General features: G+C 45.1%; 3 protein-coding genes across 8 annotated transcripts; 2 read left to right on the forward strand and 1 right to left on the reverse strand.

The window, feature by feature from the left end:
- Positions 1 to 589: 589 nt before the first annotated feature.
- On the forward strand, positions 590 to 10,310 carry PSMD4 (proteasome 26S subunit ubiquitin receptor, non-ATPase 4). Of its 2 annotated transcripts, none has more exons than XM_044676156.1 (10): positions 590 to 634; positions 5,878 to 6,018; positions 6,646 to 6,760; positions 7,199 to 7,285; positions 7,861 to 7,929; positions 8,123 to 8,338; positions 8,765 to 8,879; positions 9,039 to 9,170; positions 9,253 to 9,320; positions 9,994 to 10,310. In XM_044676156.1, the coding sequence occupies exons 1-10, from the start codon at positions 609 to 611 to the stop codon at positions 10,162 to 10,164; spliced, it is 1,140 nt and encodes a 379-aa protein (XP_044532091.1). In that variant the 5' UTR covers positions 590 to 608; the 3' UTR covers positions 10,165 to 10,310. The 2 variants fall into 2 exon arrangements, with proteins under 2 accessions (XP_044532091.1, XP_044532089.1); XM_044676154.1 differs by having other exon boundaries at positions 8,765 to 8,873.
- Positions 10,311 to 33,262: 22,952 nt separating this feature from the next.
- Positions 33,263 to 42,718, forward strand: ZNF687 (zinc finger protein 687). The gene is made up of 10 exons (XM_044672681.1): positions 33,263 to 33,431; positions 35,400 to 35,526; positions 37,393 to 39,480; positions 39,757 to 39,935; positions 40,034 to 40,210; positions 40,287 to 40,449; positions 40,651 to 40,986; positions 41,129 to 41,241; positions 41,338 to 41,473; positions 41,656 to 42,718. The coding sequence occupies exons 3-10, from the start codon at positions 37,414 to 37,416 to the stop codon at positions 42,109 to 42,111; spliced, it is 3,627 nt and encodes a 1,208-aa protein (XP_044528616.1). The 5' UTR covers positions 33,263 to 33,431; positions 35,400 to 35,526; positions 37,393 to 37,413; the 3' UTR covers positions 42,112 to 42,718.
- Positions 42,719 to 42,870: 152 nt separating this feature from the next.
- On the reverse strand, positions 42,871 to 60,306 carry PI4KB (phosphatidylinositol 4-kinase beta). 5 transcript variants are annotated; one of them, XM_044672682.1, is made up of 12 exons: positions 59,176 to 60,306; positions 54,628 to 54,672; positions 51,971 to 52,198; positions 49,694 to 49,921; positions 47,909 to 48,018; positions 47,526 to 47,630; positions 47,205 to 47,328; positions 46,314 to 46,579; positions 44,499 to 44,631; positions 44,186 to 44,306; positions 43,830 to 43,892; positions 42,871 to 43,679 (listed from the first exon to the last, which is right to left on the reverse strand). In XM_044672682.1, the coding sequence occupies exons 1-12, from the start codon at positions 60,073 to 60,075 to the stop codon at positions 43,498 to 43,500; spliced, it is 2,505 nt and encodes an 834-aa protein (XP_044528617.1). In that variant the 5' UTR covers positions 60,076 to 60,306; the 3' UTR covers positions 42,871 to 43,497. The 5 variants fall into 5 exon arrangements, with proteins under 5 accessions (XP_044528617.1, XP_044528618.1, XP_044528622.1 ...); XM_044672683.1 differs by lacking the exon at positions 43,830 to 43,892; XM_044672687.1 differs by lacking the exon at positions 54,628 to 54,672 and having other exon boundaries at positions 59,176 to 60,158.
- Between the last annotated feature and the right edge of the window lie 8,293 nt (positions 60,307 to 68,599).

Genomic DNA, 68,599 nt, shown 5'->3' on the forward strand with positions numbered 1-68,599 from the left:
CGTGTGTATAATTTAAATACAAGCCCTCAACCATCCGTTTATCACTCATCCCTCTCCTTTTCCCCCTACTTCCAGTTCTCCTAGTGGGATAAACCTTCGGGCTTTTGCATAGTCTGGATCAGCAAGATCCGGCTTCGGAACTATTCTTTAGAAAACTGGTCTCGAACTCTAGTTCTATTCCCATCTGACAATAAGCTGGCTGTGTGACACTGGGCAAGCTACTTAACTCTCTGTGCGCTAGGCAGGATGTTTGATGGATTTGCACTGGCAGAGGAAATTCCCTTCACCCACGAAATCACACGATCGGTTCTTATCCCTTGCCTTCTAGAAAGGTCCACTACAACGCGCTTAGGCCCAGAACGCCAGAATTAGGAGAGAGCAAGTAGCCCTCCTCCCATCTCCTAGTTTCTGGTTACGCCAAGCCCCTTGTTCTGCTCTTCTGCCACTCCTTAGACTACAACTCCCAGAGGGCGCCACGGCCCCCTCTGTGCAGCGCAAGCGCCTGACCTGAATGGAGCCCTGGGATTGGAGGGGCGGGTTTAGCCAATAGGATAAAGCATTATTAGGTAGTCCAGAAGAGCCGGTCGGGGAGGGAGGAAGGAGGCAAGATGGTGTTGGAAAGCACTATGGTGTGGTAAGAGATTGGGTCTGGGGCCATGGGCGGCAGCCAGTCTGGACGGGAAGTGCGAAGAGCCACTACCGGCGCTGGCCAGGAGTGGGGACGAGGGAGCCGTAGCGGCTGGTGTCCAGGCGGTGGTGGCGGCCTCGGCGGCCCCGGACAGATTCCCTGAGTCATTCCGGGGCCCGGGAGGGCAGGCAGGCAGGAGGGAGTCGGGAGAGGCCGCCCCTAGTGCTCGGAGCTCGGGGTCCATCGCCGCGTTATCAGTGTGGTCCTTCCTCTGCCAAGCTTGGCCCTGGATGCCTCTGCCTCCTTCTCGCATCAGCTACTTGCCCCTTCTCTGGGGGGCTTCCCTTCCGCCCGAACCCCTAGCAGGATCAGTCCCGTTCCAATGCCTCCTCGGACTGGAACTCGAACTCAACCCCTGCTAGCCAGGAACCGTGCGGGCACAGAGAGGCAGCGCGCTCCCTGTCCGAGAAGTCTTGTCATTTGTTTACAGGGACCAAAAATGTACACAAAAGTACGTCTGTACAAAAGAGCTTTGGATAAAGTCTGAATGGGAGCTTCTATAGTGAGTGGAACGAGGGACAGCACAGGGTTCACATCCCATCTTTACGCCATGGGCTACTCACTTGGCCTTTCTGGTTTCCTCATCTGTAAAATGAGAGTTTAGATTCGATGATGTGTTCAAATAAGTGGATCACTTTGGGAAAAGCTTCCTTGAGGTTGCAGCTCTTATAGGATGAGGAGGGCTAGAGAAGGGGGAGAGCCTTCCAAAAAGTGGATCTAGGATGAACTAAGGGGTGACAAAGCTAGAGGCAAATCTTATGAAATTCTGTTGGGCATTCAAAACCCTTTATAAATAAGCCGCCCCCCCCCCCCCACACACACCCCTTTTTCCAGTCTTCTTCTGATTTGCCAACATTTACTCTTCAGTCCAGTAACATTGGCCTCCTGGGTGTTCTATGAACAAGACACTGCTATCTCTTGGCTCTGGGCATTTTCTCTGGCTGTCTCCCATACCTGGAGTGTTCACCCTCCTCATCTCCCCCTCTTGGCTTTCTTTAAATCCCAACTAAAATCCGCTGTTTACAGGAAACCTTTCCTAACCTCTAGTTCAATGCCTTCCCTCTGTTCATTATTTTCTACTTATCCTGTATATAGCTTGTTTTGTACATATTTGCATGTTGTCTCCCATAGATTGTAAGGTCCTTGAGGACAGAGACTATTTTGTGCCTCCTCTGTATCCCTGGCACTTCACATTGTACTTGGCACATAGTGAGCACTTAATAAATGTTTACTGAATTATAAGATGAGGAGGGCTGGAAAAGAATGAAAACCTAACCATGAGCAAGGAGATGCTGAAGTTTATGTGGTGTTCAGAGAACAATAGGCCAAATTGACTGGTGTGGTAGGTTCCTGTTGGGATTATTAAGTGTAATAGTAAAAAGTGAAGAAGGGTCCAGATTGTAAATGGTCTTGATTGCCAGAGTAAAGAGTTTGTTCTTTTTCCAATAGACAACATGAAATTATTTGTTGAAGATTTTTTAACCAAGAAGAAATCATAGTGCAAAGAACCTTTTTAGGAGGATTAATGTAGTAGCAGATTAGGTTATATTGGAGAAAGGAGAGTTTGAAAGCAAGGATACAATTTATTCTAGTTAAAAGGGCCTAGATCAGAGTATTCTAACAGGAATGTAGAGGAAGGGACATATAGGATAATCCTAAAGAGAGATTCCTATGTGACAGTGACTGACTTGGCAAGAAAAAAGAAAGATAGCTTTGAGCCTCAGGATAATTGACATATATAGGGAAGTTCAACTTTGAATGCTGGATTTTGAGGAAAGATGAGTTCAGTTTTTAGATATATATAGTTTGGTAAGCTAGAGGGTTCTCCTGGTGCAAATTTCTAGTAGTTACAGAAATGATAGGTGAGAGATGTCATTTGGACAGTAATGTATATAGAATATCAACTTTGTAACTATTGGAAAGTATTTAAAAATATAGAATCTAGCCATTGACCTAAAAGAGATCACAAACTAATTTAGTTTAAGGTTATACCTATCTCCTCCTCCTGTGATTTTTGAAGAGAGAAAATGTTTCTGTCTTTACTATTTTATTATGCCCCTTACCTCATTTGACTTTACCTTCTCCAGACTTCTGTGGGTTGATTTTGTTCACAGTCCAGTATTTTCTTAGAAATCATTCGGACTGTTTCCAAAGCTGCTTTTGTTTCTCCCTTCAAGGAATTTGGATTCATATGAATTCTGGAAGCTCTAGAAAGAGTTCTTGATCAAAAGGCTACTTTTGTGAGGATGCCTAATCAGCCACAGTGAGGTCTTAATTATCTTAATGTGACTTATCTATTGTATGGATTAGACTTAGCTAATTTTTAAGCCTGAATTGTGGATCTCTGAATTGGAAGGGACCTCAGAGGTCATGTATTTCAGCTCATACCTAAACAGGAATCCCCTTTATACCATCTCAGATAGAAATCCCTTCTCTTCATATAGATCCCCAGAAATTGATAGCTCAATATCTACCAAGACAGTCCATTCTATATTTGAACATTTCTGATTGTTATGAAATTTTTTCCTAATATGAAACTTAAATTAGCCTCCAAAGTTTTCCACCCATTTCCTAGTTTTGTCTTTTAGGGTCAAGCAGAATAAGTCACAGAATTTCAAAGATGGAATCGATCTAGGTTCATTTAGTCCAATGGTTCCCATATTTTTTGGCCTACCGCCCCCTTTCCAGAAAAAATATTACTTATCGCCCCCTGGAAACTAATTTTTTTTTAAATTTTAATAGCAATTAATAGGAAAGATTTATGTATTAATGTTTCTACCTTTTTTGTAATATATAGTAAAGAAAGGTGTAAATTAGAAACATTGAAGTTTGAAATTATGAAACTATTTATTGAACTCAGAATAGAATGTAATATAAAAAAGGTTAAAACCAGTGGCCATCACCACCATCCTGGATCGCTGCAGCGCCCACCAGGGGGCGGTGGTGCCCACTTTGGGAATCACTGATTTAGTCCAATGGTTCCAAGTTTTATAATTAAAAAAGAAATCTTCTGACTACCCCTTGTAGATACCCCCATGACACTGCTATTATGTATTGATTGAGAAAATAACATAATAAAATGCTACTAGAAATTCAGTAGATTTCAAATTATTTATATTAATAATATCTATACACATTTAAAAAGTAATATATATTTTATATATCTACAAAAGGTATTTGGGGTTTTTTTGTGACACCAAATCATTTAATGTGATGGATGACTGGTATTGTTTAGTTCTTGGAGAAAGCTGGTTGAAAACAGGTTGAAATGACAAAAGTTTAAACCACAGATTTGGTTCCATCGGTAGCTTATTTCAGTATTTAGATTTCAGGGCAAAAAGGGCAGAAAACTTACTTTTATAAATATATGTTGTAAGAAAAGGTGTCTAATATTTCACAGCCTTCTCTGACAGAAAAAAACATCTGGCCAGAATTCAGCCTGGTAGTTTTGCGTACAAGATTATTTTTAAAGAATTATCACACGAAAGTTCCTTTAGACTGACTTGTTCTTTTGTTGTGAGATCTGGGAGTACAGTATTACTAATATTCAGTGTAGATTTTAAAAATACAATTACATCTTGAGTTAGGAATGGAAGAGTATTTATTTTCACGGCTGTACTTGGAAGCTTTGCAAGTTTTTCCCTAAATTTTCAGACCTCTCCTAATGACTGAATAATTCTTTGACATTACAGAGGTCTAGGGTCTATAGGTTGGAGAATCACTGCCCTACCTTAATTTGAACCTAATCAGTTACCTCCTAAATAACATCCTTGAGAATTGGTTATCAGGGCAGCTCAGTGGATAGAGCTCCAGATCTGAAGTGAGGGATACCTGGGTTCAATTCTAGCTTCAGACACATCCTGGGTAAGTTACTTAGCTCCATTTGCCTAGCCCTTACCTTTCTCTTAAGAGTTGTTACTAAGGCAGAAAATAAGGGATTTTTAAAAAAAGAAGAGAAAGAGATTGGTTATCTAGGCTTCATTTAAAGACCTCAAGGAAAGCCTACTGTCTTCCATGGTAGTCCCTTCAGATATTTGATGACAGTGGTCATGTCTTCACCTTTTCAAATGTCTTCTCTAAGATGACCTTTCCTGGCTCCTTTACTGCCTTGTGAATAATAACATTAAAACTTGCCCTGGACTATCATGTCCATCAAAGACAAATAGAAGTGAATTTTGAATTCTCCTAATAGAGCTTCCTTTTAGTTAGCTTAGATCAAATGTGGACCACATTGATGTACTTTTCCATCATGGGCCAAAGTATTTGTCCCTCACTGTGCATGATCTGTGGCCCAAGAATATTAAAAGGGAAACAATAAGAGGAAGCTTGAAAAACTCAAACCCTTAAAACTTAATTTTTTTTAAGCCCTTACCTTAAGACAGAAGAGTAGTAAGGGCTAGGCAATAGGGGTTAAGTGACTTGCCCAGGGTCACACAGCTTGAAAGTCTCTGAGGCCAGATTTGAATCTAGGACCTCCCAACTCTTAATCCACTGAACTACCTAGCTGCCCCCTAAAACTCCATTTTCTTAACTTCATTCCCATCTTTTAGCAGAGTTGCTAAGCAGACTGTCAAGTGATAAAGCTTAGAAAAAGTGAACTTAGAAAAAGTTCAAATTCCCAGTTATGACCATTACTAGGATCATAAGATTAGAGCTGGGAGGGATTTTTAAAAAGTTATCTTGACTACTCTCATTTCACAAATGACCAAACTGATGATCAAAAAGGTTACACGAGAGGTCCAAGTTACACAGTAGGTAGTAGAGACCACCTGTGTGACCATCACTAAGTCAGGCAACTTCTCTGCCTCAGTTTCCTCTTCAGTAAAATAGAAAGGATTAAAACTAACACCTACTTTTGAGAATTCCCTTTTTAATCCTTCAAACATTGTATAGATATGATTGCTAGTATTCTTTTCTTTAGCTAGTTTGTATCCTAGTCATTTGCATTGATATGTTTATTGTTTTGCAAATATTAGATTTTGCCTGCCTCTCTCAGAAGCTTCTCTTTTAATGGGATAGAATATTAACAAATCAGAGACTTAATGCTTAGAAAGTAGTGTTTGGATTAATACAAACTATATATTCGTATATAAGTACTTAGGAAATGTTGAAGAATAGTGATGCATGTCTCAGGATTCAGACTTCCCAGGGGTATTGTTCATTTCTGATCCTGTACCCTGATCCCACAGTGTTGATAACAGCGAGTACATGCGGAATGGAGATTTCCTGCCCACACGGCTACAGGCCCAGCAGGATGCAGTCAACATAGTATGTCACTCCAAGACACGCAGCAACCCTGAGAACAACGTGGGACTCATCACATTGGCCAAGTACGGAGGCTGGACTTGGTGGGCAGTGTTATTTTCCCACAGATCACTTCATTTGTGGATTACCTGAAATAGGCTGTGTATTATCATTGCTTTAGTCAGTGTAAACTTAGAGAATTCCAATTCACTTTAATAGCTTGAACAAAACATGATTAGTAAGATAAATTGGTTATGGGAAACTTAAATTATAGTCTTCTAGAAGCCATTAAAAATGACTTTTGCATTACTGATAACACTTTAGATTGACTATTTTCAATTTACCAGTACCACAAACCAATTGTCATCTTGAAAATAGGTTTGGAAAAGACTAGGGAAACAGAATTGAAACAGAAAGATAGGCTATTTCCCAGGGCCCCTCCCCAACAGGATGGGATTGGATTGAGGTGTTTCCCTTCTGAGAGTGATCCTGTCAGCCAATCTGTGTTCACTAACTTCTATTTAGAGAGCCTAGTAGTAGCACTAGAATCCTAAGGAATTACCTGGGAAGCTTACTCCTTTAATAGAAGACATTGGATACATCCACAAATGAAAACTCTGTATGATTTCTAATAATCCTAAAAGGAAAAGGTGGTTGGAGCAGTTAGGAGGCATTTATGTTGGCTTGGACTTGATTTTGTCTGTTTTTCCTAGTGACTGTGAGGTACTTACTACACTAACCCCTGACACTGGCCGGATTTTGTCCAAGCTCCACACAGTTCAACCAAAGGGCAAGATCACCTTCTGTACTGGCATTCGCGTTGCCCATGTAAGTGGGACATATCTTCCCAACTCTGGCCTTACAGGACCTTCATACCAATTTTTTCTCTCCTTAAAATAACCTTTCCTTCCCCCCCCCCCCAAAATCAAGCAGGAATAATAGAAGTGAACTAGAAATATTTAGCCTTGAAAATAGAAAGGAGGTGAGGTAGAGCCCAAGATTTGGGGAATATGGAAGGGGGAGGATGACTTTGGAGTAGAAACTCTAGCTTTTCCTAATACCCAAAGCATAAAAGGGATAGAGTTTAGACGTTAGGGAGATCTGGGATTTGGAGGAAGGAGAAACAAACAAGGTATATGAGAATCTCTTTTCCTAGAAACCAGAAACCATAAGAAAGGTCCCCTTCTCTGGATAGGGGATGGTGTAGTGGGCAGACCACTACCAGGGTTGTCTTTGGGACTAAGATTCATCTTCTTTTTCTGCAAGTTGGCTCTGAAACACAGACAGGGCAAGAATCACAAAATGAGGATCATCGCCTTTGTGGGCAGCCCAGTAGAAGACAACGAAAAGGACGTGAGTCTAACCAGGGGATGGGAATGGAGATCTGGAAGATGAGAACATTTCTGGAGAAGGGGATGTTTGGGACCATAAACTTAGCAAGGATATTAGATGGGGGTGAGGGATCCACTTGGATAAGGAAGCTTTCCCTCATTAAGCTGTCAGAACTATATAAATGTGTTTGGATAGGACTAGAAAGGGGGCAGTTAGGGTGAGAGACTATGTGTGTTTGGTAGGGTGGGGAAAGGCGGGCTGTCTGCTCTTCTCATGATATGAGAGGAACAGTCCATGATGCCTAAGGATAGTGTGGAGTAGGGGCAATAAGCTAGTCTTGAAGTGAGGAGATCCAGGGTTTCAAATTCCAGTTTAGAGACATAGTAGTGTGACATTTAATCCTTTAGAACCTAGGTTTCTTTGTTTTTAGCTAACATTTAAGATACTTTTATTATTTCAATCAGTTAGTAATGCTCATACTCCCAGCCTCACAGGTTGTTTTAGAGAAGGCATTTTGGAAATCTCAGAGTGCTGTATAAATGTGAGTTGTTATTATTTATTTTATTTATCTTTCATTTTCCCAACTCGATGTGTAGCTGGTGAAGCTAGCAAAGCGGCTAAAGAAAGAAAAAGTGAATGTTGACATTATCAACTTTGGGGAGGAGGTAAGTGGGGAGCAGTTGGGATCCTGACTTGAATAAACCAATAGTGAAGACTCTTGAGTGTAGTGAAAAGAAATTCCTTATTTAAAGGAGCACCGTTCCTGAATGAACCACTGATGGGAAACAGCAGTTGGAGGGATGACTTTCAGTACTGTGATTAACCAGATTAACCATCCCATGTTGTTTTTCTCCCCAGGAGGCAAACACAGACAAACTAACAGCCTTCGTGAACACTCTAAATGGCAAGGATGGGACTGGTTCTCATCTGGTGACGGTGCCTCCTGGGCCCAGCCTGGCTGATGCCCTCATCAGTTCTCCTATCCTGGCTGGGGAAGGTGGTGCTATGTTGGGGCTAGGTGCCAGCGACTTCGAGTTTGGGGTGGATCCTAGTGCTGATCCTGAACTGGCCCTGGTGAGGGGTAAAGCCCTGACCCCACACAAACCCCACCTTTGTCTTTCATATCTCCTATAGCATCTCTAGGACCCCATGTCATTCATTCAACAAATATTCCTTGTATACCTACTAGGTGCGAGACATTGCTCATAATTGCCATCCTTCCCTCACCCCCTACTTGTCCAGATTCTGGAAGCTCTGATCTCAGGTTACATGAAAACCACTTCTTTTGGAGCCATTTGCTTCAGTTCTCACAATTTGACTCCAGCATTCATCTAGTCTTCTTATCTATCCCACCCACTTTTCAGCCTTTTCAGCTTCTCCCTGAAACACAGACCATAATCCATTCTCTTATGCTCTTACTCCAGATCCCCATTTAATTTTCCTAGAGCTGAAGGAGGTGGGAAATCTGACTTCCCTCTTCTTCCTGCCCTTTCACCCCAGGCCCTTCGTGTATCCATGGAAGAACAGCGACAGCGGCAAGAAGAAGAGGCAAGACGGGCAGCAGCAGCCTCTGCTGCTGAGGCCGGGATTGCCCCATCTGGGACTGAAGGTAGGAGTGAGAGATGGGGACACAGGGCCCTGTGACTAGGGAAAGGGCAATGTGACAGAATGGAGCTACAAGAGGCCTGGGCGGGGAGTGAAGTCTGCACACCCTAAAAGGGCAGGAGGAAAATGACCTACCTACTCCTTGATTTTCCTCCTTTCAACCTCTCAGATTCAGATGATGCCCTATTGAAGATGACCATCAGTCAGCAAGAGTTTGGTCGAAGTGGGCTTCCTGACTTAAGCAGCATGACTGAAGAAGAACAGATTGCATATGCCATGCAGATGTCCTTGCAGGGTGCTGGTGAGTGAAGAACTAGAAGAAGAGGGTGCAGGGAAAAAGGGGAGCACAGGGAGCATGCTGACCAAATGGACCTTTCTTCCAGAGTTTGGACAAGCAGAGTCAGGTGACATTGATGCCAGCTCAGCCATGGATACCTCTGAGCCTGCTAAGGTAATGGTTGTCCCCTAGTCTCCAACTCTCCTAGCCCAGAAACTCCTTGGCATCCAAATCCAGTGCTCCAATACTGATCTTTCCTTCGTCCATAATCATGGCTTACTCTTGGAGAATCCTGGTGTTCTGCTAGGACCTGTGTATTAATATTCTTACACTGGGAAGTAGGTGGAAGAGCAAGAACATTCTTTATAAGCTGCTGAAGGAAAAAAGATGCCATGAGCTTATTTTAAGGAACAGACTCAGGAGAATCCTATTTTCTCTCTTGCCAAGACAAGCAGACTAGATAGTTCTTTTAGAAAGAGCAGCTTTGTTTGACTTCTTTTGGCCAGGGTAAAGGGGCCCTCTTGCCTAGGCACTTCCAGGGGTAGGAAAGGGGTCTGGAAACAGGATTTGTAGGGAGCAGATGTTGCCTTCCTGTCCCAAGAGTAACACAATCGGGGGCAGCTGGGTAGCTCAGTGGATCGAGAGTCGGGCCTAGAGACTGGAGGTCCTAGGTTCAAATCCAGCCTCAGATACTTCCCAGCTGTGTGACCCTGGGCAAGTCACTTGACCCCCATTTCCCACCCTTACCACTCTTCCACCTAGGAGCCAATACACAGAAGTTAAGGGTTTAAAAAAACAAAACAAAACAAAACAAAACCAAGAGTAACACAATCATTCATTTCCCAAGGAGGAGGACGACTATGATGTGATGCAGGACCCCGAATTCCTCCAGAGCGTCCTGGAGAATCTTCCAGGTGTGGACCCCAACAATGAGGCCATCCGGAATGCCATGGGCTCCCTAGCCTCACAGGCTGCTAAGGATGGCAAAAAGGAGAAGAAAGAGGAAGACAAGAAGTGAGGCCAGAAGGGAGAGAGTGCTCAGTCTCCTCTCAGGAGGCTGAAAAGGAAGGGTAGGGGGGGGGGGTTGTCACACAGTGGTTTAGGTGGTGGGCTTGTGTAACAGTTACAACCCAAATAAAGTTTGGCAATTTTTTTTCCTTAAAACTCAAAACTACCATTTGGGGGGAAGAGGAGGGACTATACACCAGGAAGAAGGAAATTTTTAGCTCTTTGGGCCTCTGAGGTATAGTCACTGTCAGAAATAGATAAAAGAGCCAGGAAGTGAGTGGAGGTGAAGAGGACTTCTGCTCCTAGGAAAGAAAACAAGGAAGTTTGCCAAACAGGACAGATGTTAGCTTCAATGCAAATATTAGGTCCATTTTCAATAGGATTCATAGAATTTAGAGCTGGAAGGAACCTTTCATTTTACAAATGAAGAAAATGAAATCTAGACATGTTAAAGGACTTGATCAAGATCCCAATTGCTCAGCTGCTGACCCCAGAGTCTGTGTTCTCTTGTTTACACCAAGTTGTCATTTTTCTTCCTACAGTGATCCTTACCAAGGACAAGTCACTCAGTTTCTGTCCGCAGGTGGGAGGGAGAGATGATAGTTTCCATTTGGCCGTCACTAGGATCTTATCTAGGGATTCTGCCCAGCCTGACACCTTGATCCAGGCCTTGGGATCAGTTCAAACAATTTCTTGTGATTTCTGCATTTTAGCCTACTCATAGCCCATCTCTTCAATTATGCAAGCCTCATGATCAGAATATTTTTACAGAAGCTGCTTCCCTGCCTCCTTCCTTTGCCATTTCTTCACCATCTGGTAAAGTTGTCTTTTCACTTGTTCCTTCTTTGAGCAATGGATGGGTAAAGATGGAGACTGGAGAGAGCTCAGATGGCTTCTTTGAATCTGCCATGCTGTCCTGGGAAGACATGATAGACTTTCCCTTGAGTTTCCCTAAGAATTAAAGGAATGGTAGTTTGGGGTTTGGAAGCTCTGACTTAAGAACACAGAACAGTTGGCTGGGGTGCTTGGGAATTCTGAAATGGAATGAGAAGCCTCTGGTGGGTGGTGATTTTGTTCCTTAGACTATGGATGTCTTGAGTGATTCTGGTATATCACATACTCATAGTTCTTTCCTTGGATACTAGAGAAGAATCATGATTTTTGTCTTTACGTCCATGGCCTAATACGGCACATTTCCAAATTGAGTCAGGGCTGAATGTTGAGGGCATTTGCCACTTAGGATGGCCAGTGGGGACAGATGGAATTTTGTATCCCCAGTACCCAACCCATAGTGCAGATAACATCTTTTTCCTTCATCAAATGGATTTCACAGAGACAAGCACAATGGAGTCAATGGAGCTTAACTACTTGTTGAGTGACCCTTGGCAAATAGCTCCTAGGGCTCTAACCTACGGTCAAGCTGTAATTTGTAGAGGAGGTGCTGGCCTGCATTATTAGTAGAGGGAGTTTCCTCACCCCAGAGCTTTATGGATCCAGAGCTTATTCCCATCTCCTTTACCAAAGTGCTAAATCAGGATATTTGGTGATTTCCTCTAGCTAGAGGTATCTCTGTAGTCATGATTGCCTTCAGTCTTACTCCAGCCCATGCCTGCCATCAATAACTGACATTTACATAAATTTGCAAAGAATCTTACACCATCTCAGAATCCTCACACCAGCACAATTGTCATCTCCATTTTACAGATGAAACGAGCAATCATTGAGGTAACTTGCCCATGATCACATTAAGGGTCAGATGAAGAATTGAAGCCCTTAATAGCCATACCCCACTGCCGACCTCTGTAGTCCCCATACCTCAGTTTTCAAGTCCCTTCTTTCTCTCCTGGGTTCCCCAAATACATGCTCTTGTCCTTTCCAGCTCTCCCAAAGTGGTGGAGTCCATAGAGACTGGCCATTCTGACTTCCAGCCTCCACCCCATATCTATCTCTTTCCAGGCATTTAGTCCCAGCACCGAGAGATTCCCTGGCCTGGCCAGACCTTCCTTGAGGAGCTGTGGTTAACCATTCAGCTTGTCTTGAGAAGGGAAAAGAAAAAGGGTACCATACTTAGTTTGAAGAGAAAGTCTCTGCAAGAACCCAAGCCAAATGGGAAAAGAAGTGATGAATTCTTCAATTGATATCAGTTGTGAACAGGAGGGAAATTCTTAACAAATTATAAGAAACTAGATTTAATAATACTTTTTGCACAACAAAATGTTTGATTATATAATAGTTGAAGGACAGAGTAAAATGTCAAAATAAAAAGGCATGGATGGGGGAAATAAATCCTTTGTGAGACAGTCCAATTTTTTGCTAGCTTTCTAGGGGTCAGACAAAGTCATCAATAAAAAGATTTTTTTAGGGGGCAGCTGGGTAGCTATGGATTGAGAGCCAGGCCTAGAGATGGGAGGTCCTGGGTTCAAATGTGGCCTCAGACACTTCCCAGCTGTGTGACCCTGGACAAGTCACTTAACTCCCATTGCCTACCCTTACCACTCTTCTGCCTTGGAGCCAATACACAGTAATGACTCCAAGACGGAAGGTAAGCGTTTAAAAAATATATATTTTAAATCTTTGCCGTTACAAATGCTTATTAGATATATCCAGCAAAAACCTAACATCCAGGATCAATCAAGAATTTACCAGCATTTACGTTAAAATCTTTCCAGTTAGTGACAAGGCAGTCTTTGAAAGAAGAAACAGAAATTATCAATGATTGTTTGAAAAAAAAGCCAACTTTAAAGCTACTCTGAGATATCACTTTTAATTGTCAAGATTTTTATAGCTAATAAAACTAAATGATTGTGGAGAAAAATAAAACTAAATGATAGGAGAATGGGCACCTTATTAAACTACTGTGAAATTAGAATGATTTTTGGAAAGTAACAGCAAGTTCCAAAAATGAGCCGCTAGGTGGCGCAGTGGGCCTGGAGTTGGGAAGACCTGAGATCAAGTGCACCATCAGTGGGTTACCCACTGTTACCCTGGGCAAGTCACTTAACCCTTTTTGCCTCAGTTTCCTCATCTATAACACGAGCTGGAGAAGGAAATGGCAAACCACGATAGTATCTTTGCCAAGAAAACCCCAAATGTGGTCATGAAGAGTCACAAGACTGAAGGGACAACAATTCCAAAACTCATTTTTTTGACCTAGTGATGTTATTCAGAAGGGAAGAAAAACTGTCGTCTCCATAAAATAACTACTTAAAATAACACAAATTGGGAACAGTGCATATCTCCATCAATTAGGAAATGACTAAAGAACTTGGTAATGTATTGGAATATTATTGTGCCATTAAGAAACAGGAAGTCTGAAATATAAATGTAGAAATGTAGGAAGAACATCATTGGGGGTGGCTGGGTGGCTCAGTGGATTGAGAGTCAGGCCCATAGACGAGAGGTCCTGCGTTCAAATCTGGCTTCAGATACTTCCTAGCTGTGTGACCCTGGGCAAGTCACTTGACCCCCATTGCCCACCCTTACTACTCTTCTGCCTTGGAGCCAATACACAGTATTGATTTTTTAAGACAGAAGGTAAGGGTTTTGTTTGTTTGTTTGTTTTTTTAAGAACATCTTGAAGTGATATAGATGAGAAAACCAGAACAATATATACTCTGACAACAAAATTCTTTAAATATACAGGAAAAGAGCAGAAGGGGACTTCTAAGCAGATGGGACACATTTTTGTTACTGTTGAAAGGTAATATGCACTTTTTAAAAACCTATAAATTGATGTTTAGCCTTTTATGTACAATCTCAAGGTTTTTGTCGGTGGTGTTACTATTTGGAATAAAAAAAAAATTGTAATGATTTCAATGCAGACATCACTTCCTTGTCCCGCTAAGAGCAGGATTCCTTTCAACATAAATTCCAACCTAGAATCTAGGAGACGTCTTTGGTTTGGGTGCAAATCCCAGGTTGCCTGTCATGTATATGTCCATTTTAATGCTCCTTGGAGGACTAGACCCAGAAAACCCAGAGTTTTTATAGATAAGAAGCTTGAAAATCTCTAGGCTTTGGTCCCATCAATACTACCATTCAAATACAATTTGGAGGGACCAACTTTAAATCTGGCTAGAATGCTAAACAATTCTGTGGATGGCAGGTTTTCATAACAAAGGTGGCTTCCTTGGGCCCTGTTGTTTTTGCCCCAGAATTTCATTTGCATGTAAATCTGTGCTGGGAGCCAAAGGGTTCCTCTTTACCCCAAGCCCCCACACAATTCTGGTATGATTTTTGTGGAGGCGAGTTCCCCAAATAGTGTGAGGGAACTCACTGATAATTTTGTATCCGTGATGCTAGCTCGTTCCTGGGAACATAGTAGGCACTTAATGAATTAATAAATACTAAGCACCTACTGTGTGCTAGGCACTGTGCTCATTGCTGGGGATACAAAAGAGACAAGACATTCACTGCCCTCAAGAAGCCCACAATATATAATGAGGGAAGCAGTGTACAGATATATAGAGAGCAAGTAATAGATAGGATTAACAGAAAATAATTAACAGAGGGAAGGCACTGGAATTATGAGGGGTTGGAGAGGACTCCCTGGAGAATGTGAAATTTCAGTAGCAACTTCAAAGAAGCCAGAGAAGTCAGGAGTCTTGGGGGAAGAAGAGTTTTCCCGGCCTTTGGGGCAACCAGAGAGAATACCTGGAGCCCAGGTATAGGATGGTAGTTAGAATGGAAGAGTCAAATGAGGGTTTGTTGTTTTTTTCCTTCAGGAAAGGGCAGATGTGGGCATGTTTTTAGGCAATCAAATGAGCCAGTAGCGAGGGAGAGAGTGAAAATAAGTGATAGAGTAGAGCTGAGAGAGGGGGCAATCTGTTGGATGAAACGGACCACTTGAGCAGGTAGTCTTGATGGGGAGGAGTAAGGCCAACTCATCATGTGAGGTGAAGGAGGAGAAAATGGAAGAGTGCATATAAAATGGGAAGGAGGGGAGAAACGGAAATACAGCACATGATTTCATTTTTTTCTGTAAAATAGGAGGCAAAGTTCTCAGCTGAATGGGGAGAAGAGGGGCCATGGGAGGTTAAAGGGGGGAAGAAAAGGTTTGGAAGAGCCACTGGGGAGAGTGGAATAGTGGGATGTTAAAGGAAATACAGTAGGATTGTTAGTAGCAGGGAGGGCTCCATTGAGGTGTTGTGTAACATATATTTGTAGTGGACCAGTCAGAATGGTGGTGTGATTTTCTCCACCTTTGTTCAGTAGGCTCTGTGTAGAAGCAAAGGGGTTAAAAGGTGGGAGGGATTCAAGGGTACCCTTGGAAAAGCATATTGGTAAAATGATAAGGGGGCTAGGAAGGAGGACAGAGTAGAGTTGAATTGGTTCACCAGGGAACCAAAATCAGGGGGAAAAGGAGAGGGACTAGTGTAGCGGACATAACCTGAGAGAATAGAGGGGTCAAGGACTTGGAGGTTATGTGTAGGTGTAAAGTAAGGCAGAGAGAGGTGAAAAGCCAATAGATTATGGTCAGATAAGGGGATTCTGGCATTCTTGAATGTGGAAATGGTACAATGGTACAAGATTAAGAAAATGACCGTCTTGGTCTGTAGCTGAGTTGGGAGGGAGGAAGAGGTCCTAGGAAATAAGTAGGGTCTGATGGTTAGAGGGTTTAAAGGAAGACTTGATACGAATGCTGTGGTCCCTTGGTGTGAGGGCAAGAGTTGGGAGAACAGAAATTGTAAGCTATGTTTAGAACTCATTGAGAAAGGAATGGAGGGGGTAGTGATTAGGCCAGGAGGCTGATTTGTCTGTAGACAACTATGGAGATTTTGATTTAGGTAGTAGATAGGATTCCTGTGGGATTATAAAAAGATAAACTTTGATAAGGTTAAAGTTAAGGATAGTTGATACAGAGAGGAGCCCATTCCAAGAATCCTGCAAGAGATCTTGGAATGCGGAGGAAGCTGGAGGAAGCTAGTTGAGTGAGCAGCTGCCACTTCCTATCCTTAACAGGGAGAGGAAGGTTGCTTTCCTGAGTTTACCTACCTTAACCTGTTGTGGGAGAAGGAACCTGCAAACAGCTTTTGGAGGTTCCTGTTTCACTAAAGAGAACATTGTTCATAAGATCTAGCTATAGCTACTTGTTTACCAACACTGCCGAAGAAGAAGTTTTACCTGTAGATCCTGCGTGGTGGGCTCTGAGTGAACTCCACCATCTTGGGTTCATTCCGAGTAACTTTGGAGACAACTTCTAAGATAACTAATTAAATCAACAACTGAGGATTGTAGTCAGGTAGCTTTGAAAAGATTTGGTGGGGAATGGGCTAGTCAGGAAGGAAATGGTGTAGCCTGAAGACCAGAAGAATCTCCCGTGAGAGACTTAGATTGGCTGGGGGAAAAGTATAGAAATTAGAGTCAAGGCGTCCTTGTGTTTCAGTCCTCATAGTTTACCCTTGATTTCTAAATAAACAAAGTTACTTTTCTACAAATCAGTCTCCAAGACTTGTGAAGGAAGGTTCACTTTGCCTTACCTTCCACCATAGGGAATTGAGATACTTATAGACAGCCCATTAAGTATCTAACCCTGTTTCCTAGAGTGGATAACACCATCTATCCACATTATTTTTTCAATAGGAATAGGAGAAGAGGTGATTGAATGAATGATGGAGGTGGGAGAAGAACCTGGAAATTGCAATGGGGAACAAGGAATATTCATCCCCATTCTCCCACCTTAACTAATGAGCTGAGGAGAAAGAATAAAGGTGCAGCCAGAAAGGGAAAGGGTAACCAGGGAGGCTGTTATCTGAGTGGAGCCAGGTTTCAGTAATAGAGTAGATGGAAAGAGAGAGAGGGGAAGAGATTTAGGATGAAGTTTGTTGCCTGTAGAATAGGCATTCCAGAGGATGAAGTGGTATTTGGTTAGAACTCTGGGGTGGGACTTTTGAAGGGTATAGGAAAAAGGAATCAGGTAGTAGGAGGCAGGGAATGAGGTTTCAGTGATGACTTACAGCCGATCAGAATCACTGGGATGTGAAGGATATTTTGTTCTAGAGTAGAGGATACCATTCCTCTTCCCAAAGGAGAATAGAGGCCAAGCTAGGAGCAAGTACTGTATGAGATGGGAGGCCCTTCTTTACTTCTCTTCCCTCCAAAGGGTAGAGATTAGGCAAGAAAAGGGGACAACAGAAGAAGGGAGTAAGACCTACACCACAGGAGAAAGAAATACAATTTCCCACCAACTTTCTTCCTCTTTTCTCAAGAACAGGCGCAGGAGACAATGAGAGGTCAAAGAGAAGTTTGCTTCTCTGCACTAGAGGTTCTCCACATCCTGCTTGGGAGATCAGGCTGGCAGCAGGAAGTCTAAGTTGCCTTGTGCTGGCACAGATGGAATCTTTTATTTTGGAGCCCATGGAAGAGGCCTGCCTGGCCCCTTGCTGCCTTTCCTCAGAGCATGCAGAAGATGGAAGGCCTAAAGCTGAGTGGTCAGAGGAACGTTTGGCTCCTCCTGAAACTTTCTAAGTAGAGGCATGACATGGAGGGAGGGAGCGAGGGAGAGTTTGGTGGGGAGGAGAACAGAGGGAGAGGTAGGTAGGGAGAGAGAGAGAGAGAGAGAGAGAGAGAGAGAGAGAGTGTAACTTCAGAACAACCGGATGTAAATTCTTTGAAGGGATGCCTCCCTCATTCTTACTCACTTTTCCCTTGACTCCAGTCCCCTCCAGCACCTTCCCATGTGTCTATTCTTTCATAGTCTAAATCAGAAAAATTTGTCTTTGCACCTAGCCTTCCATCTTTCTCTTCCTACTCACTTTGCAAACCTATCAAAGTGTTCTGTTAAGATTATCAAAGATTTCTTCATCACTGAATTCAGTGGCCTCTTCTCCGTCTTTCTTCTTGGACTTTTGACACTGCAGAACATCTCCTCCTCCTTGATACTGCCCCTTCCTTCATCTTTTCTCCTCTCCAGGCTTTCCTCCTCCTTGCCTGATCATTACTTCTCCATCTTCTTTGCTGAATCTTCTCCTTGAGCCCCTGTCCTGGGCTGTCGCCTTCTTTCTCTCTCTAGCCTCTTTGTAAGCTTATCTATGAGTTCAGATATTCCAAAATTTGTATATGGAGCTATTAATGTGAAATTTTACCTTATCTGCATTACAAAAGGATGATAACAGGTTGCACTTAGTGCAAGTCAAAATTTAATTAATTTGGAGCAGCTGGGTAGCTCAGTGGATTGAGAGCCAGGCCTAGAGACAGGAGGTCCTAGGTTCAAATCTGGCCTCAGACACTTCACAGTTGTGTGACCCTGGGCACGTCACTTGACCCCCATTGCCCACCCTTACTACTCTTCCACCTAGGAGCCAATAATTTTAAGGGTTAAAAAATAATAATAATAATAATAAAATTCAATCAATTTAATTCATGTGTGCAGGTCAAGGGTTTAAATCCATTACATAGCCAGTTTGTACTTGCCTACTTCCCATAAGGCTGTGATATGCTACTTCGTACCAATAGTTGGGTTAATTCTTTTTCAGAGAATTTAATAAGGTGAATAAAAGGAAGAATACTTCAGATGGAAACACTGTCAGCACATGCACAAAACGTTTTCCTTATTACACGAGAACAAAAATTTTATTGTCATTGAATGACATGAACATCCACATAGTCATTCTAAAATAGAATGAGATGCTGGAATCCTTTCATCTCTGGTACAGAATATTTTTCATCACACAGGCAGAATCAAAGAGAAAGGCAAAGTTCAATCACCTTTTTGTGGTTTCCCAAGAACTTTAAGGAATAGAAGGGTTCTGGTGATAGAAATGGAGCATCTTTTAGCTGTGAGGATTAAAGACTCCACTAAAAAAGAAACCAAAAACTTACTCCTTTGGCAGAACATCTCTTCACAAGTCTGGTTAAGACAGTGAAAGAAAATGGAAATGGAGTAGATAGTGAAGAGAATTTTACCACAAGTGCCGGTTGGTTGGATAGCTTTAAAAACCAAGTTCAGTTGCATAATGTTCAGTTTCCTGGAGAAGGGCCTCTTGTAGATGAGAAGGAGGCAGTTCAATATGCCGTATTTTGAAGAAGATAGTCAAAAAAGTGTATGAGGTGCAAAGGTGATCAACAAATTTTCAATATGGGTGAAACAAGCCTATTTTGGAAAAGTATGCCTTCTAGACATTTTATTTCTAAGAAAAAGAAAAAACAACTTGGGCTTCAAGGGTCTATGGATCAGTCACCTAACGCTTGAATTGGAAGGTAGTGTAGAAGAGTTTAAGTGCAAACTAGCACTTGTTTATCACTCAAAATCCTTGTGTTCTGAGACTACCACCATTGATTGCTTTCACTTCTCTGTGGGCATATAAAGCATGAGTGACTAAAGCTGATTGCAAAAACTGATTGTCTTTTCTCTTTTCTTTCTTTTAAACCCTTGACTTCTGACTTAGAATCCATACTAAGTATCAGTTCCAGGGCAGAAGAGCAGTAAGGGCTAGGCAATTGGGGTTAAGTGACTTGCTTAGGGTCACACATCTAGGAAGTATCTGAGGTGGAATTTGAATCCAGGATTCCCAGGCTTTCTATCCACTGAGCCATCTAGCTGCCCCCCTAAGGAAAACTTTTGAACTAGCAATTTGTAAAAGGATAGATGGTGATATAATTTCCCTAACCAACTTTTGGAAAAATTATAACATCAGAAATACAATTGAATATGTTGCCTAAGCTTGATAACAGATAACTGCAAACAATATGTGTGTGTGGCCCGGAAGTTCATTTTTGCCACATTGTATATAAACAGTAATTTTGAAGGTTTTCCTTCTCAAAAGTAGCATGTTGTAGAAAAAGTAAAAAGAAAATTTGGTTTTGATGAATTGGAAAATGACAACATTCAAGAGATTCTGCATTCACACTCCAACTAATTGATGATGTTATTTCTGTCACCCTCCATGTCACGTAGATAACATAATTCCAAGGGTTTGAAGAAGACAACAAAATGGCAAAGAAACAGATAATGTCTACATGAACTTTGCTATCAGAGAATTTGGAGATATTTTCCAACCTGTATAAGTTATGAAGCAAAAAATTGTGTTGACCAAAGCTTACAAATTATCTGCCATGAGGACAAAGCTTTCTGCAACTACCAATGTATGTATAAAGATCTAAAGAGAAGACAGGTCAGTCTACACTGCTAAAATATTTTAAATGATCCTGACATTTTTATCATTATCAGCGTAGACTTCTCTTTAGATATGATATTTGGTCACTTAAGACTTTTTGTCTTCTATAACTATTCTATTACTTTATAATAAATTTGAATCAGAAATGCATCTTCTTATCCTTTGCTGACATATTACATTAATAGATTTTTAAAAGCCCTAATTTAACATTTTTCATTGTGTGTATCCACTGGATTGGAACCAATTCCATATTTTACATGTAATTATAGCTTTAAATTGGAGAAGGGAATGGCAAACTGCTCCAGTATCTTTACCAAGAAAACCTTATACGGGATCACAGTCAGACACGACTGAACAACAATCAAGTTAAATCCTGCAAATTCAAATAATGTGATCAATATGTGGGGGTTCATTATGTACACTAATCAGGCCCTAGCTGTATAGAGAAGTCTCATCTCTCTCCTGAGCTTCCGCCCTTCTCCAACCAACTACTTTCTAGAGGACTCCAACTAGATATCCTGGAGGTATCTCAAACATATCTAAACAGAGCTCATTAGTTCCCCCCCACCCCCACCCCTAGGACAAAGTTCCCTATTTTTGTTGAAGGAACCAACGTTCTGCCAAGTACTAGTATAGAACCTCCTTCTTGCATCATTTCCTCTCCTTCCCTCCCTCCTCCACTCCCACTCCCGCCCTGGCCCAACCACATCATTACACTGATATTTAGAGGGAGTTTGGTGGTGTGTCCTTTTGTGTCTTTACACCATTGCTCCTGAGTCCTCACTGGTATGCTTCCCATTAATATTCAACCAGTGGACTCAATTAATTCTTAACAACCAGCATTTACTAAATGGCATTGTAAGAATAATATTATAAAACATTCCCTAAAACATATGGCATGTGCACCTTCCCCCAATACAGGACATCAACTCCAAGCACAATGATAGTAAAGAACAATTTTAGGGGGAGAAAATTAATTTCAAAGGATTCGTAATGAAATGCAGATCTCCAGACAGAAAGTTGATGGACTCCCTAGACCCTCCCCCTCCTTCCCTCCCTTCTCCCTCTCTCTCTCTCTCTCTCTCTCTCTCTCTCTCTCTCTCTCTCTCTCTCTCTGTCTCTGTCTCTCTCTCTCTCTCTGTCTCTCTCCCTCTCCCTCTCCCTCTCCCTCTCTTCCTCTCATTAATGCAGGAATTTATTTTGCATGACTATACATATCTGTAATGGCTTTTGGTTGTTTTCTCCATGAATTAGAAAAAGAAGGGGGGAGGAAAATAACTAGGAGCTAGAAATAAAGTAAAATAGAATTTAAAGAAAATAAAGGGAATGATTTCAGAGAAACTGGGAAGATTTTTATGAACTGATGCACAGAAATTAACAGAACCAGGAAAATAGTTTGTATCATGACAACAATATGATAAAGACAAACAACTCTGAAAGACCTGGGACTCTTGATAGTCTAATGACTAATCATAAATCCAGAGGGCTAGTGAAGAAACATTTTACCCATCTCTGAGGCTCCCAAAAACCCAGTTGACAGAAAGAAATTTTCTTCTAGGAGGTAAAATATGTTGGGATGAAGTGGATTTTGCAGGGCAGAACTCATATGACAGTAGGCAGATGACTAGAGAGCCTGACTAGACAGCTGGGCAGAATGGCATGTGAAGCCAAAGCATTTCAATACAAGCAAAATCGGTCAACCAACAGATTAATTAAGATTTATTAAATGCCTACTGTTTGCACTTATCTCAGTCTTTAATTACTCATTCTCTCCTTAACACTGTGATAAGTCCTGGGTATTGCAAACCTAAACTTGACAGAGTGGAAATAGAACCTCAAGAAGTGGGTAGAAAGAGAAAGAATGAGAACAAGTGATTAAGGATTGGGCCAGATGAAAAGAGAAAAGGGCAGAGAACAAATAGGAACTTCTTGCTTCATTAATGAGATACTACTGCAGATCTCATTCTTTCTTTCCTTCACCACCTATTCAAAAAAGGTGGGGGAGAGAAAAGTATTTGGGGATAGGATGGAGGAAATTAGCTGGCATAAATATGAATGGGATGAATTTATTCACAAAGCCCAGGAGAGTAGCTGAATGAATTAGAAAGCAAAAGTCAACAATAGTCAATTCAATTCAATAAGATGGGGAACCACCAGGAAAGGTATGTGATGTTGGGGCATGGTAGAAAAGCGAAAGAAGCCCTAAATTAGTGCAGTCAGCTGAAAAATGAAGAGATTTTCTGAACTGAATTCCCTCCTTTAATAGAGGTTTTGGAGTTCATGGCTCCCCACTCCAATCAGAGGGACAGAAGGTAGTAATGAGGTAGATAGTACCTAGGCTTATGGGATCTTGCAGGGTGATGCTATATTATTTACAAGAAACACATTTGTAGCAAAAGTCAAAACGAAAGATGAATTTTTAAAAATAAGGCTAACAATCACTATCTCAGATAAAGCAACAGTAAAAAGAGACATGGTACTTTGTTCAGAGGCATTATAATATCAGCATTCAGTATATATTCACCAAATAGCGGAGCATCTAAATACTTGAAGGAAAAATTACCTGAATTACAGGGTTGATAGCAAATCTATCATAGTTTGGAAACTCAGCATACCTCTTCCAAAACCTTGCAAATCTAAGAAGACAAAGAAAGACTATAAGGATTTGAATAGAATTAAAGAAAGTTAGATATGCTAAATTTTTGAAGATTATAAAATATGTGGGAAAAAAATATATATATCAGATGTGAATGGCACCTTTATAAAAACTAAGTATGTACTAAGGCATAAACAAATGAAGAAATACAGAAATATTTTTTTTAAACCCTTAACTTCTGTGTATTGGCTCCTAGGTGGAAGAGTGGTAAGGGTGGTCAAGTGACTTGCCCAGGGTCACACAGCTGGGAAGTATCTGAGGCTGGATTTGAACCTAGGACCTCCCTTCTTCTAGGCCTGACTCTCAATCCACTGAGCTACCCAGCTGCCCGAAACACAGAAATATTACCTACATCATCCTTTACTAATCACACAATAAAATTATAAACAAGGGAATATGAAGAAAAATTCAAGCTTAAGCAGAGAGAAAATAATTTGATCCTAAAGAGTTGGAACAGATTATACAGATAATTGATAACTTCATAAAAGAAAATGACAACACTGATATAAGATAACAAAACTTTTGGGATTTTTCAAAGTATTCCTTAGGGGAAATTTTATATCTTGAAATGCTTTAAGCTCTAAATAAGCAAAAGATAAAGAACAAATTATGTGGGGGCGGCTGGGTAGCTCAGTGGATTGAGAGTCAGGCCTAGAGACTGGAGGTCCTAGGTTCAAATCCAGCCTCAGACACTTCCCAGCTGTGTGACCCTGGGCAAGTCATTTGACCCCCATTGCCCACCCTTACCCACTCTTCCACCTAGGAGCCAATACACAGAAGTTAAGGGTTTAAAAAAAAAAAAAAGAACAAATTATGTGACCAAAGAAACTAAAAAGAAACAAATAAAAATTCAATTAAATACAAAATAGAAATTCTTAAAATTAAATTAGAAATAAAATTGAAAACCAAAACCCCACTGAATTGACAAATAAAACAAGGAGCTGTTTTAAACAATTAATATTAATAGAAAATTATTAGCTAATTGTTCATATCAAAGGTGGAAAAGGAGAGCTCAAAAGAAGAATAAAGGAAATCATTGGAAATTATCTTACTCAATTACATGCCAACAAAAGTGAAAATTTCAGTGAGATAGATAAATATTTTTTAAAACTACTCAAGTTGACAACAGCAAAAAATAGAACATTTAAATAATCAATCTCAGAAAAGCTAGAGAAATATGGTATACTGGCTAGAGAACTGGCCTTAAGCCAGAAAGACCTTAATTTAAGTCCCTGCCCCTGTCACATTTTGCCCTTTGGGACCCGGAAATGTGTCACTTCTCTATACTCTAGGAAACTCTCTAAGACTATAAATTACAGAGAAGATACCAATGTTCATTAGTAGAAGTTTCTTTCCATTGGACTTCCCTATATCTATGAAATCATAGGACCATTCCTTATCTCAAATCCCTAATCTCAGAAAAAGAAATTGAACAAATTCAAATGGAAATTCCAAAGGAAAAAAAAAGCTGGAAATGGATTTACAAGTAAATTTTATCAGACATTTGAATAATAATTAACTCATATTTCAATATAATTCAATAATACATTATTATATATTCAATAATTTCAATATAATTCCAATCTCTTCTAATAAGACAAACACTGTACTGATACCTAAATCTGGAAGAGATAAAGCAGAGGAAGTATTTAATTATATTTCCAATTAATATTAATACTAACATATTAAATACAATTTTAGTAAAGCAATCACAGCAATATATTTAAAAGACTATACACTATAATCGTTGGATTTATTACAGAAATGTAGGGTTGGGTTAGTATTAGGAAAAATGTAAACATAATAGACAAAATATTTAATAACAAAGCCAATAAAAATTATATGACAAATCATAGATGCAGAAAAGGTTTTTGATTAAATATAGTACCCTTTAAAAAGAATAGGAATGGGGGCAGCTGGGTAGCTCAGTGGATTGAGAGTCAGGCCTAGAAACAGGAGGTCCTAGGTTCAAATCCAGCCTCAGACACTTCCCAGCTGTGTAACCCTGGGCAAGTCATTTGACCCCCATTGCCTACTCTTACCACTCTTCCACCTAGGAGCCAATACACAGAAGTTAAGGGTTTAAAAAAAAAAGAATAGGAATAAACAACTCCACATAGTTATCACTATTTCTGCTTATTATTCATTCCTATATTGAAAGAAAACTATTTACTTTGGGGCTTTTAACTATTTAATGAGGCAAAACCCAGGACAAAGAAAATTAAAAGGAGTTTATTAAAAGTATGTCAAGATTTTGTCGACGTAGAATCTAGAAACCCCCAAACTTGTAGCCTGACTAAATTTGGGGTTCACCAGATCTTACTAGGCTACAAGTTTGGGGGTTCCTGGATTCCATGTTGATAATGGCAACATGTTGGCAAGCTGATCGCTGGGGATCAGCAAGGTTTCAAAATAGGCCATTTTTTAAATAAGATAATTTGGATAGGTCCAGGTCAGTAAAAGAGTTTGGACCAGGTAGGTTACATGACAATTCCCACACAGGTGGGGCAAGTGACTTGTCTACATGACAGGTATGTGTGTCGGGTGACTTAACTAGTGATAGGTATCAGGGTTTACTAAGCAATAAACTGAGTGACACATCACCTCCCAACACTGATTAACAAGCAGGTCTGGAAATGACAGGTCACTGAGTCAACATAATTCAATACCTGATTTTCTGGACTTAGATACTATTCCCCAGCTCCCCAGACCTTCATTCTCAGTGCCTCCTTTCAAGCTTTTCAGCTCCCTTTTGCCTTGTCATTTCTCCCATTCACATGGAAGCTCCTTGAGGGCAGAGACTCTCTTTTTTACTAGTATTTCTTTTCCCTAGTTCTCATCATAGTGCACATAGACAAATTTGTTAACCTTCCTGACTATTTCCAATAAACCCATTAGAACATAAATGCTTGTTAGGACAAGGTAGAAAGAGAAATTCCATTCAAAATAATTATAATATGTAAGATATTTGGGAGTCTATAGACCAAGATATACACAGGAATAATATGACTATAACTACAAAATATTTTTTACAGAAATATAGATTTTTAAAAATTAAAGAAATATTAATTTCTCATGGTTGGATCTTGCCAAAAGAATCAAAAATAACAATTCTGCCTCAATTGATTTAGTTATTTGGTGCCATGACATTCAAATAATCAAAGTGTTATTTTCTAGGACTAGAAAATAACTAATAATAATTAATCTGGGATTTTAAAAAAGTGGGAAGAAAAGGGGCTTAGCAGTATTAGGTCTCAAACTATACTATAAAGCAGTAATCATCAGACCAATTTGATACTGATTAAAAAATAGAAAAGTAGATTAGTGGAACAGATTAGATATAGAAGAACCACTGGCAAACAAATATATCAGTACAGCTGTTGATAAACTTTAACTTCTGAAATAAAGACTCATTATTGACAAAAAACAAAGAACTGGAAAATTGGGAAAGTAGTCTGGCAGAAATTAGGTTTATTTATTTGATTTATTACTTTTTTTAGAAACCCTTACCTTCTGTCTTAGAATCAATACTTTGTATTGATTCCAAGGCAGAAGAGTCATAAGGGCTAGGCAATAGGGGTCAAGTGACTTGCCCAGGGTCACACAGCTGGGAAGAGTCTGAGGCCAGATTTGAACCTAGAGATGTAGGTCTCTAGGTCTGGCTCTCAATTCACTGAGCTACCTAGCCGTCCCCTCAGAAATTAGGTTTAGACTAACATCTCATAATATATACTATAATAAGGTCCAAATGGTTGTAAATGAAGGCCACATGATAAAGAACTTAAAGGGACAAAGGAAGGATATATACCTTTCAAGGTATGGAAAGGGGAAAATTCTTGACCAACTAAATGGAAAAGAAGATTGCAGGAGATAAAGTAGATAATTTTGATTACATAAAATTAAGACATTTTCACAAACAAATATTGTATTTAAAACTAAGTGGGATATAGTTAACTGGGAAAATACATTTGCAATAAATATCTTGGGGGAAAGTCTGATAGCTAAGATATATAGGAAATTGATATCAAAATATAAGATCAAAAGCCATTTCTAAGAGATAAATGGTCGAAAGTTATGGAGGCAGCTTCATTTATTTATTTATTTGTTTTTTGATGAGGCAGTTTTCTGAAGATGAAATCTAATACCCCTGCTCTAGTGATCCCTTTTCCTTCCTGCTACCTTTACTCTTCTCTTTCTCTGGAACACAACATATCTTGAATCTTCCTTGCTGGAAAGGTCTATCCCACATACAAGCTTGTTATCTGGTGCCCCATACCCATCTGCCTGTTAAATTAGGAGAGGAATCATGTAAAACCCAGAGGAATTGCTTGTTAGCTATGGGAGAGGGGGAGAAGAGGGGAGGGAAAGAACATAAATCATGTAACCATGGAAAAATATTCTAAATTAATGAAATAAAAAATTTCAAATTAAAAAAATTGGGAGTGGAATGAAACATGGCTTATTGATATACTATTCTTCTCTGTAAAACACCCTCTTTTGCTTGGCTGTTCTGTAGGACTGTCCAGATATCTTACATGGAAGAACTAGAGGATTGACCAAGACCTTAGCATCAGGGTCAAAAAATACCTCTCATCTACATGTTAGGTTTGAAAATTATGGTACCCAATGCCTGAGTCCTGTACATCCTGCCCCCTCCAGTGATCTGATGATGTCCTTCATCTTTCCCACTCTCTCTAATCCTGAATATATTCTTTGCCTCTTCTTCCCTTGGCTTTTTCCCCCCCTCATGTCTTTCCATTCCCTTAAATGATTCACTTCAGTGGGTGGCCTTATCCATTTTCTACTTCCAAAGATACTCTTTGTTTAGCTGAACTCACTCCTCAACAGCAACTATAGTATCCATCACTTCCAGCTTTCAAGTTACTTCCAAAGCTACTCTTTCTTTAGTTGAACGCACTCCTCCTCAACAGCAATTATAGTATCCATCACTTCCAGCTTTCAACTTACTTCCAAAACTACTCTTTCTTTAGCTGAACTCACTCCTCAACAGCAACTATAGTATCCATCACTTCCAGCTTTCAGCTTAGCTAATGCCTTCAGTTAAGAGTAATATTTTGTTCTATTAGGAACAATGACTTTTATCCTAAAATTGGCAAAAGCTTCATTAATTCTGCTCCTTTGCAAGGTTCTTCTTTACTTTCTCCACCTTTCAACAACAACAGGTGGTAAATCAGAGAAGCAGCTTCTGCCTTTTCTTTTTTTCAACATACTGCCAGAGAACAGAGTATATTCTCTCTATTTATTCTTCTCAGCAGCAGGTGGCAATAGAGGGCGTTCTAACCTCTCACTGGACAACCAATCTTGGTAACAATGGATAGAGAGTGCCGAGAAAGACCCAGTTCCCTTTGACCCAATTCAGACATCTGTTCTTTATGCTTTAGTCTCTCCTTCTACAATCTTTTTTTGATTCAGCAGCTGATTCTTCTTTAGCTTATGATTAGTAGTCAAATTCTCATTGACTCTCTATATTTGGGTCAAGTCCATTTGTCCCACGGTCAGAGAGTGGTCTTGGTGTCCATATTTATCCAGATATTAACCTAAAAGTTCTCCAATTCTAGTTCCAGAAGCGGATCGTATTCTCCATTTGTTCCAGTGTTCTACAGCTTGTCATATACAAACGTGCAACTATAGTTTCATCATTCTGAGTCAGAGAACTCAGCCACTGTTTTTCTCTGAAGCTGATTTATGCCCAAAGATAAAGGAACTATCGAGGAAAGACAGAATAAGTATAATGAATAGAAATAAATACAAGGTTGTTAAAATACAAGGCAGTTTGAGGGAAAGAGTACAAGTAGTTAGAACAGAAAAGGTTTTGTGTAGAAGGCAGTATCGGAGTATTGGAGCCGTAGCTTAAGGGAGGAAAGAATTTTCCAGAAGGGAGCAAGGAGGAAGTGCATTGAGCAAAGCATTAGGAGTTGGTATGAGGATCCAGAGAAGGCCAGTTTGACTGGCTCATGGAATGTGGGAGAGGGAGTCATGTCTGGTGAGGTGAGGCTGGAGACAGAGACAGAGGTCAGATTGTGAAGGAATTTATATTTTAACGTAGAAATGAAATAAAAAGGGAACCAGTGGGGTGTACTGAGGAGGGGATGGACAACGGGGACCAAGCTGTATTAAAGATAATTGCTCTAGCAGTAGTTCATGGGATTGCTTGGAGTGGGGAAAGAGGAGGCACAGAAACCAGTTAGGAATTGCAATAGTACAAGTGAGAGGTCATATGAGATAGAAACAACAAGATTTGGTGGCATGAAGGAGAGTGAGGAGTTGCGAATAATATTCTGGGTATAAATCTGGGAGACTAAAAGAAGAATGGTGGCACCTTTGACAGAAATAAGAAAGATTGGGGGTGGCAGCTGGGTGGTTCAGTGGATTGAGAGACAGGTCTAGAGATGGGAGGTCCTGGGTTCAAATATAACTCAGACACTTCTTAGCTGCTTGACCCTGGGCAAGTCACTTAACCCTCATTGGCTACCCCTTACCACTCTTCTGCCTTGGAACCAATATACAGTACTGGTTCTAAGGTATAAGGTAAGGGTTTTTCTTTCTTTTTTTCTTTTCTTTTTTTTTTAAAGGAAGGTTGCTGGAAAGGTGAGGTTTTTGGGGAGAAAGAGCCTGGGTTCTGTTTTGGACAACAGAGTTTAAATGTCTCCGGAACACTTAGTCTGAAATGTTTACTAGGCATTTGGTGAAGCAAGATGAAGCTCAGAGAGATTGGGCCCGGCAATGATGAGGGGATCATTTAATGCATGAGGGACAGCCTGGCATGGAAGTCATAGAGGCAGGATATGGAATATCAAGTATGGGGGAAAGAAAAGTCAGTAGAACAGGTCGGTGATAGTGTGCAAAGAAGAGCAATTTGTCATCTGCCTGGAAATAGAGGCTGGAGACAGATTGTGGAGAAATTTGAAAGCCAAAAAGAAGAGTTTAGGTTTGATCCTAGAAGAAATGGGGAGCTAAAGCTTCTCCAGCATGTTAAGAGCTGTGCTTTTTGAGTCGGTTAACAAACACAAAGCGCTTACTATGCTGGGGACACAAAGGTGTAAGTGAAAGAGTCTGAGTCCTCCAAGAGTGAGTGTTCTGTTGGAGATGACCAATATATTCCTACAAGAATATTTAGAAAATGAATGCAAGATAAGGAGAGCACTAGCAGCTGTGGTGGGGGGCTTCATGTAGATGGTACTTGATCTGAGACTAGATGGAATTCCAGGGATTTCATCTGGCAGCTGGGTGAAGGGAATGGAGAGGGGAGACCACATAGGAGGCTGTTACAACAGGTGAGTACTGATGAGGGGCCAGAACATGGCTGGTTATAGCGTCAGGAGAGAAGAGGGGAGAGAAGTGGAGGAGGTAGAATAGACAAGATTTGTTAACCCTTTGGATATGGGAGGGATGGTGGGTAGGTGTGAGCTTCCTAGTTAATCAGTAAACATTTATTGAGCATCTACTATGTGCCAGACACTGTGCTAAACTTGGGGATAGAAACAAAGGAAGGCAAAGGACAGTGTCTGTCCTCAAGAAACTCACAGTTCTAGGTTACTTTTGGGGAAGGAATAGACTTACTGAGAATGTATGTGTGTGTGTGTGTGGGGGGGTGCTTGCTTTTCATTTCTCGATTGTATATTTCTGTCCTAAATGAATATTTTGTTGTTCCAATGCTGTACTAAACGTATTTCATTCAGTAAGTGGCTTAGGAGTGAAGAGGAGAGAGACTCAAGATGTGAGGTCAGGGAAAGTTTCTCAGGAGAAAAGGTTCTGCTCCTATGGTGAGCCACCTTTTATTTGAACCCGAGTGAACATCAGAGGTTCTCAGAATTATCTGGAGCAAGGGGAAAAGTCAGCTAGAGAGGCGATTTAATTATGAGAAGATACAAACTGGGAACCTGGATTGATGGGAATGCAGAGTTTTTTTTGAAACATAGGAAGTATGGTACAGTGGGGGAAAAAAAAACAAACAGGAGGCAGAGGGCCTAGGTTCAAATCCTACTCTGCCATTTACTATCAGTGATTTTAGGCAAGTCATTATCCTTTCTTAGTCTCAGTTTCCTCATCTGAAGGCATAATTTGAAGAACTCCCAGGGCTGGATTAAATGACCAAGATCCTTTCCAGCTCTACATGTGTGATCTTAGGTGAGTAAAAGAGACAATTTTCAAGATTAGGGGTTAGAGAAGGAAAGGAACTTTTATAATTATTTAGTCCAACTCTCTCATTTTGCTGATGGGAAATTCAGGGAAGTGGTTCTTCCAAAGTCACCCCACTAGCATAGCTGGGATGTAAATCTTGGCTTTTTTACTCTAAATCCAATGCTCTTTCCATCATACAATCTATATTAATTTCCTCCATAGCTAAATGACACAGTGGATAGAACTAATTATCTGGATTCAGGAAGACCCGAGTTCAGATTAGGCTTCAGACTCTTCCTACCTGTGAGATCCACCAGGAAAGTGACTTAACTGTTCTTTGCCTCAGTTTCCTCAAATGTAAAGTGGAGATAATCATGTATCTACTTCATAGGGTTGTTGACTCAAACGACATAGTTGTAAAATGCAAAAAGTTTAAATGTGTGACTGGGCAAGTCACTTATCCCCAATGGTTTAAAAGGCTTTGCTGTTCTTCTACTTAGAAGGACTGGTCCCAAGAACAAAGAGCTATGAAGACTAGGCAACTGGGGTTAAGTGACTTGTCCAGGATCACATAGCTAGGAAGTGTCTGAGATCAAACTGGAACCAGGACCTCTCCCCCGGTGCCTCCAGGCCTGGCTCTGGTCCACTGAGCCACCTTGGGCTCCTCAAATGTGGCATCCCAGGTATAATCTTGAAAGTATTATTGCTGTATTAATATTGTAACCTATGTAACCTATTAATATTGTAACTCATGGTCATATTATTTCTTGATTGTTGTATTTAATTGGTAGTCTATTAATTCTGACCATTCTCCAAACTACAGTCCAAAGGTCAGGAGAATTCCTTGGCCGGACATTAGCTGCCACAGGGTCCTGGCTCCTACCTTGACAGACCAGATTCCCTACCAGGTCACATGTTTGATTAACCTCCTCCTCTTTGATCTTGTGGTTGTCAATTGAGCCAATGTCAAATCATATGCCATGTCACATGATCATTAGCTACCTCCCATTCCCCATTCCTTGATTCTCCAATAAAAGATTGGGGACACGTGTAGCTCTCTCTTTTCCACCATTAGAGGAGCACACACGCTGGAGCCCATGTTGTTGAACCCTTCTTCTCCAAGTCTTTCTTCCTTTATTGTGTTCCTTCTTTCTCTATGTCCTCTTCACCCATTTTCCCTTGGTTTCTAGCTTCCCTTCTCAGGTGTCCATCCACAAATATTAATTTGTGGCTGCAAATCGATTCCTTTTTCTGTGCCAATTTCTTCTTCCACATGAGGGGAGCGTGGGTAGGGACTCTAGGGCCAAATTCAACGCCATACATACAGGTAATTAAAGGGCACAACTCAATCCTTTATGACCCCCAAATTACTTCACTCAGTGGCCCAGGGGACCAGGAGTAAGACTCAATGTGGGTCGTCAAGGAAGGCTTTTCAGAGGATCACAAGGGGCCCCCAAGGAGTAGGCAGAGTGGTCAGCAGACTTTCAAGTCAAGCCATATTCCACGTGTCCCGCCTCCTCTCCCCTCCCCTCCCCTCCCCTAACGACGTCATAGGAAGAAAGGGAAGGCAAGGCAAACGAGGCTGCAGGTACAGCGCTGGACCACGTGGAGTTTGGTGTGTGACGTCACCACACGACCAAAAAAAAAAAAATCGCTCAGCGCATCGACAGAACTTGGCATGACGATGGGTGTCGTAGTGACATTGCCATGGCGTCACGGCGCGGCGTACAGTCACTGAGTCGGTCTTCTGTACGAGAAACTAGCGTGGCCGAGCTATTTCCTGAGTTCAGGAGAAGTTGCCCCTCCCCCTCCAGCAAATAGAAACTGAAAACTCTTTCATATTTGCATACATGAAAACAGGCCAATGGGCTGTAGGAGGACGGAGGGACTTCTGAGAGGAACCTACTCCAATGGAAAAAGAAGGAATAAGGCTGAGCGGTTCGGAACCCAGTGAAGCTTCCTCCAATGAACTTTAAGGAGCTCAGGTAAGAGGGGTAGGTAGGGTTTATCAGGCTGGAGACCAATGGGGAGCGAGGTCCTCTGAGTGACGAAGCCCCCCGGTCCAATGAGGATTGGAGGAGAACAGGGACCTCGGCCAGAGCGACTTCAGCTGGAGCCAGTAGAATCTGGTTATGGGCAGGGCTGGCGCATGAACGATGGGCGTCCCGTCCAATGGCGAGTGCAGAAGCAGGCGGCTCCAGCCAGGAGCGCCGAGGGTGCTGAGGGAGGGGGAAAAGCTGTACAGTGGAGAAGCAGGAAGTAGCAGCGGCAAGAAACGGAGGCTGCGGGAAAGGTGGCGGCAGCAGTGGCTGCAGGAGCTGGGCAAAGACCGCATAGTGTCGGCCTGGCCCGGGACCGGAACAAGTAAGCCCGCCCCGGGTAAATACCCGCCTCCGGCCCCGCCCCCCCTTGGGGGCGGGTAAATACCCTCCCCTCCCCCACTTGGGTAAATCCCCCCCGGGGGGTGGGTGTGTGTGTGTGGGGTGAGGGTGGTAATCTGTACTGGAAAGGTGTTGCTCCGCCGTCGCCGCCCACCTGAGTCTGGCTCCGGGTGGGTGAATCCCCGAACCGTCCTCCTGCAAACCGGGTAACTACTCGGGAGACTGGAGGCACCTTGGTGCCGGCCCCTTCCCCTTAGCCTTTGGCCCAGGGTGGTGACCGGGTGCCCAAAGGCTGCAGGAGGCACAACCCAACAAGGTGCCCGCGCCCCTGGGGAGAGGTAGTTGCGGACCGGCAGACTCCCCTTCCCTCCGGCCCTGTAAGACCCGATGGGGCCGGGTTCAAAGGCTTGAGGCCTGCGGGGTCAGCCCTTTTCCCCTCCCCCAACCCTCCCCCCGCTCCGCCTCGAAGGGAAGCTGATGTCCTGCGGCCCTGCCCCACCCCACCCTTGGGGGGGCCCTGGTGAACTAGGAGCCCGGGGCCCAGGGAGGGCGTTCCTACTGGCCCGAGGAGACCCGGACTGTGGTCAGTAACGGGCAGCCCAGAGCTCTGGGGTTTAAACTCCTGCAAAGGGTGAGGAGGGAGGAGGGTGCCAACTCCCAGGGCACGAGCTGCCGCTGCAGATCTGCTCTCGGAGACCTCAGCAAGGAACTGGGTGGAGGGACGCGAGTCTCGCCTCCTCATCTTGCAGCCTCAGTTTCCCCCTTCGCCTTTCCACGTCCTTGGACCACGTCCGTTTCCCTCCCCTCCCTTGGGCCCTGACTCTACTCCTGTGATCTACTCCTCTGACCCTGTGCTCAGCAGATGGCTGAGACTTAATTCTGCCTGCTGCCCAGCTAGTCTGCAGCCTAATCGCCTAGTGTGCGCTGGCCACCTCCCCTCCCTCCCCTGCCCCACCTCACCCTCAGTACCAGGCAGTGGGAGCCCGTGGAAAGTGGAGCACTCCTTCCCCTTCCATTTCTACCCTTCCCCTCCCCCCACAGGCCCTGAGTGGGCCGAGAGCTGAACCTCTTCCTGTTCAGCCTTCTCCTTTGGCTTTTGGGCAAGAACAGAAGGAAAAACTGAGGGGGGTGGGCAGCCCAAACCTGGAGATTTTGAGTCAGAAAAGCGCTTCCAGCCTGGAGTGCCAGGCTGCTTCTGCCTTTTGATGTGGCTAGCTATCAGATGACCTCAGAAACCTAGCCTGAGCAACAAACGAGGTGTGGAGTGGGGTGTATAAATGGGGGGGGGGGGAGGCGACTAGGACTGACTGGGCTTTCCTGTACTCTCAATTGGCCACTCCTCTTTTCCACCAGCCACCTCACCATCAGTCACTGCACCCAGGCCAAAGGAGGGATCTGGGTTAGGAGAGCCACGAAGCTCTCATGAGTGCTTCAAGCAAAGACAAAAGCTGGAGCCACTTAGCTCTTAGTTGAATTTGCCAAAGACCGGAGAGGATTTCCCTTTTTGCCTTAAGCTGTATAGGTTTCCTCCCTCCCCCCTCCATTTGCTCCCAAAGGTCCTTCCACAGGTACCTGCTGCCACCTGCAGAGACTATCTCTAGTTACCATCCTGGGGCTGGGGACAGGTGAGGGAACTGGCCCCTGGAGGACTGCGGGCATCTTCAGAGAAGGGGGAGGGGATTTGGGAGCCTTGTTTTTGGAGACATTGCCTAAACTTTCATTCATTCCCTCCTTTTTCTTTTTATGGGGGTGGAATAAGGCAAGGCTTGGCTACTGCTGTGGTAAGGACTTAAGGCAGAGAGAGGGCCGGGTTTGAACAGAATTAGTTGCCATCAGGGTGGTGATGGGAGTGTGTGTAGCTTTTTACCTTGGCAGCCTAAAGGGGGTCATGCCCCTCCAGCCCCCCTCTCACATTCTAAGGTAGCTTCTCAGGGGAGGTCTCATCTTTAAGTTTTCTTATGCTTCTTGGTCCCTTGGCCTCGGAAGAAAGGAAAAGAGAGAAATATGGAAGAAGAAAGGAGGAGCTGGCTGAGGGAAGTCTGTGCCACTCTAGGGAAGACTGGGGAGCTGAGCAGCAGGTGTTTATGACTGAGGAGAGGCCCAGAGCTGGGGCTTTTGTGACCAGATCTGCTATCATTGTCTCTATGTCTTTCAGTTTGTTCTAATCTCGCTGTATCTCTGACTTTCTGAGTCCTGTTTTCCATACTGGTCAGTTTATATTCTTTCCAGTTGATGAGAATTACCTCAGTTGGCCTGAATTTAAATTTATGTGATAACCATGGACATCCCCAAATGATCCCAACCATAGATTTCCATTGCCCACTCACTCTAGTCCTTAGCAGGTGTGAGATCTGAATTTGATAAGATCATATTTTTTATGTAGCACTTCCAGTTTTTATTCAAATTTATCCTCGGGGAGTTGGAATGATTCTCTACCTTCATTGGTAGGTGGTCACACTGTGGTCAAGTGAAACTTTCAGTGAGGTTGAACCACTTCTTGTATCCCAATCTAGGGCTCTGACCATTTGGCCAGATTGCTTTCCTGTGAGCCACAGATGACCTTAATTGATCCTGTGGCCAACCTTGAGCCTCAATCAGTATCTGTATCAACAGTTATCGATTATTTTTCTTTGCTGGGTACTAGGCTGAGGGATGAGTGATGGAGTCACTTCAAGGACAGGGCCCACGTCTGACTCTAAGACCTCAGCTGATTTCAGCTTGTTGTGAACCGTCTGAATTCCTCATGACCTTTCCTATTCTACACATACATGTCTATGCACATCCCTATCTCTTTCTCTGGCTTTCTGTATCTCTCTCTTGTCTTCAGCCTCTTTTTCCTGCTATCCCTTCACATCCTTCCCTCCCCTCCATCCTTACCCAGCAGCTCTCTTTTTTTCCCCTGCTTGGATCCTTGAGATGCTGGTGGGGTCATCTGTTTCTCATCTTCGATTAGTTATCAAGTCCTGTCAACTCAACCTCCTGCATAGTTAGGCTGCCTGTTCCTGCTCTCCACACAGAAATCCCACTAGTATAGGCTCTCGTTATCATTTACCTCGCCACTTGCGATCACCTCCTTATTATCTTTATGACTCCATTCCCTTCCCTGCCTTTAATGCATTCTAAAGGCAGAAACACCTTTCTTAGAGATGGTCCTTCTGCTCCTCATAAAAAACTCTCCAGTGGTTTCCTTCTGCCTGTCAAGTAACATTTAAAACTGCAATTTGGCCCTGTTCTCCTTTTCAACCTTATGTCCTAGCCTTTCTCTCTGTTCTGTGCTCCAGGACTAGATCCATGCCAACTCCATGCCCTCCTTCTCTTCTTGTCCCCTCTCTGCAATGCCTAAGCTCCCTCCCTTGTTCTTTATCTCCTGGTGGGTCCATGTACATGTTCAAGCCTTCCCTGTGCTACCTGGCTTGGATATTGTGTTATAATTCTCTTCACTCTCAGGATCATGAGCTCATAGGTCTAGACCTAGAAGAGACCTCCACAAGGTCATCTAGTCCAATCCCTTCACTTTACAGATGAGGAAACTGAGGCTGTGGGAGGTTAATGACTTCCCTAAGTAACCAAGTAGTAAGCCTCAGGAGATATTTGAACCCCACTGCTCTGATTCCAGAGCCAAGTTTCTTTCCACTGTACCACTGGGGCCTCCCTTATCATGCAATATTGTGTATTAGAGCCCTCTGAGTAATTCTTATTCCCTAGTAGACTGTAAGCCCCTTGAGGGCAGAACTGGTGTCTTACCTAAGCCTTGTATCTCCTACTATGCTAAGGCGCAGAGCTCTGCACACGTAGGCCCTTAATAAATGATTGTTGTATTGCATTGTCCAGTCTGAGGGTTCTTAACCAGGCCCAAGAGATGGGGAAGGATGATGGGAAAATACAAGTAAGAAGTGTCCTTCCCTGAAGTCTCAATTCCTCCCTCTTATTCCCTTTTTCCCCAGGTGTAGGTCCCACCCCCCATTATGGGGGACATGAAGACCCCAGACTTTGATGACCTCCTTGCTGCTTTTGACATCCCTGATATTGATGCTAATGAGGCCATACACTCAGGGCCTGAGGAAAGTGAGGGGCCTGGGGCCCACGGGAAGGCAGAACCCAGTGGTGGGGGATCTTCTGGGGAAGTACCAGGGACTGCTGGAGATAGGTCCACAGTGCCAGCCCAGCCCTCTGAGCATAGCCTTCCCCACCCAGACATTTCTGCTGTCAGTGTTATTGTCAAAAACACTGTATGCCCAGAACAGCCTGATTCTGTGGGAGGTGGTTCAGGGGGGGATGGAACCCGAGCTGGGATAGGCCCCAAGGAAGGGCCGGTGGGACCCCGACTACTACAGAATGGTTTTGGGGGTGCTGAGCCACCTCCCCCAAGAGCTGCCCGCTCCCCAGTTCCTCCCAGTAGAGAGAGCTGGAAAGACAAAGCAGGGGAAGGGAAGCCTTCCTTGGGCCTTTTTGCACATTTTGGGCCTGAGCCTGGGGACCCAGACCCTTTGCCTCCTTCTGCCCCTTCTTTGTCCCATGAGAGGGCCCTGACCTCACCCTCTTTCTCTACCCCTTTTGAATTGAGCCAGGAAAATGGTCCTTCTCTGCTGCCCCCTGATTCTTCCCCACCCTCAGGAACCACAGAGCCAGGCAGTGACAGCCCCCATCATCCTTCTGGCTCAGGCTGGTCTGGTGTGGCCTCCAGCCCCAAGGAGGTGGCCATCCTTCCTAACAGTTCACCCCCCCAGTTGGGTGGGGCCCCTTTTTTTAAGTCATTGCCAGCCTCAGGAAACCCTCCCAACTCCCCCAAACCACTGGGCACCAGTCCACCAAGAGATGAAGAAGATGAGGGAACGGCTGACAAGTCCGCCCCCGACAGCCCCCAGAGCCCTTCAAGTGGAGCTGAGGCAGCTGACGAGGACAGCAATGACTCCCCAGCCTCTTCCAGCTCTTCCCGACCTCTCAAAGTTCGTATCAAAACTATTAAAACATCCTGTGGGAATATCACCAGAACGGTGACACGCGTCCCCTCAGACCCCGACCCTCCTGCTGCCGTCCCCTCAGTCGAAGGGGCCCTCCCCGCTGAGCCTGGCCTCCCAAAGGTCCCCCCAGGGGCCTCCACCCCCGAGAGCCCCAAAGTGGTGAGCGTCCAGCTAGGGGATGGCACAAAGTTAAAGGGCACCGTGCTCCCCGTAGCCACCATCCAGAATGCCAGTACTGCTATGCTGATGGCAGCCAACGTGGCCCGTAAAGCGGTCGTCCTGCCTGCTTCGGCCCCCCCTAAGGCAGTGGCCAAAAGCGCGCTTGGCTTGGCCCCTCAGACCCTGCCCAAAGCTGAGGGGAGGGCGGCGGCGGGGAGCGGGGGCCAGAAGGTCAACGGCGCCTCCGTGGTGATGGTGCAGCCTTCGAGGCCTGCAGGGGCTGGGGGCACGGTGATCTCTCGGACCCAGTCCGGTCTGGTGGAGGCTTTCAACAAGGTCCTCAACAGCAAGAATTTGTTGCCAGCTTATCGGCCCAATCTGTGCCCACCGGCGGAGGCGGGGCTGGCTCTGCCTCCCTCCGGGTACCGCTGCCTGGAGTGCGGGGACGCCTTCTCGCTGGAGAAGAGCCTCGCCAGACACTATGACCGCCGCAGCATGCGGATCGAGGTCACCTGCAACCACTGTGCCCGCCGCCTCGTCTTCTTCAACAAGTGCAGCCTTCTCCTCCATGCCCGCGAGCACAAGGACCGAGGGCTGGTCATGCAGTGCTCGCACCTCGTCATGCGCCCGGTGGCTCTGGACCAGATGGTCGGCCAGCCGGACATCACCCCTCTGGTGCCCGTGGCTGCGCCCCCCGTGGCTCCCCAACCCCCAGCCACCCCAGGCAAAGGGGAAGGGGCCGCCGAAGCCCCCGTGTTACCCCTGTTGGCCGAGCTGCCGCCAGCCTCTGCTACTACCTCTACTTACACCTGCTTTCGCTGCCTCGAGTGCAAGGAGCAGTGTCGGGACAAGGCCGGGATGGCTGCTCACTTCCAGCAGGCCGGGCCCCCCGCTCCTGGGGTCGCCAGCAACGTGAGTCAACGTTCTCCTGGGGAGAGGGACCGCGGACGCGTCTCGGGGTGAGGGGGCCGCGTGTGTGTCTCGGGCAGGGGTGATCCGGAAAGGCCTGGCTGGGAGGCCCGGGCGTGGTGACGAGAAGCCGCACGGGGTAGGGGGAGCTCCCCGTGTCTTCCCCCGGAACACTAGCTTGGGATGTGAGCAGGGTTTAGTGGGAGCTCCTCAGCCTCTAGCCGCGGAGCCGGGGGGAGCCCGTGAGGTGCTCCCGTCACCTTCGCCCTCCCTTTCCAGGTGTGTCCATCTTGTCCCATGATGCTTCCCAGTCGCTGCAGTCTGAGCGCCCACCAGCGCATGCACAAGAGCCGCCCCCCCCACGTCTGCCCGGAGTGCGGGGGGAACTTCCTCCAGGCCAACTTCCAGGCGCACCTGCGGGAAGCGTGCCTCCACTTCTCCCGCCGCGTGGGATACAGGTGCCCGGCGCCCCCGGGGCCTCTCGGGAAGCTCCCCAAGGAGGACCCTCAAATCCAGCTGGTGGAGGCGCCGCTGACCTCGCTCTCCCTCTCCCCAGGTGTCCGAGCTGTTCGGTGGTGTTTGGGGGGGTGAACTCCATCAAGTCCCACATCCAGGCCTCCCACTGCGAAGTGTTCCACAAGTGCCCCATCTGTCCCATGGCCTTCAAGTCTGCGCCCAGCGCTCACGCCCACCTCTACACCCAGCACCCCGGCTTCAGCGCCCAGCAAGCCAAGTGAGCGCCCGGGCCTGGGGGGGCGGGCGGGGGGCCCGGGGGCTTCTCTCCCCCCAACGGCCCTCGTCCTCCGCAGGCTGATCTACAAGTGCGCCATGTGCGACACCGTCTTCACCCACAAGCCTCTCCTCTCCTCCCACTTCGACCAGCACCTGCTGCCCCAGCGCGTCAGCGTCTTCAAGTGCCCCTCGTGCCCTTTGCTTTTCGCTCAGAAGAGGACCATGTTGGAGCACCTCAAGGTGGCCCTGGGCGCGGGCGTGGAGCACCTTGACAAGGGCTGGGGGCTGGGGTCGGGCTGGGGTCGGAGCTGGAGGCTTTCTGGGGACGCTTAAGAGACGGGGGTTGAGGGGAGACGAGCGGGCGGGGTGACCCATGGAGAGACTCCTCCGGCCCTCCGTCTCACCCCGTGGTGACTCCCCTCCCTTCTCTCCCTCCCACAGAACAGTCATCAGGCTGGGCGGCTGGGAGAGGAAGCTGGGGGGAAAGGGACTGGGGGTACCCCGTTGACCCCTAAGCCTGAACCTGAGGAATTGGCTCTGTCTCGGGGTAGGGCAGGCCCTCCCACAGAGGAGTCATCTTCCTCTTCAGAAGAAGAGGAACCCCCTAGTTCCCCTGAGCCCCCCCAACCAGCTAAGAGGTCCAGACGTGAACCAGGGGGGAACAGGGGCAGTAGGGGACGGGGCGGAGGGCTTGGGGGCTGGACCTGCGGCCTCTGCCACTCCTGGTTCCCTGAGCAAGACGAGTACGTGGCCCATATGAAGAAGGAACATGGCAAGGTGAGGGGGAGGCACTGCCGAGCAGAGACTTCTGGGGCTGCCGGAGGGGGGGGTGCCGGGACGGAGGAGGGGCGGCGGGGCCGGGAGGGGCCGGAGGGGAGCCCTCAGCCCTTACTGTGTCTCTCCTTCCTCCTTTCTGCAGTCAGTGAAAAAGTTCCCCTGCAGGCTTTGCGAGCGCTCCTTTTGCTCTGCCCCCAGCCTGAGGCGGCACGTCAGGGTCAACCACGAGGGCATCAAGCGTGTTTACCCCTGCAGGTAGCCCAGGCCAGGCGGGGCGGCCGGCACCCCCTCGAGCCCCCTTTTCCCGCCCTGTCGGGAGGCCCACATCATCCCCTTCTCTGTCCGCTCCAGGTACTGCACGGAGGGAAAACGCACTTTCAGTAGCCGCGTGATCTTGGAGAAACACGTCCAAGGCCGCCACCGGCCGCCGCGGCTGGGCGCCCAGTCCCCGAGCCTGGCGGGTGGACTCGCCCGGGGTGGCAGCCAGGTACGGAGGGGCCCGGGGCCGAGGGCGCTGTGAGGCGGGGCCCGGGCCCAGGTCCTGGGAGGGGGCCATCAGACGAGGGGGAGGATGGAGCCCGGACACAGACAGGTGAAGGAAGGGCTCCCAGTGAGCACGAGGCGGCCGGCCGCTCCTCCCACTGACCCGTTTCCCGGCTCCTTCACTAGGGTTCTGGGCGCAAGCGCCGCCCGTCCTCAGACTCCTGCAGTGAGGAGCCAGACAGCACCACACCCCCAGCCAAGCCCCTCCGAGCAGGGCGCTACCGGAGCATGACTGGGGCTGAACAGGGTCATCTGGGAGGGCTTCGGGGTGACGATGGGGCCCCGCAGTGTCGGGACTGTGGCCTCTGCTTTGCCTCACCCGGCTCCCTCAGCAGACATCGCTTCATCAGCCATAAGAAGAGACGCTGTGGAGGGGGAGTGGGGGCTGCCGAGGAGGTGCCTCTCCAGTCAGGGCCTGAGCCTGAAGGAGGTGACTCCCCCCTGCCTGCCCCCGGGGGTCCCCTGGCTTGTAAAGTCTGTGGCAAAGGCTTTGACAGCCCGCTCAACCTCAAGACACACTTTCGAACCCATGGCATGGCTTTCATCCGTGCCCGGCAGGGAGGCAACGGAGACAACAGCTAGGCCACGGCCGCTTCGGGAAGCAGGGGGGCCCCTGGGGTTCACAGGGTGGTTAGGATGGAGCCAGGGGCTCTGCTGCAGCTGTCCCCTTTATTCCCAGGCTGGGGAGGGAACCCTCCCCCCCACATTTCATGAGGAACTCTAGTCATTCCCATCTCCCTTGTCCCATATTGGGTTTGGCTCCCGGGGCCTCAACAAGACCTTTCTTTTTTTCCCAGCCCAACACTAATCAGCGACCCCCGGGCCCTTAGTGTGTAGTCGGGGTTGGGGGGTGGGGGTCAGAAACCCAACAACTCTACTTTGGTTTTGGAGGCACCCCTGGCATACCGAGGAGGCCGCAGGGAGAGAACCGTGTACGCCCTCCTTCCCCTTTCTGGCCCCCCCCCTCCCACCATGCCAGGCCCAGCCCCTACAGTGCCTTTCAATTTTCTTTTTTCTGCAATTCCTTGGGAGGTTGGTGGGGACCAGTCTTGTCACCAGGGGTCCAGGGAGGGAAGAGGGGGGTAGATTCTCAGGAATCCTTTCTTCTTGTAGTAATAAGAATAATTAATAATATTAACAATGAGAGGGGAGGGGAGCACTCAGCCCATTAAAACTGCTAGTGGTTTAATCCTTGATTCCAGCTCCTACTTTATGCGCCTTGAGCTTGGCAGGGAGGGAGGGGGCAAGAGCTAAAGTTGGGGCGGCAGCCTTGGGGGACCTTCCACCCAGGGTCGCCTCGGCTCCTTTTTGTACTCCGACCAAGTTCAGTGAGAACACAGGTGGCTAACTAAGGACTTTATTTCAAACAGAAAAAAATAAAAATAAAAAATTGAGAGCATTTTCCCTGGGCCAGAGGGAGTGGGATAAGAACCGACTGCAGGCACCGGGATCCCCTTGGACCTGGGGCAGAATGGGGACGGCCCATTCTCTTCTCTTGGCTTCCATGATGGGGGCCCCTTTAATGGAGAAGCTGTGCTAGGTCCCCCTCCTCTAGGGGGAGCTCCAGTCCCTGCTCTGACTCCTCCCCCAGGAGAGCCACTGAGGGGCACAGATCTCTCTTTCTCCTGGTAGCCCAGAACAGGCTGGAGGGTAAGGGAAGTATTGGAGGGGGGCAGGGAGACACCACAGACCCCAGAAAGGTCCCCTCCATCCCCCCCAAACTCCAGCATCCCCTCAGCTGCTCACGTGGGGGCAGTGACTCCCAGAGCCTGTCAGGTGGTAATACTGTCACAGAAATGGGGCCGGGAGACCCCAGCAAGGTTCCTCCCAACACTCACTCCTCTGCCCCCGGCAAGCTCCTTGTTACCGATCCTGGGGTCCGCCCTGGGTGCTCTCGGCCCTCCCAGGGAGTCTCCCGGCGGCCCTCCCTCGGCTCCCCGGGGCTGGGCGGCGGTGGGGGGGGGGGGGTCACATGATGCCGTTGGTGAGGTACTGGAAGCCGTCATAGAGTTTGGTGGTGATGGAGCGCATGCTGCCGTCCACCATCTGCTCCACCAGCAGCTGCAGCTGCTCCTCCGTCATGCTCATGTGGAAGCGCTCCTTCAGGTTGCGGATGGTGCTGGAGCCGTGGAAGCAGGGCAGCTGGGAGCCTGGGAGGGGAGGATAAGTTAGCGGGCGGGCCCCCCCCCGGCTGTGGGCAACTCCCCAAACCCACCGGCGGCTCCTGCCAACCCTGAGAGCCCTGCGTAGGGGGGGTGGGGGGCCACGGAGGGGTCCCGAGGCAGGGCCTGGACACTCACAGAGAACCTGGGCCACCGTCAGTATGGGGCTGGCCGGGGAGTCTCCTGAGCACCATCGGCAACCTGTGGGTGGGGCGGGGTGGGGTGGGGGGGGCCCAATTGAGTATTGATAGGAAGGGGGCGCAGAAGAAGAGAGAGGGGGAGGCCCAAGCCAGTGAAGAGAGCCCTGGCGGGGAGCCGGGGATAGGTGCAGGGACTATGCTGCAGGAGGGAGAGCGGGGCCTGGGACACCCAGGGCTGCCCTAGGAGGGCCAGGCAGCCAGGAGGGTGGAAGCAGTCATGGGGGGGGGGAGCTTCCGGCTTGGAGGAGGCCTGGGGCTACGCTCAGGGCCTGCCCTATCTGTGCCAGCCCCCACCTTGCTGCATGATCTCCACGATCTGCACCACCTTGTCCATGTGTTTTCGGGCAGCGATGAGCCCCTGCAGCATCAGCATCTTGTAGTAGTTAAACATGTCGCCATCTAGCCCTCCCATGACCTGGACAACAAAGAGGGAAAGGGAGGGAAGAAGCTCTGGGCTCTGAACGGGCACCCGGCACTGCATCCAGGCAGCCCAGGGCCTCCCTTACTAGCCATCAGGCTGCCCCCTTCCTGGCACTCTCTAGAAGCCCCCGAGTTCCCCCTCCTGCTGGCAGGGAGCCAGAGGTAGCCAGGCAGCTTCCCAACTCACATCCACAAACTCTGTGGTCAGTTTAAAGGCTGAAGTCTCAAAGCCCAGGTTTCGAGGGGAGCTGGACAGGATGAAGCCGAAGTCAATGTGGATGATGTGCCCCTCAGCATCGAGGAGGATATTCCCATTGTGCCTGATGAGGAGATAAAGACAATCCTTCTCAAGGGCCCATCCTGGTGGCCCCACCCGCCAAGGCCTCCCCTGTTTTCATCGGTCCTGCTGGGATGTCCACACAGCTAGCAGAGTCCATTCCAGAGGAAAAAATGCTAGTGGAGGCTGCAGTGTCCAAAAATGCTATTAATAAGGAGAAAATTGACTAACACCTCGCTTGTTTAGCAATAACCATGTGGAACACAGCTGATAAGTCGGAACAGTCTCTGAACATCCAGACAAGGGACACAAAGACCACGGGAAGGTCAGTCAGTCTCCCAGTACAACTTTGGTTTAATCCAAGTTTCTAACGAACTTCATGATTGCCTTTATCAGCCCACAGCAAATAAACAGCAGCAAACTGAGTGAGGGGCTGCCAGAAGCAAGGACTCAGAGAACTGGGAGAAGTGTTTAGTTCAGTTAAAAAGGGAATAAACTGCAAAAAGAACATTAACTGACATGGAATATCTTATACCTAAATGTCCCCACAAGTCACGGGATGGGGGGGGGGGGCATGAATTAAAAAGAAATTCAGGTCTAGAAGCCTTCCCAATGAATGGCCAACAAAGGAGCCAAGAGCAGGTGAAGGTGGGGAAGGCCAGGGCCCATTCAGCAGGGCCTTTGTTAGGTTAAGTATTTGTATTCAAGGAGGGGAGGGGAGTGGGTGCCTTAGGTTGGCCTGGCCAGAGGGGAAACTGGTCTCCTTTCTTTTCCAACCTTTCATCAGAGCACAAAAGGAAGCAGAGCTAGAATTTGGGAAGAGACCTGAGAAGCTACAGAATTTTAGTCTTTTTAGTTTCATGGATGTTAAACCAGTGGAGGTTGGTATCTGCTTAATACTGCTACAACTTTTCTGTTCTTTCTGGTATGGGCCTATAAATTGACTCCAGCTTGCTAGCCTCCTCTATCACAGATCATTTTTCTTTTTCTTTTTTTTTTTAAACCCTTACCTTCTTTCTTAGAATAGACACTGAGTATCAGTTTCAAGGCAGAAGAGCAGTATGGCCTTGGCAACTGGGATTAAATGACTTACCCAGGGTCACATAGCTAAGAAATATCTTTGACCAAATTTTAACCCAGGACCTCCTGTCTCAAGGCCTGGCTCTCAATCCACTGAGCCACCTGGCTAAAGATCATTTTAAAAAAAGTGATTAAAAAAAAACAAACTGGCTATTGGCCAGCATAAAATTCCTTTATTCAACAATGGAATCTCTTTTGTTCTAGGAGAGGAGAAACTATGAATTGGAAGGGACAGATAGGGATCCCTTCTTAGCCATTAGTTTGCTTGGTCCTATTGTTTTGTTTCAGGAATCTGGATTCCAGGATCTCTGGATTCACAATCCTGATCCTTAGCCTTGAAAAAGGATTTCTAACCCTCCCCCCTTCCCACAAGCTGCTATGCTGTTTGCATGACTTTGTTGCTTTGAAATTTAAGTTTCTGTGGAGCACACCATTCTGTTTTAGATTCCTTCCTAGCCCTGGGAAGCCAGGCTCTGCCTTCTCTTCCTAAACTAAACTATGTTAAGACAGGTCCTCCAGATGTGTCCTGGATGTGCAATCCCAAGGAGAGATGGGGTGATGTCAGGGTGGGGCTGGGGCTCCAAGCTGAGAATGCCCTGGAGGCCAGGCCAGGCAGGATGAGGACCTGGGGAGTCAGTCACCCACCTGTCTTTGACCTGAAGCAGGTAGCAGACAAGACAGTAGCCAGCACAACTTTGGACAAAATTGCGCTGGGCACTGAGGAATGCCTCGGTGGTATAGCTGCCATGCTCCTGTAGGAAGTAATCGAGCAGGGAGAGCTGTGACTGCTTCTTCACCTGGTGGATGGACACAGCATTGACCACAGGCTCTATCATGCCGCTGTCCGCAGAAATCACAAGAATCTTGTAGGGCTTGATCCAAAGGGGCACTCGTTCTTGCTCCCAGATGGACTGAAGGGAGAGACAAGGAGGCATGAAGATCATCACCATCTCCCCAGTGGAAAAAGATGGTGACCAGGCCAGAGAGAGCCCAGAATCCCTTCCTAGCTTTCTGTCCATTGCCCTAACCAAGACTCTTTTGGAATCAATATAAACAAAATCCAAAGATCTTGTTGGGACTAAAAAATATGGTAGGGAGGTCCAGGAAAAAGAATGAGAGAGGGACATAGACACTAATACAGAAGCATACCAGGAAGGAGACACAGGAATGGAGAAAGATGCTGCTCAGGTACAAAGGGAGAGTCACAGAAGAAGAATGAAACCCCCCAAAAGAGAAGAGATCAAGATCCACCTAAATTCTTCATATGGAAGTGAATCAAGGCAAAAGTGTAATTTTAAGAAGTGATAAAGAAGAGAGGTGGCAAGGTCTTACAACAAACCCTAAACAATTACAATTCATCTTCCCTTTAATGCAGGAGCCAAAAGATGGGACAGATGCAGTGCCAAAAGTAGCCAGGAGAGGTCCTTGTAGTCAATCTCTTTAGAGTGACTTCCCTAAATGGGGCAGTTGCATGCTGCCCAGGCCTGTATTCTTTTCATCTGAAAGTCTGGCAGATTTCCCTCATTCTCCCCTCACCTGCAGTTGTTTCAACACCTGGAAGGCTAACAGCTCTTGTCGCAGGTCATCTCCACACTTGACAATGACTGAGAGGAGCCGCCAGTTGGGGAGGTGGCCATACGGGGAGCCCTCTCGGATCCTCCTATAAGAGAAGGCAGGAGAAGAGAGGATGACTTGGAAGCTGGCTCCTGACGGTGTCACTTCTGCACGTCTGTGGTGTGCTGCAGGCAGGGCTGCTGTCCCCATGGAGAGTGGTGGTTTGTACTGCTGCACAACGGGAGTGCTGGTGTGATGAATGTGCTAACACTTGCTTGAAATCAGAGAGTACCACAGGCTCACCTGACTTTCTCTTGCCAGGGCTCCTTGAGGGCGACTGCTGATGGGTCTTCTGGGTCCCGCTTAAAGGCAGTAGGGGTGTGGGCTAGCTGCTCTGAGAGGCGTCGTCTGGCAGGAGAGAAACCCATTGCTTACCATGGATAAAGAGCTGACCTCTACAAGAGGGACCCCCGCCCACTCCTGGGGCAGCCCAGGCCAAAGGAGCATGTTTTTAAAACCTAGGATTGTACAAAATTTAGGTCTAGGACATAATTAGAGATTGGTGCTGACATGGGCAATGAAGTTGAGATTACAGTTAAAATGGTCACCGGCCAGCAGAGAATAGCCCCCAGACAGGCAGGTCAGCTCTAAAAAAAGAAAGGGCAGAACTCTCAGGGTGGTTGTACCGAATATCTCCTGCTGCAATGAACACGGGCTCCTTGCTTTCTTGACTGGTGATACTATCCACAGAGAACTGGGAGATGTTGTCACAGCTGTTGGCATGTACTTCGGGGAGCTGGGAGGAGAGGGAAAGGCAGCCACAATAAGCAGAGGTTCCCTCCCACTCCTCTTCCCTCTCCCTCTCCCAATGACCTCTGATGTCCTTTCCAGACCTTGGTCTAGACTCCCACTCCAATCCTGCCTCCATTATTCCCTTTGTGTTTCCTTAGGAGTGGAGTGTGTAAGCCACAACAAGGACTAGAAGGGCTTGGAATGGGAATCTTCCCTTCAGAAGGCTGGGAGAGTCCTGAAGGCAGATATCCCACATTGTCCCTCTGATCTCCCCCATACCCAAGAATCTTGAAAGCAAATTCAATGACAACCGACTTCCAAGTGATTCCCTCAGTTTCTTCTGACTCTGGCCTTTAAGGCCTTGTACAACCTGGATCCAACCTCCTTATCTATTTATTAGCCAGCCTTTCTACTCACTGCTCTCTAGCCAGGCTCATTTTATCCATTGTCTTTGGAGCCCCCAACATATCCTTACCTTCCTACCTCTGGGACATGCTGCTCCCCCTACCTGGAATGCTTTCTCCTTTTTTGGAATTTCACCAACACTGCCCACCCAAAGCCAAAGCTCAAGTTTATTTCTTCCTCATTCCAACAGCATTTCTTGTCTATCAGTGAGAATGAATGCTCCCTTATTGGGTTGCTGGTCTCCTCAGTGAGACTGTCAGCTTCTTGAAGGCAAGGACTGGATCTGATTTGTGTTTGTTTCTCCCACAGTGCCTGGCACAGTGCTCAATATAAACATGGTAGGTGCTCAATAAAGCATTCTGTCCTGTAGCACAGGGGTTGGCAGACTGTGGTGAAGGCCAAAGGGCCTGCAATGAGCTACCAAACCCTGCCTTGGCATACAGGCCTTTATCCCTGCCCATCTGGATTACCACCACAGGCTCTCTCTCTAATCTTCACTCTTAACCTTTCTGCCAGACAGACTCCTTAATGCAACTATCTGGCCACACATCACTCACTCCTCTGCCCAAATCCACCCTGTTTCCTGAGTCCTATTCTGGGTTCTTCTGGCCTAGTGTTCACGGCACTGTTATCCCTGTGCAGCCTGACCTTTTTCTGAACCTCAAGGAATCGGGACTGCTCATGTTCCCCAACCCAAATGCTGTACTTTGATGCTTGTGGCTATGCGTCTGCTCATGCTGTTCTCTTGGCCTGTGAAACACTCTTCTGTCCTGTATGCCATTCTCCTACCCATTCCTTAAGTGTCTAACGCCTATGCTGCCACCTCCTCCAGAAAGTTTTCCCTGATCACCAGGGACTCAATCATGACATTTTCTCCCTTTGATCTTCCAAAGAATTTTCCTTGTGCCCCTCTGACACTATTATTTTATATTCTAGTTATGCATACACCCCATCTATGAGGCCTATCTGAGTATGGACTACATCTTGTCTTAATGGTAGACCTTGTTTAGCACTGGGTTCTGGACTCTGAACCTGCTTCATCAATGCCTGCTGCCTAGAACTGGATTGATTCACAGCCTTTCCTGACCCCTGGGCATCCTCAGATTGTTTGGAACTATTTTCTAAATCTGTCTTCATGGTCACCTTTGAGGGCTGGAGCTCTTTCAAGCATTCTCAGAATATGTATTTCCCTGCCATCACCAGCCCAGGGCTGGCCACCCATCAGGCAATGCACACACTACTTGTGGGTAGGCATGGATCCTCCAGGCTCTCACCTCTACCTGCAGCTCTCCTATGTCGTCCACAGACCAGGCTTCATCATCATTGTCGTAATTGGGGACAGTGCTGAAGCTGCCTGCCCGCTGCTCATGGGTGATACCACATTCAGGAAGGTTTTCCACAGACCTTGTGCTCCGGATCCGGTTCTCAGGGATCCGAGTTGGGACACTGGTAGTATCAAAGTTTTCACACTCAAGTACTTCCACATAAATAAGATAAGGAGCCTGGAAGAAGACAATGAAGGTTTCAGTGGCCTGACCTGATATTCTTTTATGATGACTATGACACTCATACTCATGTCCTGCCACTCTTTATACCAGAGATCTATGCTAGGACTTCTCTGAATGGTGAAGCAGCATGGTAGACTGGAAAGAGTAATGGATGTGGAGCAAGATCTGGCTTCAAAACTTGGCTTTGTTCCTTAGACCTGTGACTTTCAGGAAGTCCTCTAATCTGTATAGGCCTCAGTTTACTCATCTGTAAAATAAGGGAGTTGGTCCTACATGACTGAATCCTATGATCTGAAAAAAGGAGTATACAGTGAAATCTGAAGTTTTCCAATGACACTGAATTTTCTGAATTGATCAAAAGGGATGGATGTCAGGAAGAGTGTGTGGGGACAGAGAAGGGGCTGTAGGAATCAGATTATGGATATAGAGAAAATTCATTTTGAACAATGAGCTCTGAGTTATCAATAACAGATCTGCAAGGGAACCTGGACAAACATTCCCAAAGACATTGACCCAAGGGTGCTATGATGCCCCCAAATTGCTAATAAAATAGCATTTGTCAATAAGTGTGATAATGAAAGGAATTAATTAATCTCCTTTGGAATCCTGTTAAGTAATTCTGATCCCTGAATCTCAAGGAAGGAATAACTGAAATGGATAAAGATTGGGGAAGAGCAATTAAAATGATGTAAGAAAGGGGGTAGGAAGCTGTTGTATGAGGAAATATGAAAAAAATTAGAATTCTTCAAACCCGGAAACATGGAAGCTGAGAGGGGACATGTTTAATTCTATAAAAACACAAGGATAGAGGAGGTGAATATAGACTTCTCCACCAAATTCAAAATGATAGAACATCTCCTGAAGTTTGGGCAAGGTGAATTTAGGGAATATAAAAAGGAACATTTATTAGAAGGAACAACTATACAATATCTGTTTTACTATACAATATATGTTTTATATTATAGAACATGTTAAATTTGTAGTACTTATTACCCTGAAAAATAATTTTGGTTAAGAAATAAAATAGCTTCAAAAAGGACTTAGAAAAATTATTGGATGACAGCCATAATGAGCTATGAAGGAATAATACTGTTTTGATGACATCCCCAAGCCCTTTGAACTTAAGAGTTGGAGGATACAACATGCTCTTTTTGCTCCTCTGTCAAGAAATAGAATCTATGTGGGGTAGTAGAGAGAACCTATGGCTAATGGTTGGCAAGCCTGGGTCCTACCAACAACTTTGTTAATAATTTACTAGTATGTGAGCTTGGGCAAATCACTTACATTTTATCTCCAACCCTCATTTTCTTTTTTCTAAAGTGAGATTAAAAACTACCTGTTCTTACTACCTCCCAGGTTTGTTGAGGCTCAAGTAAGAAAATGCACACAGAATTACAGAGAACTATGCAAATTTAAGGTGTTATATCAGTAAGAATATTAATAAATGGCTGGACATGAGTATCTGGAAGTTCTTAGGTTGTCTATTTCCTTGAACTGTGATCCTCCTCACTTTCCTTTAATCTCTTCTCTTCACCTGAATCCAAGCCCACCTTGAAAGCTTTTCTACACTAAACCTATGTGGAAGTCTGAAGTTCTTTACCTAGAGCTTACCTTAGGGTCATATTAGTGAACCTATGGCATACATGCTGGGGGGGGGGGGGAGGTGGTGGTGGTGGGGGGGGAATGTTTGCACCTGTTCCTCTCCCTCTGATTTCTCACATGACCCACCCTTCTCTGCCCAGCAGCCCAATGGGAGTACTTCCTCCCTCTTGTCTTGGGGGGGGGGCCCTCACATGTGGGGGGAGGGTTGCAGTTCAGACACTCGGTTTCTAAAAGGTTTGCTTTCAAACAGCAAACACTGAAGAAGACAGGCTGAGCACTATGAGGAAAGGCACTGTGTTTTAGCTAAACTTTACATGTGACTAGCAATCATATTCTGCATAAAGGAGGTGATTGATAAACATCTGTTGAATAAATGGGAGGAAAGTATGGGTAGCTTCTGGGCAGGAGAGCCCTTCAGAGGACAAGTGGGAGCTTACCTACCTTATCCTTAGAGTTGAGGACAACCGCCTGGGTATGGGGTACCCGAACCACATGGTGGTCGAAGCCAGCAGTAGGCAGCCAGACTCGGGCAGGGAGCTTGTGATTGAGTAGGGACAGCTCTGAGATCAGCCTCTGTGTCTTCTGCTCTTTGGTGGGCAGTGTTGCCAGTCGCTTGCCAATTGCCATCAGAGATTTGATGAACTCTCGCTCAGGAGCCAGTCTGACCGGCTATGAAGTATCAGGGTAAGAGATAGGAGGGAGTTATACATCTACCAGACATTTCCTACCCATCAAAGACCCTTTCGATTGACTGGGGTCAAAGTCCCCTGATGTCCAGGAGAAGCAGGGTTTGGGACATGTTTTTTGACTCAATGGCAAGACTCTTCCCCATCACCCTTGTGATCACTGTGGATATTCTGTGAATTCAGGCCCATCCCTGTTCCAGGAGTCCTTAGGCATTATCCCCAGGATACAGAGTACAAGAGAGACTTGTGAGAAGTGCCTGAGGTTTTCCAGAACATCCTTTAGTAAGAAATACCTTTCTCAATAAACATATCTCCTCATTCTGGCTATTAGGTTATTTGACTCTCTCAACTGGAGATAACTGGCACCTACCAGCTACTTCAAGAAGATTTTGGGAAATTTCCTCAATAAAAACGTATATTCCCCCCAAATCCCATCCCAATACCTGCAAATGATACTCTTTCCTTCCCCTTCTCCCTCCCATTATCCCACATACAAGCCAAGAACATGCAGGGGTGGGAGGGAGCAGAATTTGTATAGAGAGTGAAAAAGCAATGGGAAAAAGCAATAACAACTAAAGAGATGCTCAAGAAAGGTTAGAGATAGGGGGCAGCCCTCTCAGCCTGACCCATGGGCTGAATTGTTGCCTCACTCTCAATCCTCAAGGGAGACCCCATGCTTTCCAAGATGCCCTCCCCTTTCCAGCTCTGAAACAGTGGCACAACAGCACAGTCTCAAAGCCTGCCAGTTCTGCCCTTGTCCATAAATGCCTCTTCCAATATATTTAGGAGGCTTTCCATACCCTTGACTGGGATACTTCAGCTGTCTCCTCAAAGAGACAGGGGTAATCTGGGTTGGAAGAGATAGACTAGGCTACTCTGTAAAAGAGGCTTCTTTAGCCTGATTCCCTTATGTCAGAGGGAAGAGTTTATCAAGGCCACAAACTCAGATTCCCATCCTATGTGCATAGTGTCTGGCATATAGAAGACATTTAATAAATGTTTATTGACTGATTTCATTCATTATCAAGAGGTCACTCTTTTCCCACAAATAACATTTCACTCACCAGCCTTTTTTCTCTCATAAATACTTTCCCTAATTGAGAATTTCTAACTGAATACTATAAGACTGACCTTCTTGGAAAAACCATGAGGTACAGGTCTTGGCTCTACATATCCACCAAGACTAGGAGACAGAAGGGATTCTCAGTAAGTCTAGTCAAGAAATAAATTGAGTTCTTTTCATGAGTTAAGAATGTTGAACATGGGGAATAAAACAGATGGGGGAACTTCCAGTTCTCAAATGTCCAATAAGGGTAGCAGGATGAAAGGAAGAATAAACTTAGAAATTCTCTCCTACTTTCTAACCCCTCTGATATGGTCCCTCAAGTGGAAACACTATCCTGGACTAGTTCACAACAGTCATCTCAGAAAAAAGGGTGAGATTCTCCCCATCCTTAAATCAGTAGAATCACCTAAACTAGCTGAATATGTGGTATTTATCACTTCATAGGGAAGATGGGAATTATGACTGAAAAAGGAATTGGCACAGAACACAGAAAACTGATTGGGGGGAAAGTAAAAAATTAAAATGCAATAAATAAATAATCATTCAAACTCCCAGAGGGCCTAGCATTTCCTCTTCCGTCTCTCTGCCCAGAGGAAGGGTCTTTGATCCTATAAAACTCTTGGGTTTAAGGAGTGCCCTGGAGCTTCAAACAAAAGGACTTGGGGCAAGAAAAGTAAGGCAAGGAAGATGAAGGCTATGAGGACTAAGAAGCATTCTTCCTAGTCATCTAGGAAAATAGAGGCACACAGATTAGAAGAAATGAGATGGGAGCTGAGAGATGGTCTTTGGACAAGTAAGAATTTCTTTTCAGGCCAAGTTCTTTCCTTTCTTAGGAGCAGCACCAAGCTGACTACCTTGTATATATTAGGTGTTCATTAAGTTATTTCCTGACTGATGTCAGAGGGCCTCAGCTGAGGGGGAGAGATAAGATGGAGTAGGGGGGTGGGTGGGAGGAAGGAGACTCCTTTTCAGGGTACAAATTTCTGCCAAGTAATTCCTGGCTCTAGCTTCAATGTCAAATACTCACTACTACCTCTAGGATGCTTACTTGTACTAGGATAGTTAAAGGACAAATCTCGCTGCTCTCAATGATCGACCTCTGTGAGAAAAAAGAACTGAGCCTCATTCAGCCAGGGTTTAGGACAAATGGCAGCATGGGGAAGGGGAGCCAGTGAGGGGCTGGGACCCCCAAAGGTGGGTTGGGTTGGAAGGAGCCCTTTAAAAGCTGGCCCTTGGCATTTGGGCAAAGGTGAAAGCACTAAAAGGAGATCTGGGGACGGAGAGGAAATGCTGCCATGGGCGGACATGGGGAGTCAGCCACCCAGCCCCAGCCTGGCCCCACTTACGGAACTGAATGATTTATCAACACTCTCGGTACTGGAGGAGAGTTCCTGGGAAAGGGGCCGGGAGGGCAAGGGGAGAAAGGGAGAGGGGGAAGGGGAAGGGAGAGAGAGAAAGGCAAAGAATTTAGCTCCACTTTTGATAACAACCACTTCTCTTTCACATCTCTATTTTTCTGTTTTTCTTTAAATAATTAAACCCAGTTTTGGAGTTTGACACTAACCTAAGGAAATAATGAGAAGCCAGGTTGAGACTCTCAATGTCAGTGGGAGGGACAAAGGACTGAGATGGTTTTTGGGAGAGTGGCATGTCTCTTGGTTCTATTTTTCCTCTCACTTATTCAGCCCTTATTTCAAAGAAAAAAAATCCAGCTCTGAGTCTCAGAAGTAGGGAGCTCTGCTTAGTCTAACACTCAGTCAAGGCCCTGAAACTTAGTGGTTTCCAAAGTGCCAGCTCCTGATTCAGGGCAGGTTTTTAGATGTATGGTCTTCAAATGAAAAGTATCAGTTACACAAGTCTTGGAGGAATCAGTGAAGAAAAAGAGCCAAGTTTAAAAGTTGATGGATGAATCAGAAACCTCTAATTCCATATCACAAGCTCTATATCACACTGGATGCTAGAGGGAGCAGAGGACAAATTAAACTCTCATGTCCCCTTCAGTATTTTCAGTAATAAGTCCTAGTTATTAGCTCTTGCACTGAATATATAGACATCTGTTTAATCTAAGCCTAAGACAAAGCTGGCATGATGAGACAGTATTTTATACGTTTCCAAGCTCTGGGGTCTTTAATGAAGCCCCACTAAGGCTTAGCCAGGTTATAAGGCTGGGGAAGGAGAGAGTACTTTGGCTCCTCTTTCACAAAGTCCAGGAAGGTACCCTGACAGGCTTGTGGCCCATACAACAAAGTGTTCCAAGGCTTTGGAAGAGGGGAAGGGGCAGTGGTAAAGGTGACCAGCTGGGTTTAAGAGTCAGAATGCTCCTTCCTCTGCAAAGGCTAATGAGTAGTCACTTAGAAGTCTTTAATTTCTACATGAATATTTAACTCAACTGCCCAGTTTCATACCCATGTTTGGCCCATGCTAACATGAAGATAGTCCCAACTCTAGCCTCTTCCTGCAGAGAACTTGAGTAGTGGTGAAGATGGGAAGTTGGGGAAGTGAGGGGGACATTTAGGGAAAGTGGGAATAATAGAAAGACACAGGAAAGCCAATCTTAGAAATCTCACCCTTCCACTTAAGGATGAGGGGAGGGTTGGTGGGAGAATTAGACCACCAAGGTCAAAGTGACCTCCAAGTTGTCCTTTTATCAGTAGATACAACTTCTACCAGCAATCTGTTTGGGAATAGCTCTTAGTCCAGTAGCCTAGCTCTGTATCTTTCATCCATCTTCCCCCAAATCTGTTTCAGTAATACCCTGTGGGGAAGGTTGTTTCATTTGGTATCATAACCTCTTCCATTCTCTGGGCCGTAGTTACTCACTGAGTCAGCTCCAGGGAGCAGGGATGGGCCAAGAGGCTGACATCATAACAATATCATGCTGGCAGGCTGGCTGGGGCTTCCAACATGACACAGAACAGATTTCTCTGTACAAAGGTTGAGGTAGTCCCAAGAAAGCAAGACAGATCCACTAAAAATGTTGCTACTATGGTGGTAGGGGAATCAAATTAGTTAGAAATAGTAAAGCCTGGTGGTTAGCAGCTAAGGAAAGTTACTTAGCCTGGTTTTTCTGACCTGTGATTATCTGTGGATAGGAAGATGAAGGAAGCTGAGCTCGAAGTTTCTGAAGTCTGTTCCACTACCCCTCCTTAAATAATTAAGAAACAGGTAGTGCAGATAAGGCAAAGGGTGCCTAGTTAGATCTGAGCCTGAAAGATTTGGATAGATAGGAGAGGGACATGGAAAATGTGAAAGTTGTGCCTAATCCTCCTAAATGGGGGGAGTTCTTGCCCTTCAGTAACTACTTCTGCAAATAATGAGGCTTTGCCTACTAAACCCCAAGTTCCTCAGGGCTTTTTCACCTCTTCAGCTTTATGTGTTCACACCACTGGCCTACTGCTCAGCATATAGTAGCTGCTTGACAAATGTCTGCTGAATAAATCAATAAATGATAAAGGAAGGGGAGGATGAAGGAGTTGGACTGAGATTGAATCCTGTTACCACTCACTAGTGCTCTAAAATGAAAAGAGGTGGTTAGGAAGAGAATCAATCTCCTTTAGATCCCAAAACATCATGTTTCCAAAATGCACCTGGCAAGTGAGCATTGAGGGAACAGCATTCAGGTACTAAAGTCTCCAAAGTGACCCTAGAAGTAAAACTCCCTTCTACAGTAGCTGAGACCAGGTCTTTATCTTTTACTTTCTGGATCATATTTCCCTCAGGGAAGGACAATGGAATCAGATGTCTTATCCTTTTAGTGTTGGATAACCTGTGAGGGGGTTTAGGGATCTGGTATCCCCTTCCTTTCTCCCAAGATAAAATGACCTTTGAGACAGAGAGCCAAGTTAGGAAAATATTACCTGGAAGGCCTGGCCCAATTTCCCACAAGGAATGGCCTCCATAAGATGCCCACAACTCTGACCTGGACAGGACCAGCAAGAGTCAAGACCCCAGCTATAGCTGCTGCCTAAGGAAAGTGTCAGAATCAAAGTATGTCCAGCCTTAAGAAAGGAATTGCATAAGAAGGGGAGAAAAGTTTTTTGTAAAGTGGCCCCAGGTGGTCTGTATACATTTTGGGGGCAGGTCACATAAGAACATGAAGAATCTTAAAATCTATAATTAGTTTTCAACTCCTTGGGGCATGGGACCTGGAATTTAGCTGTCTCTTCTCTGGTCTACAACCTCAACTCCGAATCTGTTCTCTTTATAGCCTCCTGCTTTCCATACCTCATTTTGGGAACAGTAATCAAGTCAATACCATGGCTGCTTCTGGGAAAAAGCCTGCCAGTCAATTCCTACTTGGCTCTATCCATCATACTTGTGACTCCCCAGAGGAAAAATAAATCCACTCTTTCCTAACACATTCCCTTGTTTGTGGTTTCTTCCTATTAGAATGTAGCTCCTTGAGAGCAAGGACTGTCTCACTTGGGTGTTTGTATCCCTTGTGTCTAGCACAGTGACTTGCACAGTAACAGGTGCTTAATAAATGAGTTTTCTAGCTGAGCATCTAAATAAGAAGGACACAGCTCCATCTTAGTAGACTGTGGTCATGGAAATCTAGATACTGGAGTCAGCTTCTGTTCAAAAGACGATCCCATGGCCAGGAAGGATAGGTGATAGTCAGGAGTAGGTCTCTTCGAACTGATTCTGGACTAGATAGTAAGAATTCACTTTGCCACACTCCAAGTCAACAACTTGGTCACGTGATCAAGGACAAATTGGCCTACAAAAATCTAATTCCCAGAGACAACAGATTCAAGATCAGGTTTCATGCCTTCTCTTCTATCTCTCCTTCCTCCAAACACAGACAGGTTGAAAGGATCCTTACTGTATATCAGAAACATGGGATGTGGCACTCCCCCATGTAGGCAGATGCCAAGACCCCAGCCACATGGGGTTTCCAAAAAGAGCCAATTCCTCAAGTCTTTTTTCTCTTCTTTCCCAAACTGGGCTGGAAGCCAGACTGGGAGCCAAGCCAGTGGTGAGTCAGTGGTGGAGAACTGGGGCACCATTGTCTAGCTGGGACACCAGGTCACCAACAGTTGGTTGTCCACTGGGGTATCTTCCCCTGCCATTTACTCAGCTGAGGAACTAGAAGGTAGGTATGGATTGCTGATACTGGCTCCCCCTCTTTAGGTCATATCCCCATCCCAATATGTCTGCTTACAGTCTCCTACCACCTTTCAGGTCTTTGGTCTTACACTGAGAGCTGCTTAGACCCACTCTTATCTAGCTCACTCACTCCTAGACTGCTCCCTCCTAGAAGGAAAAAGGGAAGTCAGCTATTTCACCCTTGCTTCTTGCCCTGAGGGCTAACATGTGGTAAGGGCATTCTGAATGAATGTTGAATGTTGAAATAATAACAAATGAACCTTGTCTTTGAATTTACAAGGAGAGAAGAAGCAATTGTGATGACAGAAGGCCAGAATAAGCTGATGCTCTATTAAACATCTTTCCACATCTCCTATGACATACATTATTCTTAATTCTTTTCCTTTGCCAATAGTCTCTGACACTCCCTGGCGATTTCAAACAGACAATCCATACCCTAAGTGAGTTGGAGAGGAATCCTTGCTACAAGAAGCTCATTCTCCACAATCTTGGCCTTCCGGTGTTCCTACCAAGAAGCAAATGGAGTGAAAGCATGGTGGAAAAAGTAGGGGCCTGAGATTCAGAAGATCTGGTTTGTTCACTAACTAGATAATTTGTGCTAGATAGATAATTTGCCATTGGGCAGATTACTTAACTCTAAAGTCCCATGTTCCTGACGATAAAATGAAAGGAGAGTCGAGGAAGGAAAAAGATATGGGAAATTACCCCCCCCCCCCCCCAGGCAGAAGTCCTATCCCCATGCAGCCCTGCACAACACTGCTCCTGACCCAATCCTTGTATTTTACCTCCTCTTCATTCTCCACCTTGGGGTTGCTGGCTGTACGTTTCAAATTACTGCTAAGGCTGATGCTGGCAGTGGCATCTGATTTGGAGCGCTGGTGAGTCCTTTTGGAGGGGGACAACCCTGTGTCCGGAGCTGGGCTCAAGGAAGGAAGCTCCCTCTTTCGGTGAGCTGGCTTCAGCTCATCTGAAAGTATGAGCTTTCGGAGCTTGGTCCCACGGGAGTGTCGCTGGGTGGAGATGTGCATGTCCGAAGAATAAGCCCCAAGTAGCAGGGCACACTGGAGGGAAAAATTAATGCTCTGGCGGCAGCGATGTACGATGTAGGGCTTGATGGCATCCCCCACATCTTCATCCATGTGAATGTACATGTTTAGCAGCTGGGGCAGATAGAAGTCAACATCTTCATTGCGGAAACAGAAGAGCCGATTGCCTATGTAGGCCTGAACACCAGGCTCCTTGGAGTTGTACAAGTATGAGATGGCCATGGAGATGTCAAACAGCTTTGACTCAAATAGCCTCAGCAGCCATGACTGTTTGGCTGAATTGTTCTGCCGCCGCCTCCTTGCCCCCTTAGCTGAGCCAGAAGTCCCTGCCTCATCCTCCTCTTGGATGCGGCTAGGAGGCTCATCCAGGCAGCGAAGTTCACTGCCTACACTGTCCCCATTGACAAGCTCAATCGTGGGCTCCTCTGGGGAGCTAGCTGTACCCCCATGTAAAAGTTTCACTTTCTCCAACACCTCCTCACAGGCCTTTTGGGCCACCTCTGGGTCAATGACTGCCAGTTCCCCAACACCCTCAGTGATGACACTGAGCAGGGCCCCCCCATTATTTCCTGGTGGGCTTGGAGTGGGCTCTGAAGAGGAAGAGTTCAGAGGGGCTGCCTCCACTGCTGTATCTCCCATGGCCACAGCCAGACACAGCACTTCCAAGCTGGAGAAGGAGGGAATGAAGAGAAACACAAACCAATTAGTTTTTCTGTTCTTGAGTGTCTACTGTCTTCTATCCCAACCCTATGAAGTTCTCCTTAGAATCTGCTCTCCATTATTGAGTATTATTTAGCTCAAACTTTACTATCCCTTCTTTTTTTTTTTTTAAACCCTTAACTTCTTTGTATTGGCTCATAGGTGGTAGAGAGGTAAGAGTGGGCAATGGGGCTCAAGTGACTTGCCCAGGGTCACACAGCTGGGAAGTGTCTGAGGCTGGATTTGAACCTAGGACCTCCCATCTCTAGGCCTGACTCTCAATCCACTAAGCTACCCAGCTACCCCTTTTACTATCCCTTCTTAACTATCCCTACCCCATCCTCAGAACTCCTTTACTTGGTCTTTATGCTGAGTTTGGACTAAGTTCATAATCTGCATTTGCTAACATGTTACTCTAAGTGTATTTACAATGTTTTCACATGTGAACATATATTGTTTCTCTAACTAGACTGGGTTCCTTTCTAAAGGCACATACCACATCTCCTCCCTCCTTAGTATCTCTCCAAAGTTTATTTTCTGATCTTCCCCATTTTTTCCCTTCTGTAAGTCATTAAACTTAGATTTCTAAACTTTAGCATATACTATGTTTTAACATATACTTTTGCCTATAACAGATTCCTCTGACTTCTGATTTCTACATTCCCTTTCCTTTAAGACCCAGTTCAGGTGCCACTTTCTCCATGAAGCCTTTCCTTATTTTCTGAAAGAAATGATAGCTTTTCCCTTAAAACCCTCAAACCACTGTACCTGACTTCTCCTATGCACTTAAGCATTTTAAGACTTATTTTAGAGTTATTTCTATACATGTCTTAACCTTCTCACTCCACCCCTGATTTGAACATAAGCTCTTTGAGGGTAGAGACTTGTTATATTTCCACTGTTACTATAGTAACTGAAGTAGATGCTTTATAAAGGTCTGTGAAACTGACAGGAGTAGGTCCATCTTGCCTCATTTGTCACTCCTCCCACAATCCCATCCTGTCCATCTCATCTCTCATTAAGGTACAGAGAGATTTGTTGATTACACACGTGTTCTTACCTGCCCTTTTAGGCTGTAAACTCTCTGATGGCCATCTGAAGCCATGCCAGGTCTGGGTTAAGAGAAAACCATTCTAGAATAATGATTCTCAGTCTTTGGCTTTTCAACATCTTGTTGTTTGCTTTCATGACACCCTCCCCTATTCCTAAAGGAGCTGGATGGCACACATACGTTACTTTTTACTGAAATTGATGATAATCTGGGGTTACGATTTATCTCAAGATAACTAGTTAATATCCTGGGGTGCCAAAAATTAATCACTACCACGAGGGCTAAAAGTTTTGGATCTAGAACTGGGTGGGGATTTGGGCAGTAGGGGAATAAGATCCCTGTAATCCTGATCTGCTTTTTCGAAAGATCCCTAGGAAAAGCCTCAAGTTAAATATACCAACAAAGAAAGACAGCTTAGTTTACTGCTTCTTCTCTCTGGTCTCCAAACAGAGAGTGATCCTTTGGAGTCCTCTCCAACAGAAATAGATAAGCCCTGTAGAAACTAGAAAACTACATGGTAATCTTGCTGGATCTGGTATGGGAGAGGCGCACATTGTTAATTCTAGATTAACTTGGGCTCTGGAGTCTGGCTGTAGTCAGCAATAGTTACAAGTCCATGAACAGAAATAAGACTATAATACATTAAGAGAACACAGGCCAGGAAGAGGGCATTGAAAGATCAGAATGAAGGTGAATTCTGAGTCTTAGTAACAACTAGCCAGCTCCTAGGCATATACACTTGGAGGGGCTGAGAGGAGGCTTAGAATCTCTAAGCCATCACCAAACACTCACTCCTCAGACAATGTAAAGGATAAAAAATAACCCCTTTATAGTTTTATAGACTGCATTTTTTTGTCTACTGCCATTCAAATTGTATGGAGTACTTCAACCAATCAGAATTGGAGGATATCTCAGGGCCATCGAGTCCAGCTTATAGCTAGGAAAAAAAAATCTCTCTACAAAACAACCAACAAATGGTCTTCCATTACTTACCAAACAGCCCATTCCACTTCTGGATAGCTCCAACTATAAGGGAATTTTTCACTTCCACATAGTGATGCTAGTTTTGATTTCTAAGGCCAAGAGACAAATCTCTTTTCAAATACCTGAAGACAACTAGTGTATGCTTTCCATTCCCTCTCCATCTTCCTACAAGTTAAAAATCCCTAGTCCTCTTACTAAGTCAAAACTAAGTCCACCGGCTCCTTTGATTTCTCTTGTCAGGGCCAAGGAATTTTCTAACCACATACTTCCTGATGCCAATTCTGGCAAAGGCTGGGGTTGCAGTTCTTCTACTTTGCCCCCTCCCAAAGTTGGGCAGGCCTGGGGGGGGGGTGCCTTCCTTTTTGAGCAGCATAACCAGCACTACTACTTGTGTGGATCTGTCTCTACTCGTACTCATATTCATAATCATAAGACAAAAACCTCAATCTTTCCACACCCACACCTCTGAAGAGCTCTCAGTATTTTCTGCTGAAATCCAGGTTCAGCTAGGACCACCTGCCTTGCCTGCTAGAGATCATCATTGTATTTCTTCTAGGTCAGGAAAGAAACTGATACAGCAGCCAAGACTTTGTTTACTCAGCAGCCAATATTCAAATTTTCTTTCTCATAATCCCTCTTACACTTTTTCCCACAACAATCCCTCTTTATATCCCGTCCTGTATAATTATCCTAAAATCCAAGGTTTTTGGAGAAATTTTAGGAAAAGAAACTCGTCAACATCCTGAATCAACAAAGAGGATCTTTTTAGAGAAGGTGCCATAAGGATGCCTGGGGAAACCACACACTGCATCAAAAGATCCAGAATGAACTTTGGGATATAATGAACTGAACTGAAGGGGGTTGAACATATTCTGAATGTAAACTTTTATGCCAAAGGGGAATGCCCCCTAATTGGCATTCTATCAATGCATCTATCAATTATTTTTTTGTTTTCTTTCTCTTTTCTTTCCCTCTTATTCCCAAACTGTTGTAATTTTCCCCTTTGTAAAGTGCAATATGTACCTCTAGTCAGAAGAATCTTTAGAGGTATAAGCTGGTTATGTGAAATGATTCATTGGGGAGACTAAGTATTTAAATCTCGGAGATTTCAACATTCATCTCCCAAAAGAATTGGGGTGGTGGATTGTGTAAAGGGAATTTCATCCCCTCCCCCCTCCTGGATTGTCCACCCAATTCATTCCATTTTGCATGCTGGGGCTGCATCCATGACCGTGAATAAAAGGGTGTGGGGATGCCCAAGCTTCCCCAGAGCCCATCTTCTCCCCAAAAACTTCTAGTGAAAGTGAGCTCCCTTTATTTTCTCACGTATAAAGCTTCAGATCTTACTCAAAGCTCCACAAATACATGGCAGCTCAACTTTATTAGTGGTTGAAGAGGGAGAAGAGGAGAAAGTATAAGCTGAGGAACTTACTAGAATGTTTTAAGCTTCTCCTATCCTGAGTACAAGTCAGATCCCTCCCAGAATCCACCTGAAGATCTCACCTCACCAGTTTCCAAGGGCCTTCCTTGCTGACTATCAGTTTATGGCAACCTCTCCCTCCAACTCTTCTAGAAGACCAGACTTGCCAAGGAGCATGAAGCTAGATTCTTCTACTATTAAGGCACAAAAGGTTTCCTCTGGGACACAGTGAACCAGAGATGGACTTCTTAAACTGGGTTTGGGGTAAGGCATGGAGGAATGTTTATGAAGTCATCTTGCTGTTTTCTCTAGTACTTAGGGACTGTCAGGGACTAGTTTTAATCCTGGAGTTGGAAGGTAGGGAACAATGGAGGGGCTAGATCAGGGATCAGCAACCTTTTTGGCCATGAGAGCCAAAAACGCCACATTTTTAAAAATGTAATTTCGTGAGAGCCATACAGTGCTCACAGTGCGCGCTCCTGTAACAGCGCCTGAAAAAAAAATTGACTTTATGGCTCCTGCAGAAAGAGCCATACATTGCCGACCCCTGGGCTAGATGGAAAAAAATTGAGAGAGGAATATGTTTAGATTGTTTCCACATTTTTGGGAATGTCATGGGAAGTAGGGGATTCTCTAACACCACCCCCAGTCCAAAATAGTCCCAAATATAGATTTTACTGGATTCAAAGAATAAATCTTAAAATTGGGATGTCTACAGGGCATATTTATAGGAAAAAAGACAACTACAGGGCAGTAAGTGAAAGGACTAGGTCATCATGTTCTGAATCTACTCTTTTTGCCCTATCTTCTGCCAGAGGAGAAGAGAAAAAGAAAAAAAATAAAAAAGGAAAAAAACCAGTAAGGGAAGAAAATCCAGTTTGGTTTACAATTTCTGTGGCCTAAAGGGTCATACCAACTCCCATTCCTATCTGACCATTAAAGCTCAGACTGTACTAAGCTCTTTACCTCAATCTATTAGAGCCTGACATAACTTGAGAACTGGATAGAAAAGGCCACTGGAGAGGTCTTCACTCCTCTGGCTAAACAGCTGGCTTGAGAGGGGGTCGGGATAGGAGTGCTGACAATAGAACATGGACACCATAACTCATATCTGGGCAGTGTCTAGTGAGCTGAGTTGAGCATCAAGGGTTATTACAGGGCAAAGGGAAGACTGTGTATATATGTGCAGCCCAGAAGCCTTCTTACTCTCAGCTACCTTCCTACCCAGCTCCACCGATTGATTTCTTGAGAATCTGTCTTTGCCAGAAGTTAGGACTAAAAGAACCCAAGACCAAGTCTCCTCCCCTATTTCATGACTGTGCCTCTATTCAGTGGGATAGTAGGAAGGGTACTAGATTTGGACTCAAGTTCTCCCTTTGCCCTTTGTTAGCTATGTGACTTTAGGCAAGTCTCTTCTTTTCTCTGAGAGACTTTCCAAATCTATAAAATGAGGGTTGCCTTGCTGGTCTTTAAGACCTCTTCCAGTTCTAAATCAAGGAGCCCATGACCTAGACCAGTAATGGGCAAACTATCCCCAGGGCCAGATGCGGCCCCCAGGCAATATTATTCCTAATCTGAGGAACACAATGAGTAGGATACAACACAAGGAAACTTCGAAAGAGTTGCCTTAGAAACAGACTGACAGATGAGCATTTCCTTTCCTCTGGCCCCCTCTAAAAAGTTTGCCTATCACTGACCTAGACAACAAAGGTCCAATTTAGGCAGATGATAGCCACCTGAAGGTTGGCTGTCTGATTTACTTACTTTGTAATGTTCTCTCACTCTGACAGAATTTGAGCTCCTTTGAAGGGAGAAGCTGTTTTATTTCTGTATCCCCAAGTAGCACAGTGCTCTGCACAGAGTGGGCCCTTAATGTTTCTGGAATGGAACTGAATTCTAAAGACTTTCATAAATGTCTTGGATTTTTCACTTTTGAACCTTTAAGAAGTCATTAAATCCACGCCTCTACCTCTAAACAAGTAATTTCCTTTGTCCTGCTTTCTGCATATCACCAATGAAAGAGACAGGCCACTACTAGTGGCTACTTGTTCCACTAACAAAAATGTCTTGGGGCAGCTGGGTAGCTCAGTGGAGTGAGAGTCAGGCCTAGAGACAGGAGGTCCTAGGTTCAAACCCGGCCTCAGCCACTTCCCAGCTGTGTGACCCTGGGCAAGTCACTTGACCCCCATTGCCCACCCTTACCAATCTTCCACCTATGAGACAATACACCGAAGTACAAGGGTTAAAAAAAAAAAAAATGTCTTGGCAGGATGATAACAATGGGGGGAAAATACTTGCTTTGGAGTCAGAAGACCTGGATTTAAATCTCATTTCTAGAGCCAAAGAGAAAAAAAATCTAACTTTTCAAATACATATAATCAATGTGTGCTCCCCACCCCCATCTTCTCTTCTGCAGGCTAAAAATCTCTAGTTCCTCTTGGAGATTTTCAAAGCCAAGTCCAAAGCCTTCTTTTGATTTCTCCCGACAGGTCCAAGGAATTTCCTAACCACAATCTTCCTGGTGCTGATGTAGAGGCTGGGAAGTGCAGTTCTATCTTGCCTGTGTGACCTTGGGCAAGTTGCTTCTCATCCCTGCACCTTAATCTCCTTGTCTGTATAAGTGGGAGACTAGATGACTTCTGAGAGTCCTCCTAGCTTTAGATCTATGGATCCTATGAACTTGTATCATAGGGAGCAAAATGGTATAGAAGAGAACTGGACTCTTCAAATCCTGCCTCAGACACTTATGTGGCCTTAGGCAAATCACTTAACCTCCTAAATTTCGGATTCCTTATCTGTATAATACGGGTAATGTTAGCACCTACCTCACTGAGTTGGGAATCTAATGAGATAATGAAGACATGTTTTGAAAACCTTAAGAGTTACATGTTAGTATCATTCTCATTTCAACCATCCCTTGTGAGTTTTAGCTCATCTTGCCCCTTCAATATTACTGCTAAAGTTGGGGACTCTCATTTTCCTGGGGTTATAATTCAGCTTCCAGGATCAGATAGTCAAGCAAGTGTTAAGCCCTATCACAAATAAGTAAAAATCAGGGAAATGGTCCTAAGAGAATATTAAACTTTGGGGCAGACTTTCTTTGAGGACCATCAAGGGGATGGATGGCAGTGGGTTCAATGTGACTGAATTGAGATCCTTGAACCACATCTGAGGGAATGGGACCAAGAAGCCAGAATTGGCAGATTCTGGGCAGAGGTCCCAACCAGTTATGGGAGCACCAAATGGAAAAGACACATGGCAAGGGAAGGAAGCCTGGTTTCTCTTTTCTAATTGTGTTTTCTCCACCCTATCTCCTTGTTTATTTGGGTGACTCCTCATTCCCTTGTGTGCTTTCCATCAAACCACTGAAGAGATTCTCCTCCTCTGCCCCAGAGCTTTAACTATGCTCAGCTTAAGTGTTCTACCCATGAAGAACTAGCTTTGAAGAGAGAGATGGAAAAAAAGGAAAACAAGTTGGAACAAAAATTGTTATACAGGTGAACCCGGATCACATTTTCAAATTCTTTTATGTAATAAATGCTCTTGAAAAGGGGGCCAGCAGCAGTTCCTACTTGGGAAATGGATAAGAGGGAAGATGAGGTCCTTTAATTACCTCAGAACTAGGTGGGGGACTGAAACACCTAATCTACTAGATCTCTTTTCATTGACATGACCATAATAAAGTTAGGTGACTAATAAAGCAGCAGCCAAACTCTCAAGACTTTTACTTAAGGGTCTTTTCCTACTCTGGCTTATATGTAGGTTTATGAATCTGAGGAAGGGGCTTGGTCAACACATTGGATTAGATGAGAAGTGGGCCTGGGGGTTCTCTTTTAATCTTGTTAATGTGGTGGGCAGTAGGCCATAGAAATATATTAGGTAAGGAAACCAGAAGGCAAATTCTCAGGAATACTGCATTACTACTATTAATGTCTTTATAGTCCTCAGAATGTTTTATAAACAAACAAGGTAGGTCTGATACTGTCCGTCATACAGTCCTTGTTATTAAACTATTACAAATCTGACTAATACAAAGCAGAATAATATGCCTAACGTTACTCTGGGAGTCAAACAAGGAAGTCACAAACTGAACCTAGGTTTTGATCTCCCATGACTGACTCTAATGTCCCATGCTTATAGAGTATGTTGACTATACCTTTCTAGGTCTAGTCAGGAAAACTATTCTTTTAGTGAGCCACTAAGTTAAATGATTTTCCCCTGAATTAGGACAGAGATGGACTGAAAGTTACTTCCCCAGTGTCTTTAAAGCAACAAATCTAAAATGAAGTAGTCCATCAAAATTTTCCATAATCTCATTCATACTGATTTGTCAATCCATTTAGTATCTGCTTTTTGAATTGAGGAAGTTGAAGGAAATAAGCATTTATTTGCTCCTAATATGTGCTAAGCACTTTATAAATATGATCTCTCTTGATACAATAACCCTGGTAAGGTAGACTTGCCCATTCACACAGCTATTAAGTGTCTAAGATAGATTTGCCCAGGGTCACACAGCAAATAGGTGATTAAGGATAGATTTACATTCAGGTCTTTCTGATTCCAGACCCAGTGCTCTATCAGTGAACAGTTTGTACAACAAAGTGATGCTGAAAGAGATTTCAACAAATGTATATATACTATGACTGGGCTCAAAGGTTTGTTGCTGACATTTGGAAATCACTTCCAGTTTGGTTATCACCATTCTCAGAAGAATATTTCCTTCTGCCCTGGTAAATCAGAAGCAGCTTCCTAAAATACTTACTCTTTAGTTCAAGGCTTTTCTGATCCTGAAATAAGAGAGGGGTTAGCTAGATGGGGGAGAATATGACAAAGGATGTCAAGGACAGATACTGAAATCTGATTCAAGTTTTTTTGACTCTCCACAGCAATCCTTAAGGCCCTGAGAAACTGAGAGGAATTCAAATTGGAATTCCTCAGAAGAGAAGAGGTCATCACTTTGAGATCTCTCTCTACCACGAATCAATGCTATGTCAACTTTAAGCTGTTTT

Source organism: Gracilinanus agilis, chromosome 4 (genome assembly GCF_016433145.1).
Source record: "Gracilinanus agilis isolate LMUSP501 chromosome 4, AgileGrace, whole genome shotgun sequence".
NCBI classification, from domain to species: domain Eukaryota; kingdom Metazoa; phylum Chordata; class Mammalia; order Didelphimorphia; family Didelphidae; genus Gracilinanus; species Gracilinanus agilis.

What these genes read in the sequence shown, in the direction of transcription:
- PSMD4 (XM_044676156.1), top strand. Translation starts at nt 609, where the DNA reads ATGGTGTTGGAAAGCACTATGGTGTG. An exon ending in ATCTGGGACTGAAGGTAGGA is followed by an intron (nt 8,880 to 9,038) that starts GTGAGAGATGGG and finishes TCAACCTCTCAG; the next exon opens with ATTCAGATGATGCCCTATTG. An exon ending in ATACCTCTGAGCCTGCTAAG is followed by an intron (nt 9,321 to 9,993) that starts GTAATGGTTGTC and finishes TCATTTCCCAAG; the next exon opens with GAGGAGGACGACTATGATGT.
- ZNF687 (XM_044672681.1), top strand. Translation starts at nt 37,414, where the DNA reads ATGGGGGACATGAAGACCCCAGACTTTGATGACCTCCTTGCTGCTTTT. An exon ending in TTCAGCGCCCAGCAAGCCAA is followed by an intron (nt 40,211 to 40,286) that starts GTGAGCGCCCGG and finishes CGTCCTCCGCAG; the next exon opens with GCTGATCTACAAGTGCGCCA. An exon ending in TGAAGAAGGAACATGGCAAG is followed by an intron (nt 40,987 to 41,128) that starts GTGAGGGGGAGG and finishes TCCTTTCTGCAG; the next exon opens with TCAGTGAAAAAGTTCCCCTG.
- PI4KB (XM_044672682.1), bottom strand. Translation starts at nt 60,075, where the DNA reads ATGGGAGATACAGCAGTGGAGGCAGCCCCTCTGAACTCTTCCTCTTCA. An exon ending in TTGATAAATCATTCAGTTCC is followed by an intron (nt 52,199 to 54,627) that starts GTAAGTGGGGCC and finishes GATACTTCATAG; the next exon opens with CCGGTCAGACTGGCTCCTGA. An exon ending in ATTGCAGCAGGAGATATTCG is followed by an intron (nt 47,631 to 47,908) that starts GTACAACCACCC and finishes CTCTCCTGCCAG; the next exon opens with ACGACGCCTCTCAGAGCAGC.